Here is a 70,374-nt window from a genome sequence, read left to right on the forward strand (position 1 = left end):
TCAATTTTTAAAAAAATCCTTCCGATGAAAAAGGTACGTTCAATTTGCTAGCCTTAACCATAGTTCTAGTTTTCTATTTCTTCAATTTTCAAGATTGATTTTAAAAGAATCATTTCGCGAAAAAAGGATGTTTGATATGCTAACCTGAGTATAGTGTTGAAGTATCCATTACGAAGTACAAATTGTTGTGTTAAGGATGTGAAAGATTGTATAGTTCTAACCAATATGTGACTTTAGGGACTGAGAACATCCAAATTTTTAGATTTAGTCAATTTATTTTTGGTCATTTAACCAATAATTTTTTCATCGAAGGAGTATTTGTGATTTGGATTAATTGATATTATTAAAATCTTGATAAAAATTTTAAAGTTAGGAATAAGGTGCTTAGAAAACCTATTCACCTTCCTTTACATAGTTACCTTCATAAACTACTGAAATAACACTTTAAATAACAATATTTAATTTCATAAGAAAATATTCATTAACAAAAGAGGCGAGCCAATCTTATATTTACAAGTATTGGAGTGCAATAATATTACTTTTAGGTTATGAGATTGGTTACCTAAACGATGACTATCAAAATAAGTCTGCAAGATATAATATCAAATGTCATAAAAGATTTAACTTATTCTAATTAGACATTAATTTTTCAAATTAAACTATCAAAGCCCGATCCAACAACAAACAGTCATACCAAATCAAAAAATGTTTAAAACTTTTGTCGCCCATGACCCGGGTAGAGCTCGGGAAATAGGGGAAATTGAAGGATAGGATGAGCTCCCTCTGCTCGCCAACGTCTAGTTGGGCTCACAGCATGTGCATGAACGACTAACGCCTAGAGCCAAGCCTAAGCCCAAAGCAACTGAAATTAGGGCCGAGCCCTTCCGAGCAAGGCAGGTCCCAAAATACGACGATAAAGCTTAACAAGTTGGCATTAATCCAAGAAAATTACAGGAATTTATGTGTATAATCTTATGGGTTCAAAAAAAAAAAAAGGGAAAAAGAAAAAAAAGAAAAAGTTGAAGAATGAAGCAAAATCTTATGCTTTGCGGACCATTAAAAAACTTCAATCGGTTTTAACTTTCACAAAGGACAAAAGGAATACTAAAATAAAGGCACCCTACAAGGTCCCGTGGGACATTGGCATGGGACCTGGGGACCTGGGTAATGACGACACTCAATAATGCAAATTTGCAGTCCATGACCATCCCCAAAACCTCATTAATGACATCTCAACCTACTACTTTACTCCCACGGCCCCCTTTCCCTTACCCTTGACTTTACTAAAATAAATGTAACAGTCTGAGTCTGTGGATCAGTGGATGTGACTCTGAGCAATCCACCCCTTCCAAATAAAGAATAACTAAAGTTAGATTATAAAATTTGTTGAATTCACATATCATTTCAGTGGTGAATGTGGTACAATACAGGATAAGATCTATAATAATAGTATGGACTCATGTGTCGGTGGGTACTTCTTGTTGTTGGAGAATCAGTACTAGAGAGTGTGTGGTGACTGGTGAGTGAGACTGCTCAAACCCCATGGCAACAGCCTCCTCTGCTTCACTGCCACTGCCTCTGCTTTTGTTTGCCAGAGTTTCAGCCATTTTTGTTGCCCTTCTTGTTCTGTTTTGGGCTCTTGCTTTTAAGTCTAGCTTCATCTCTCATCACTCATCCCAGGAAGATCTAGTCTATGCTGTAACTCTCTCTCTTTCTCTCTTCCCCTTTTTCTATCTGCATTTTCATTTTTATTGTTTGTTTGGTTGCTGAGGAATTGTGGGGAAAGAAAAAGGAGAAAATTTATTTGGGGTTTTCTGGCCCTGAAGTAGATGAAACGTTCATTCAGCTAAGCCTAATGCAACTCTTTCTATCTGCATTTTCTTTTTGAAGTTCTGTTTTGTTGCTGAGAAAGTGTGGGGAAAGAAATTGGTTTTGGGTCCTTTTTTTTTTCTTCAATTTTTACATGAGATCTAAGAGTTTACTTCTGTTCTTCTCCTTTGTTTTTTCGGCAACCAAACAGGGTGTCTTAGAAAACCCACAAAAATATGATTCATTTTGGAGCTGAAAATGCTGGGCTTTTTTGGCTTTCTATTTTAACAGGTTCTTCATCCTCTATTTATGGTGATCGGTTTCATCCTCATCAGTGGAGAAGGTAGTCAGACAAACCATAACTTACAAAATTGAAACAAGCAAGAGAGCGATTTTTAAAATGTTTTGGTCGTGTTTACAGCTATTCTTGTTCATAGATGGTTGCCTGGTTCAAGAAATTTGAAGAAATCAGTGCATCTATCCATGCAAGGTCTCGCTTTGGCTTCTGGGGTTTTTGGGATTTGGACAAATTTCCATGGGCAAGATGGGATTGTGGCTAATTTCTGGAGCTTGCATTCATGGATGGGTCTGATCTGTATGCTCTTGTTTGGTGCTCAGGTTTGTTCTTTGCTTCCCAAAATTTGACTTAATTTTCTTGTTTGTTTCTTGAGAAAGTGAGCAATCTGTTTCTTATTCATTACGAATATCAATGTGCCATAGTTGACATCAATAGTGTGATGATGCCATTGTGGGTTGTGGCCCCTCCATGTTGATTTTTATTTTCCTTTTGGGGTGGCAGCAGAATTACACCATCCATTGCTGTCTCTTTTCTTATTTTAAATGTTTTGGATTGAGTTGGTGCATAAATTCAATTATTGTTTAATGCCAACAGTCTGCCGATTTCAAATTATATCATTGCAATGGTTTGTACTATTTTTTAAGTAAGCAAGAGCTTCATTTTCAGCTAACTAAACATAAGCCTATAGAATTGAACAGCAGTGCAGAGACCCAGCGGGCCTTAAACATTAGCCCATTGCATTTCAACTTTTGTCAGCCCACGGTTTGATGCTAAATCTTTACTTTAATTCTTAGGAAAAAAAATCATAAATATTTGTAACTTCTTGCTAGAGTGTTTTAAATGGGGGTAATTGGGTCATATTCTATGATTGAAAAATTAATCAGGAAATTAATGATTTATTTTGGTGCAGTGGTTGATAGGTTTCCTGAGCTTTTGGCACAGAGGGGAGATGCGCACAACCCGGGTAAGCGTCTTGCCTTGGCATGTCTTCCTTGGTCTATACACCTATGGCCTGGCGGTGGCCACAGCTGAAACAGGACTTTTGGAGAAGTTAACGTTCCTTCAAACAAACAGAAATGTGTCGAAACATTGTACAGAGTCGATGGTTGTAAATGGCGTGGGAGTGGGACTGGCCCTGCTCAGCGGAATTGTGATACTGGCTGCTGTTTCCCCCAAGTACCAAACTCTACCAAGTAAACTCATGTATTCAGACACCAAGTGCTTGTCTTCTTAATCCAATTGTCACTCCCTTCCCAAATTTATTGCATTGTTGGTTGATCTAGAGGATTTTCTTTTGCATAGAAAAATGGAGGTTGATGAACAAAATTTTTGGTGATTTTGAATGTTATCATAACCATGTGTTGGAAAGAGGGATTTTGAACGCTACCAAATAATGCAGGAAGAACACTTCCAAACCCAAATAAAATTGGGTATAACATTGATATCAACTTAGGTATAAATATGTTGGACCAAAATACAAAGTAATGAAATCGAGTTAAAAAAAAAAAGATTCATGTATAATGTAAAAGAATTATTTACGAGACACAAAACAATGAGGTTCAAGGTTTAAGACCTAAAGACTCTACTTGTCATGAATTTTACACAAATGTTTAGACATTGTATGACACCAATTTTAATCTTAAAAAAAAATATGATGAGACGTCTTTCAAAATCCAATTTTCAAAATTTAATATTTCATTCTTTTATTTTTATTGTTTGATTTGGGTAAAAATGTCTTTATTATTTTATTATAAAAATAATATATATTTTTTAAATTTACATTAAAATATTTAAAATAAAAAATGATATTTAAGTAAAAAAAATAAAAAATAAAAAATGAAAAGGGTTATTCACAATTTGATACGATTTCATCCTTTTAACCGAATAATTCGAAGGGAAAGAACCAGTAATTTCATTTCCGTGTTTCTTTTATTTGCAAAGCAGACCGACACACTGATTTGCAGTCTTGTCGCACGATACTCTTCTAACCCTAGGTCCCTAACCTAATTTTTCAGTACTACTATGCATTGAAAAATCCGAAGAAAATGTGTTCTTCCTCTGCATCTCCCTCGTCTCTTTTCCTCTCCACCGGCACTCCTATTCTACGAAGTCGTATCGTTCCAATCTTCAGTTCTTCTAGCCCATTTATCAATTCTCACGGATTCAGAAACCCTAGGTTATGTATCTCCTCATCAGTCTCCGAGACAAGCTTCGAGGTCACGTGGGTGTCTCCTGAACGCAATGCAAGCGACGACTATGGTGGCTGGGCGGTTGTCGAGTCTCCATGTCATAAGAAGAAAAAAGGTTCCCCTCAATTTCGGTTTTCTAAACCCTCATGCTCCTTTTGTTAATCAGAAAACAGTAGGAAAATCAAAATCTTGGATCTTAGCTATTTAATTAACTGGCTGTCCAGAAAATGGCATCTCTTATCAAAAGTAGAACCATTTGGGCTAGTTTTAATAGTATTACTCTATGAATTTTTCCCATTTCCTCGGCAACAAATAGGAGGGTGATCTAATTTGCATGTAATTTCTTTTCTTGATTAGTTTGACGAGGTCGAGATTTTTTGCGAATTAGGGATTTATGAACTTTTTCTTGTGCAGGGTCAAGTGCACTTTTTTTTGTGGTTACTGGGACTTCGATTGCCATTCTACTCTCCGCCATTGCTTACTTCTCATTATCAAGAAAAGGCTAGTATACTCTCTTATTTTGATGATAAGCTGGTTTGTGTGATGATTGGGTATTGTTTCTCAATAAAGTGCTTAATATTGGTTGGCAAACCCCAAAAGGTTCTTGGATCTGATTTTATTTCGGGTATCAATTCCTTTCGGATATTGTTGGAATTGGGATTTAATCATTGTGTATTGGTTTCACAGGTTTTAGGCTTCAGTTTAATAACCCGATGCATTCTATCCATGAAATCTTTGTGCGAACTAAAACTGAAGCTGGTCAAAGCAACAGTGTGTACTCCAATGCATCTGATGTGGACACCAACATTGTTGAGGCCGGCACAGAGAGTGCATCTAATGAAATTGATGAAGATGTGGCATCAGGTAGTTTGAAAGCAAATGATTGTTGGATGTTATTGTCTGGTTTATGCATTGGCCATTTTAAACAGTTAGGATTTGCAATTGAAGCTGTTAGCATTGCATGGAATTTAAAATCTGTTCATGCAGAATTATAATTAGGAGAATTTAGTAATTTGAGCACATTAGATGGTGCTTTAGCTAGGAAATATGAGCATAGTCACCGTGATAAGAGTAGAAATAAGGTCATCAGTTAAATCCCAAAATGCCTTATCTTAAAAGTTCATGAAGGACGATTTAAATTATACAAAATGCCATGAAGACATTGATGGGCTCATACAAATGAGTTGTGGGACTCAATCAGCTGATTTTTTTTGTGTGATGTTCAACTTTGTAAAGCAATCTACTCACTCTGTTCAGTTTTTATAAAAATACAATTCATTCCAAGGCTACAATGTATGTATTTTGGTAACTTATGAAGTTCTATAATCTGGCAACCGATTTGCTTGTAAGCTACGCCAATGCTTTGGAATTTAAATTATGAGTAAAGGGATGAAATTGATATACAACTTGAAGTACCGGGTAAATTTGCATGCCCAATCTGAATATATATATGTTGTGGCTAGAGTAATTTTGGTTGTCTGGCTATTGATAACCCTGGGAATTCTGACATTAATGAGATACATGAGAAATGAGAATAGATTAGGTATTCACATGCATCTTCTCCTTAAAAAAATTCTCAAAGGTATGCTCCTCTTTCTAGTGAGGCTTGTGAAATATCAAATTGATTAAATATTGGTAGCTCTTAAATCCATAAACTTGCATATCTTTCTATACCCCCTGTATACTTGTAACTTTCCGCCTCTCCATTAATATATCTTGCTTTACTTATCAAAAATATCTTTCTATTAAAAGTTGAAATAAACCTCCCAAGTTAAAGCACTATATGGATGGGATGGCTCTTAGTCATTCATCAACTTGATTATTGACAAGTATAGGGGTTACATCTTATATGACAGTAGGATTTGTGTAGGTGAAACCCTGCAAAGGGTAATAAAGGGTGTAAGAATAAGTTCATGCCAGGTATAATCTGATCGTGTTTGCATGTGTGTTTTTGTGTTTAACCAGCTTGATTACTGAAAAGTACCTAGGTACATTTTATATAGCAGTAGGCTCTGTTAAATGTGGACTTCCAAGGAGTTATAGAGAGGTGTAAGAATAAATTCATACCAGGAATAGTTTGATCACATGTGTGCATGTGTTGAACCAGCTTGATTACTGAAAAGTATCTAGGTACATTTTATATTGCAGTAGGCTCTGTTAAATGTGGACTTCCAAGGAGTTATCAAGAGGTGTAAGAATAAATTCATACCAGGAATAATTTGATCATGCGAGTAGTGTGTGTGAGAGCTTATGGTTCACATATTCACCATATTATAGCTAAATATCTTAGAAATGCCCTAATTTCTTTTGTACATCTTGTTTCCCTCATCTTGTTCAGCATCCAAAAAGGTTAAGCATGTTCTGATCCCAGTTGCTGCAGATTCCACTCAACAAGAAGCTCTATTGGTTCTGAAGAAACTGAAGGTTTGTTTCTAGAAGCATGTTTAATATGCAAGAGATTAGAAATTCTGACCAACATGTAGTCAATTATCCACTAAACTATGTTATGGCTGTGATTTAAGATGTTGCATGATGGTCTTTTGTTTTCATTCATCAATAATTGCTATACTGTCAAATTTCAAAGATCGATTTTAGAATTCTGAAGAGTGTGATTATTTTGAATGCCTTGGTTGTGCACTGTTGGTTTTGAATCACTCTCATGATTCTTATCATCTTAAAGAGTGTGATCTTCAATTGCAGCCGGTCCTAGTGCTGGTATGAAATGTGGCCTTATTATTTGTCATGATCTGACCATATTCTCCAACATCACACACACACCCAACATTAATGCCTTTTTAATTGGGCGTTAAGTGCATAATGGCATCAATAGATTGCATTATCATGATATCATCTTAGTGTTGAATTGGCCAATATTTGTTAAAATAGATATGCTTTGATTTTTTTTTTCTTTTTTTGGAAATGTAGTGCTGAAGGCCCCACATTTTCCAAGCTTTTGTGTAAATAGTTTAGCCTTAGAATTTTATACTGATATTTATGAAATTTTAGGTCCAGTTCTGAGCATGAATTTGTCAATTGTAATTAAGGTGTACAGATAATCGAGGATGATGTCAGGGCAGATGAATTGTGCACTAAGAGGGAGTATGCAAGATGGTTGGTCCAAGCAAATTTGTTACTAGAAAGGTAGTGTTGATCTATATCAGGACTTTGAAACATTTTCTAAATATGCATATGCTGTACTGTGAAATTGTAAATGCTTAAGCTTGATCACTCAGCAATTTATTATCTGGCTTGTAGGGACCCAAGACACAGGATATTTTCCTCCAGTTTACCTTCTGGGTCCATAATTTCTGCATTTGATGATGTGAATGCTGAAGACAGAGATTATGGGTCTATTCAAGGTTAGGCTTGATCTTAATGCTCACCTGATTTTCTTTGTGCATTTGAAAGGTAGACGGAAGTTTGAATCTTTGCTCTTGAATTTGCAATTTAGCCCTAGCAGAGGCTGGCATTATACCTAGCAAGCTATCAGGGAGCTCCAACTCTGATCTTGACGGTTCGAAAGTCCAGGGAGAGGTCTATTTTTCCCCTGATAGGTAGTTGTTGTATACTGCATTTTTTTTTTAATCCTTTCCCTCCTTCAAAATCCCTTCGCTCTTTTCTTTTTGTTCCTGAGTATGTCCTTTCCATCCTGTGGGTTATTTCTGGTATTGCAGATTTATATCCAGACAAGATCTGATAAACTGGAAGGCTCAATTAGAATATAAATTCATGCCAGGAATTAAAGAGAAGGTACTAGCATTTCTAATAAATTTTCTATTTTATAGGATTTTCTGGGATTGATTTTGCATATTGATAAAACTTGAAACTGATGCACTTTACTAGTCTTTTATAGATTTTAAAACCTGACTTGTTTACAGTCCAGATATCCAGAACAAAAGTGGACTTTATGGACATGAAGGAGATCAGTTCAGATGCATCACCAGAGTTTTTTATAGACATGCTGGCTGGTGACAGGAGTATAGTCAGAAAAGTTTTTGGTAGGCTTTTTTCACCTTCCTTTCAAGCATGCACTCACAGATTTCATGTACCTAAAAAGGAACCAAAAATTTCTTCATCAGATGGAAGATGTCTCTGTTGATTCTTTGCCTGCCATCTGCATTATATGAAACATTCAACTGAACTTAACTTTGGAAGAATAAGATTTTCCCTTCAAATGATGATAACCCCTTCCTGTTCAATATCTACATTTTACAGGACAGAGCAAGCGGTTTCAACCAAATAAACCTTCAACAAAAGCACAATCAGCAGTTGCACTGACAAGTGGTAGGATGACAGAAGTAATTCATACAGAATTGTTGAGACTAGAGGCTGAGAAACTCTCAAGGGAAGCTGAAGCTGAAGAAATTAGGTCTCAGTTGCTCAACCGAGGAGACATACAAAGCTTTTGGAATGAGAAGATTAAAGATGAGAAAATCCGTGGTTTTGAGGTGGAGAAGGACTATCTTGCTGCAGTTAGTGATTTGGAAGAGGAGAGGATTGTTCATGTGAATTGTCTCACTGAGCATTTGAAGGAGAAGGCAGCTATGGAATGTCAGAGTCAGCTTCTTCTCAGGCTCAAAGATGAAGTCGATGAGATGTCAGAGCGGCTTGCATGTGAGAGGACAGGTTATATGGCTGAGCAGCGCAATTTGCAGGACATGCTCAATGAATTACAGAACAAACAGGAAGGAGTGCTTGATGTGAAATCTATACTGGAAGCTGAGAAAGAAGCTCTTCGAATTCTCAGGTAAAATCAAAGTTGCATCTTTCTTCCCTTCCCTTCCCTTTTCTAATACTTGTTTGTGACCTAGGGAACTTGTCCAACATAACAAATATGATCATTAATGCTACAATAAAGCCTATTACTCGTAGCTAATATTGAAAATTAGGATTTCAGTCTTAGATGATGTTTGTAACCAGCATGTGTGTTCTTGCCTACTGGTGTATCTACACCAGGTGGTTTTTGTTCTGATTAAAATTGAACATGCTCTGATAGTGTTTACCCAAATTTATGGGTTTACTTTGAATGGTAAGAGCATTGTCAGTGCAGACCCCTTTTCCTGAATTGTTTTGATCTGATGATGTGTGTATATATATATATATATATATATTTCTTTCCAGAATGGATTAGAAAGTAATTTCTGCTGATGCCATATTTTTACTTCTAGAAATTGTTGTTAGCTAGGATGAGTCCATAATAATTTTTTTTTTTTTAATTTTGGGCTTGATATGTGTAAGTTCTCTAACGGAGGTTATGGATGCAGATCTTGGGTTGAGGATGAAGCACGAAAAAACCAAGCTCGTGCCAAGGTTCTTGAGGAGGTAGGACGGCGGTGGAAATGGGACAGTGATGCCCAAATGTCATAAACCCCTGAAGGCAGAGTTTTTTCAATGAATTGTTCAAAGAAAGGCATTACTCTGGAATCTTGATTGATTGTTTGAGGACCAAGAATTCATGTGAAACTCAGGCTAGCTAAATGGAAATGTGGCACCTTCATCTTGTAGTTAGCAGCTTTCCGTGCTGAGATCATATGTTGTCACATGTGGAATGAAATAATCATATAATCAAACCAAGATGAATGGATCTCAATGTTTTGAGGCGCTTCCTTTTTTCACCCTTGTTAAGGTCAATTGCATGGAAGGGAATTTTTTTTTTCCTGTAAAGAGGTTGTAGAAATGTTGTTCGCTCCTCATGATCATGTTGTTAGAAATAAGTTGTCTGGATGGAGAATCGTCCAACTCATTTTAATTTTGCTTCAGGAAAATGCTATAATTCAGATTTTCTCTAATCAATATTTATAGAGATTACCGAGAAATTGGTGCTGGGCAGCATAAGTTAGTTAATGATATTGGGTGAAACCGCCAAGAGTTGCTGATGTAAATCCGGCTAGATTCTCAGGACAGCGGGGAAATTAGAAATGGAATCCCTTTTGACAGCTTGAAATATGGAAGTGAGAACACCCATTGCAATCTTATTTGAGTTACCTACTGTGTTTAGATTAAGTGTGGGTCAATGTACTCAGCTATTGTGAAAAGAAGAAAAAGGAATCAGGGCCATGGCCGATACGCAACAGCTTGAAGATCTCCTAGTTGATGTGCCGTGGCCCATGGCTGGACTAGTATTGCCATGGACACAACCTTGGCGGTGATGGGATTGCCTGTTATACTGTTAGCCTAATTTAGGAAGTGGAGGTTGGTGGTTACGTACGATGGTCGCCTCTTTTTAGTGCATGTATATATTGATTTATGAGGCGATAATGGAATGGAAACGAAGGGCTTTATCCTTCTATTGATGGGACTAGCATGCGGGGGTAATAGAAGGCGTGCATTTAAATCTAATTATGCAGATACGAAGAAAATTTGCCCTGAGTTATGAAACACTCATTTTCATTTCTCATAAGAAGGGAATGGAGAGGGAACATCAATTCTACTCCCATTTATTAATATGTTTGGATATTTTTTAGAATTAGAATAGAAATAAAAATTTAATTATTGCAAAAATTAAATTTCATTCTCGTCAAAATTTTGATTTATACAATATTTTGATGATTGTTTAGGTCAAGGAACAACCCTATATTTCTAGATGGTACTAATCAAATCCCATGAACCACTAGTTTTTGGATAGCACTCTCGCTGCTCTTGACCCAGTGGAGGAGTGTACATCATTCTGACCTGGAAAATGATTTTCATTTTGTTTTTAGATTTTGATATGTTTATTTGTATTTTTGGAACTTTGACAAAGTTCACAGCAGAAGATTCCTTGGTGAGGTATTGATTTGTGCCACTCAACTCATTGATCAATTGATAGAAACAAAGGAGTCCATTTGTTGGCCTTACAAACATTTCAGCTACGAAGCCTCCTCATCTCATCCTGATTATTGTCCAAAAAGCTCCAAAAGGAGATTTCACCAAATAAATTCAAAAGAATAATTCTCAGAGAAGCCGAAAAAGGCTGAAAAAATATATGGTCTGGGAGACAAATCTATACATAAAAAGTGGGTTTTTTACTTATGCTTTTGCTTGGCTGCTGCTTCCATTTGCACCAGTGAGGAAAAAGGCTGGGAATTAAAGGACAGCCCCACCTTTTCTCATCTACTTTTCTTTTTCTTATTTGTGTGGCAAGCCAACTCAAAACAAGAACAACTCTCAAAGTGGTCCTGTGTGGGGTCTACTGCCAAAAAACACTGACTTGCTTCAGTCAATGGTTAGGATTTGTTCATAGTTGAGGCTTATGTTAAGTTTTGAAATCAATCAAATTCAATAGGATTGAAACATGCCGTTAGCTGGAAGATAGCCGCCAGAAACATTTATTGTATGGTGTAACTTGCCTCTTAGCAAAGTTGGTGGTGCCTTTTTCAGTCTCTTTATCTGCTTATTGAATGTATATTTCCATGAAGGAAAAAACACCCATCTGTGAATTCCTAATCCTTCTGGCAAAAAAACTGGCCACTAGTTATTGGTGGTTTCTGTAGCTCTTAGCATGAGAGAGTTGTGCTGGAATTCTCTTTGTCATATACTTTTGGTGTATAAAAGCAAGTCTCTTTGTGAGGGGTCTACAAGACCTGATAAGATGATAATGCTGATGTTGTGGGGGATGCTCGCAGTTGGATATGAGGCTACTGAATCTGCATAATTACAACTACTCTTTAACTTAGGCTTTGTTGGGATTGAGCTAGCATTGTTATATTGAGTTATGGAGGCCCAGCACGGCGTATTAGTGGCTGGATGGTTTGAGTTATCAGTTATGGGGGTTGGGAGAAATGGGTTGTGGGGTGTTTTGGAATTGGGTTGTCCTGGTAGATAAGTGGAAGCCTGAGAATTTCCTATTGACATTACCTACATGATAGTAAGGTTAGGCTTCTTGGTTGCAGCTTCAATTGCAGCCTATGGAGTTCAGCAGTTCAACATCAAAAACTCAAGGTCGCGTGCCTCTCGAGGCAAGCCTTCAGGTACTTAATTCTATGAGTTCTTTGTTCTTATAGATTGTTCAATCTTTTGATGCTGATACTAATTTTATTTAAAGAACCTCCTGTAAGAATTGTGTCAATGGTTAATTGGTTATTGGTACTCAGAAAATGGTGAAGCAAGCTTTGAAGAGGACCAGAATAAAGAGGAACGTAAAGAGCAGCTCACATGTTCTGATGATTACCTCAAAGAGGTGGATGTAAGTATTTCTTGACCTCATACATCTAGTTCATGAATATATAAAACTATTGTTTTTTAGATATTTATTTAGATAATTAACAAGGTGCTCTATATGTTTAGGGGGAGGAGGAAGAGGAGAAAGAAGAGGTTAAATTAATTAGTAGTGAAATAAACTGGGATCTGAGTATTCCACCTGATATCGAAGATGAAGAAATTTTACCTGAATTTGAAGACCTTTTGTCTGGGGAGATTGATATTCCATTACCTAGTGACAAGTTTGACACAGAAACCGCTGCCAAGGTGGAGAGAGAAAGAGTTTATGAAACTGAGATGGCAAACAATGCAAATGAACTGGAGCGGCTGCGCAACCTAGTGAAGGAATTGGAAGAGAGGGAAGTGAAGCTTGAAGGTGAATTGCTTGAGTACTATGGTCTGAAGGAGCAGGAGACGGACATTGCTGAGTTACAAAGGCAACTTAAGATCAAGACTGTTGAAATTGACATGCTGAATATCACCATTAGTTCTTTGCAGGCTGAGAGGAAGAAGCTTCAAGATGAGGTTGCACTGGGTGTTTCTGCAAGGAAGGAGCTTGAAGTGGCAAGGAATAAAATCAAGGAATTGCAGAGGCAGATTCAGGTTGAAGCTAACCAGACAAAAGGCCATTTGTTGTTGCTTAAACAACAAGTTTCTGGTCTTCAGACAAAGGAGCAGGAAGCTATCAAGAAAGATGCCGAGATTGAGAAGAAGCTTAAAGCTGCAAAGGAGTTAGAGGTAGAAGTTGTGGAGCTTAAGAGGAGGAACAAAGAACTTCAGCATGAAAAAAGAGAGCTACTAGTTAAGTTGGATGGTGCTGAAGCTAGAGTAGCAGCCCTCTCAAATATGACAGAGGTCAGACTCTTATAGCTCAATTGTGCTCATTTTTATCTTCCATTAATGTTTCTCTTCCTCTTCTATTTTTGTTGGGAAACTTTTTAAGTTGGCATCTCACTCTGTGTATCATTTGATGCACGAATGAGTTTTTAGGTGTTCAATGTTCTGCTAATGGGAAACTCACCTTTGATCGAGTTTTTTAAGCATATACTTAGAAGCCATGTTGAGAGCAGAAAATAATGGCCAGATGATTTGGTTTAAGAAACTCAGTGGATGGTTCCTCTGATACTGAAATTAAATAGAAAGAATCACTTGACCTTGTTTAGTTCTGTTAAGTGGAGTGGAGATTGACACCATTAAGCCAGTATATAACTGACAATACCTAAATTCTTGAGCATGTGATAATTTAATTCATTTTTGCCATACTTTGCTTCATGTATCTTCAGAGTGAAATGGTCGCCAAGGCAAGAGAAGATGTGAATAATTTAAGACATGCAAATGAAGACCTTTTAAAGCAAGTGGAAGGGCTCCAGATGAACAGATTCAGTGAGGTTGAAGAGCTAGTGTACCTTCGTTGGGTCAATGCTTGCTTAAGGTATGAACTTCGGAATTACCAGACACCTGGAGGAAAGATATCAGCGCGTGATCTTAGCAAGAGCTTGAGCCCCAGATCGCAAGAGAGGGCTAAACAGCTGATGTTAGAATACGCAGGATCAGAACGTGGGCAAGGGGACACAGATCTTGAAAGCAACTTTTCCCATCCATCCTCTCCTGGAAGTGAGGATTTCGACAATGCTTCCATAGATAGTTCAACTAGTAGATATAGTAGTCTAAGTAAGAAACCTAGCTTAATTCAAAAGCTGAAGAAATGGGGCAAAAGTAGAGATGATTCTAGTGTTCTTTCATCACCAGCTAGATCCTTTGGGGGAGGCTCCCCAGGCAGAACTAGCATAAGCCTACGTCCAAGGGGTCCATTAGAAGCCTTAATGCTAAGAAATGCAGGTGATGGAGTGGCCATCACTACATTTGGTAAGATTGATCAGGAAGCTCCTGAATCTCCTGAAACTCCAAATCTGTCACACATTAGAACAAGGGTTTCTTCTAGTGACTCACTGAATAATGTTGCAGCATCATTCCAATTGATGTCAAAATCAGTGGAAGGAGTTTTAGATGAAAAGTATCCTGCATATAAAGACCGTCATAAACTGGCCTTAGAGAGGGAGAAACAAATTAAGGAAAAAGCTGAGAAAGCAAGAGCAGAGAGGTTTGGTGACAGTTCAGATTTGAAGTATGAGTCTAGGGCCAAAGCAGAGAGAGACAAATCTGTCACTTTGCCTCCAAAACTAGCAAGGATAAAGGAAAAACCCCTTGTTTCCGCTGATTCAAGTGATCAATCCATTGACAGCAAGATGGAGGATTCTCAAGTGGCGAGCAAGATGAAACTTGCTCACATTGAAAAGAGGGCTCCTAGAGTGCCACGCCCACCTCCTAAACCTTCAGGAGGGGCTCCTGCAGGTCCAGGTGCTAATCCTTCGAGTGGAGTACCACCTCCTCCACCTCCTCCTCCAGGTGCCCCGCCACCCCCACCCCCACCTGGTGGACCGCCTCGTCCACCGCCCCCACCAGGAAGCCTCCCAAGAGGGGCAGGAAGTGGAGATAAAGTTCATCGGGCTCCTGAACTAGTTGAATTCTATCAGACACTGATGAAACGTGAGGCGAAGAAGGACACACCATCTTTGGTCTCTTCAACATCTAATGCAGCAGATGCCAGGAGCAACATGATTGGTGAAATTGCAAACAAATCATCATTCCTTTTAGCTGTACGTTAAATTTTCCCATATATCCATTTATCTTCTCAGGCAGGTTGTTTGGGTGTTCATTTCTCAAATTTAACAAATATTGAAACTGGATGGACTGGAACCAGGTGAAAGCTGATGTGGAAACTCAAGGTGATTTTGTCCAGTCATTGGCAACTGAAGTTCGAGCTGCTTCCTTTACCAAAATAGAAGATCTGGTGGCCTTTGTGAACTGGTTAGATGAAGAGCTCTCCTTCTTGGTATGCCTTTAAAACTTCATCTGTTAAACTGGCTATTCTTTTCTTTTATAGCTGCTAAACATGATTCTATGTCATGGTATTCCTAATTTGATCATTTATTCCAACCCTTTTCATCAATTTTTTTCCCATCAGGTTGATGAACGGGCCGTTCTCAAGCACTTTGATTGGCCTGAAGGGAAAGCAGATGCATTAAGAGAAGCAGCCTTTGAATATCAAGACTTGATGAAATTGGAGAAGCGAGTCTCTACTTTTGAAGATGATCCCAAACTGTCATGTGAAGCTGCTCTAAAGAAAATGTACTCATTGCTCGAAAAGTATGTGATTTCTTCTCTTGCATGTTCATCAGTTTAAAACATAGAACATTATGGCTACATGGTGGCGAAAAGGACTTCAGCAACTCAATACCAAAATGCTGCATGACTAAAGAAAAGAACCATTATCTTTTATATGCAACAATCTATTTAGCATTCCATAATCTTCTTTAAGGATTATACAGTTGCCTTGGAAACCTTCATAGTTATAAAGACTTTCAAAAATCATCCATCTTCTTCAGTACCTTGGCCTGTTGCTGATTTGTTAATTTTGAGTTTTGTTTTTCCAGAGTGGAACAGAGTGTTTATGCACTCCTACGTACGCGGGACATGGCCATTTCAAGATATAGGGAGTTTGGAATTCCTGTTGACTGGCTTCTAGATTCTGGAGTTGTTGGCAAGGTATGCAAAAATTCATGGTCTTGGAGATGTTTGGAGCTCTGAACGTTATATATCCCTTAAGTTTTGGAACTTTCATTTTCATATGATAAGCAAGTTATCACAGTTACTAGGGGCTAGTCTCTGAATTCATGCCTTGTCATGGCAAAGGATAAGCAAATTTATAAGCTCCCAACTGTATTATGAAATGAACCCACAACTGCAATCATCCATGTGATTAAACAAAACTCTTTCTTCTTTGTATGAATATGTGGAATCCTATCAACCAATGTTATCAAACGGTAAAATAATATTTTCCATCTTGCAGATTAAACTTTCGTCTGTACAACTGGCAAGAAAGTATATGAAGCGTGTATCATCAGAGCTTGATGCACTGAGTGGACCAGAGAAGGAACCAAACCGAGAGTTTTTGATTCTGCAAGGCGTGCGTTTTGCTTTCCGTGTTCATCAGGTATGTTTCGTTTCTGCATCTGTTTCTGTTAATTTATACTTCACATGTTCTACGGTTTACAGAACAAATGATAAAAGTATTTTATTTTCCCTCAAATTGGGAAGAACAAAACGTAAAATTTGTAGCAATGTGAATAACAAGAAGTTGAAAATTGTGACAAGTATGGAAACAACATTCTGAATTGGACTTGTTCCCAGTTTGCGGGAGGCTTTGATGCGGAGAGCATGAAGGTTTTTGAAGAACTGAGGAGCCGTGTGAAAACACAAACAGGCGAAGACAACAAGCTAGAAACATGAGGTTTTTCTCTCTTTCTATTTTTTTTTTCCCTTCACTTATGTATATCCAAGTTTATGTTTAACATTTCATCTTTCATATTGATCTCCATGTTGGGATATTGAAAGACATGGTTTATATGTTGTACGAACATCAGTTATGATTAAATGAAAAGAAAAAAGTATAAAGTCTTTATAGGGTAAAGTTCTTAAGGTTCATAGTTACACCAATGGTGAAAAGAAATCTTGAAATCATAATGAAAGCACAATGCTATGCTAAAGAATCAGATTATTCTAGCTTGAGTTATTGCCTGTGGAATATTCAAGACAATATATGCATCAAGAATATGTGGGATTTCTAGGGAAAGCAAGGAGTTTGTGGGTTTTGTTGTTTTCTGTAATTACTTTTGAAGGGTGGTGGAGTGGTTCATTCTCTTACAGCCTCCCTTGTTTCAACCATTTTCCTACTATGCTTTCAGATGAAAGATGCTAACAGCTTATCCTTGTTTGATTGCATAAACTGGCTGGGGACTCCTCAGTGTTCTGGGGCCTGGTGTGTGTGTTTTCCCACTCTGTCCCTTTATAGTCGTGTATATGGGTTGCCCCCCTTTTTTGTTAAGGCTCGTCTAATAAATTTTCTTTGCCAATAGAAGAAAATATGTTTGCATCAAGAACAAAGAAAGAGACTTCCGTCCAGCATTGGGAGAAAGAGAAATTGGAAGTTCCAGTTTGTTTGGGTGCAGAGGCACTGGTTCTTAGATTTGGGGAACAAAACCCTTCAGTGCTGAGCAAATAAAACGCTGCATGATTATATTTAAGGTTCCATCTGCCAAGTTAAATTGGGATGCCTTGTTTTTTTTTCAGTGCATCTAGCTGGAGGAACAGGGTTCGAAAGTAGAGGTCTAATGGTTTTCTCCCTTTAGGCTAGGTTTGGATTAATAATTTTGGATAAAAAATTATCAGTGTAGTGAAGAAAAAAGAACAGTGGATGAAAATTTATCAAATTCAAAATTATAAATTGCATTCCTCCCATTTAAAGCCAAAAGATTGTGTGCAACTTTGACCCCTCTCACATTGTGTGGTTAAAAGTATTCTACCAGTACCAATCTTCTTTTGGAATCGCTCCAGCTTTACCCTTCTTTGACCTCTCATTACCTTTCCTTCCTCCATATGAAATCAGGTGTTTTGACATATCAATATCTGATAATTTTCCCCTGCATTTTTCATCTCCAACCTAGTTAGATTAAAGGATGACTCAAATCTCAGTGTGAGCAGTTTGCAGGATACGTAGGTACTAGCCATGAATAATAGGGTCTTTCTGTATCTTCTTGAATTCCTATGGTAACCATACTATCAGTTAACAATAATTTGCAGTGCTTACTTGCTTTGACCTCTATAGCAAGAGAAAAAAATTGAAACTAAACTATCGCATTGTGATGACAAGTTTTCTGTCTGCAAATTTGGCACCTCCGACCTTTCCTTGAATTTCTGGTGGCAGACGAATGACACGTCTCTGGTCCCCTGCTTCCACCAGCAATTCAGATCCTCCCCTATACTGCAATTTCAATAATGTTGAAGAATAATTAATCAATCCTCAAAATGGCATCAACTTTCTATAGCTTGATAGGTGAAAACATGGAAAGATATAGACTTACTTGGTATAGCTTGATCTCTGACTTGTCAAAACCTGGCATGAGAAGGCTGACTGATTTCTTGGATGGATCAAACCTAACTGGCTCCATAACATTGCTGCTGCTGCTTGCTGGTGCAGAAAGAAGATCTCGTGTGTCTTCACTGGGATTGCTTGATATGATTGCATTCCAATCAGGCAGGGAACCCATTGGGACATGTGGGCACAAAGCAAAAGGCAAGGGTGAAAAGTTCTTGACTATTTCCTCTGATTCAACATCAGAATGTGGAGAAGCCGTGCCAAATGCACCAGAAACCTGTGCACCAGCTTGAATTGCACAACCCCAGTATCGTAATGCAGAGCTCACTGATGCTGGATTGTTTGGGTCCACCACAAGGTAGCAGCCAAACTCACGTGGTTCTCCAAAAGCAGAAGATCCTCTCTGCAAAGCATATAACCATTGCAAAATCTAATTTGAGCTACATTAACCCCAGTAAAATTATAAAAGAAATGGGAGTCACACCTCAAGAGCACGCTCCAGTATGTCCCATATTTCGGAACTCATTTTCCCATTGAGATTGGATCCCCTGGTGCTTAAACTCATGGCCTCATCGACAAGCCTCAAGAGTGAAGGACCAGCCAACCTTCCAATATCAGTTCTCTCAGCCATGTTGCGCAGATATTTCAAGTACAATCTGTGTAGAGTCATGCGATTGCATAAAAATCACCAAGTGAGAGAAAGAGAAAAAGAGACAGTTCCCCAACCTTGCTCTACTGGTTACACCTATCATGCGTAGGGTTTCCTCAGTGTTAATACCATCATATATGATTATGTCATATTTATCTTTTCGGAGATTTCTTCGACCCAAATTCCCTAAGAATCCCACCAGCCTCTCAAGTGCAAGCAATGTAAACACAGAATCCATCCCAGGAAGCACTCCAAGCTCTTCTCCCACCACCTACTACATAATGAAGACAAATGCATAAGAAATTCCTTCACAGATGAAAGTGAAACACTCAGCCCACTATCCCTTACAGATGACATTCAACCAGATAATTAAGATCAAGAGACCTATGTATCTATTACATACCCACCCCTTCGAGAACCCCTTGGGTGATATTAAGTTCTGCATCTGCTTTCTTCAGCAGATGTAGTGGTTCAAGAAGCATCTGCATGATCAAGAATAGATCTTCTTGAGCTTACTACTTCAGTTCAAGTCAAGATAGAGCATAAGGCAAAATACAAAGAAGGAAAAAACACACTTTAGTGGTTTCCAACCTAACAGCCGAAAGGTTGTTGTTGCAGATTATGGGAGAAGTTCCAATCTTACAGTTCAGAAGATATTCCGCAGTTGGGTCTTGGGAATGTATCACCAAGCATGTATTAAACCCTGTCATGGCATAATGCTAAACACACACACAGGAGAGAAGATACGTTAGAACACTGATTTAAAACATGAAGGCTGCGCTTGGATCTCACATATTTCAGGAGAGAAAATGAAAATGCTGAAAAATTACTTAACAACATATTCCTTTCTCAAACAGTATCCAGCATTTTCCTTTCTCTTTTTCTCTGGTCTTTTTCAGGATCCAAATGGAGCCCAAACAATTTCAGCGTCACCAAATAAAAATGACAAAGATAATCCTTCAAATGGTTGCATTTTCCTCACAATTAAGTAAAGAATTTCCATCAAATAATTACATATCCCCACACCCAGCGCAGAATTTCTCCCAGAAATGCGGCTGGATTAAGTTTTGGATCCGAATCTGCTGGTAGACAGCACCAGCTCAACTAAAGTGTTTTCAACTCCAAATCACACAAAAAAAAAAAAAGAAGAAAAAATCCCATTCAGATATATACAACCGTTACTTCTCTTGTAAAAACCCCAAAGACTCAAATGCTAGAAAAGGGAAGAAATTGAGAGGAGAATCACCTGAGCCGCGAAGATGGCGGAAGTGGTCTTGCCGGAACCACCTTTGCCCAAAAAAGTGACCAATTTGGTGGAATGATCTTCCTCCGACGATGCTGTCGTGGCCAGAGCTCCATGCCGTCTTCTTCGGATAGATAATCCGGAATTAGGGTTTCGTGACAATGCTGACGATAGCAACAAAGGTGAAGAGGCCATTTCCCCAGAAACCCAGCTTCACTGAGTTTTATCCACGCGCTCTCCCCCCTATGTTGTATTCGCCAGAGGGCCTCATCCTACGATTTTCCAAAACATATACCCATCTCGCGTATTCATCATGGAACTCGTTAGAACTTTCATTTTTTATCTTTTTGTTTCTCTTCTTAGGATGGATGAGATTGGAAAACTTATAAATTTTGGTTGAATATCGAATACACACAAAATTTGAATTGGGAAAGTGCAAATTGCCAAAAAGGATTGACTCAGGACCTCATATCAAATTCTAATATCATATCGAGGACTTCCTATTAAATCAAGTTCTGATACCATATCGAGGACTTCCGAGAATATGCTCATGTCAACATACCATATCGAGGACTTCCCATTAAATCAAGTTCTAATACTATATCGAGGACCTCCGGGAATATGCTCATATGTCAATAAGAACGCATATACTAACAAGATACTTAACCCATTTCATGCCAAGTCTTTTAAACACAACCGAATAAGCAACATTTGCATCTACCTCGTTGTATTTTTGCATCTTGGAAGGACTCTGGCTGATTACGACATATAAAAGGAGTCCACCCTTCACCTGGTTCTTCGCCTTCGTGTGGTATTATGCAGTTAAGAGTGAGTGACATTAGTACCTAAACTACTTGGTTATCTGATGGTATGATTGATTACAAATTTATGCTTTCAAGTGATGCATCTCAACTATATATTTGATGGTAAATAATTGCGATATCAAATTATGATGTGATGACGATGGATTCCTCAAAGCACGCAATTACAGCTAGGCCATTCAATTACGGCTCTACATCTAGGATTTGGTTGTCAACACATCACTTAACCCGCAAGTCAAGGGGCCAACCAATCCCCCTTCCTCTTTTCCCTCTGTTTCATTTTCATTAATCTCACCTCACATCGCCGACACCCATTCCTATCTCTCCTCACTTCTCTTCTCCAATCTCCACCACCATGGCCGAACAGACCCAAAATCACAAACCCACAAGAAGCTATTGGAGATGGAGTAAACAAGACTTCTTTCCAGAAGAGTCTTTCCAGAACTTGGCTTCATACAAAACTGCTCTTTCCCATACATGTTTCAGGCTCAAGGACCGCCTTCTGAACCGATCCTCCGTTGAAAATGAGATGCTTCTTTTCCAGGAGAGTGAAAACGCCATGAAAAAGTGCCTCACCTGGTGGGACTTGGTCTGGATGAGCTTCGGCTCAGTTGTTGGATCTGGCATATTTGTGATCACTGGGCAGGAAACTCGTAACGATGCCGGACCCGCCATTATATTATCATATGCTGTTTCGGGTTTCTCTGCATTGCTTTCCGTGCTTTGTTACACCGAGTTCGCAGTTGAAATACCCGTTGCAGGGGGGTCTTTCTCTTATCTTAGAGTAGAATTAGGCGACTTTGTTGCATTTATCGCGGCCGGGAACATTCTCTTGGAGGCAATTGTTGGTGCTGCTGGTCTGGCTCGGTCTTGGTCCTCCTACTTTGCCAGTATGATCAGTACAGACACCGATTTTTTGCTAATTCGGGTGAGTTATTTTGCAGATGGTTTCAATCTATTGGACCCAATAGCAGCAGTTGTTTTGTTAATTGCAGACGGTATAGCCATGAGCGGGACTAGGAGGACATCTATTTTGAACTGGATCAGTTCTGTGTTGAGTTTTATGGTAATTTTGTTTATTATTGTAATTGGGTTCATTCGTGGCAAGACTTCAAATTTGGTCCCCTTCTTTCCGTATGGTGCAAGAGGGGTTTTCAGGGCTGCGGCAGTTGTGTACTGGTCCTATACCGGTTTCGACATGGTTGCGACCATGGCTGAAGAAACCAAGAATCCCACCAGAGACATACCACTGGGTTTGGTTGGTTCGATGTCAATGATCACTGTTGTTTATTGCTTGATGGCCTTGGTCCTTTCCATGATGCAAAAATACAACGAGGTAGATGCAAATGCTGCTTATTCGGTTGTGTTTGAAAAAATTGGCATGACATGGGCTAAGTATCTTGTTAGTATATGCGCCCTCAAGGGCATGACCACGAGCATGCTAATTGGAGGCCTAGGGCAAGCTCGATACATGACTCAGATCGCAAGAGCTCATATGATTCCCCCCTGGTTTGCCCTCGTTCACCCACGGACCGGAACCCCCATAAATGCAACTCTACTCATGGCCATACCCGGTGCTACGATCGCTCTTTTCTCTAGTTTGGATGTCTTGTCTAGTATTTTTTCATTCAGTACACTCTTAATCTTTATGTTGGTCGCTGTTGCACTGCTCGTGAGGCGATATTATGTGAAGGATACCACTGCGAAGCGTGATTTGGTCAAATTTCTGGCTTGTTTATTTGTTATCATTGGATCATCGATTGGAATAGCAGTGGTTTGGAATTCAAACACGACAGAATGGGTTGGATATGCAGTGGGAGCATTTTTGTGGTTTCTCGGAACTTTGGGGATGGGGTTGCTTCCAAAGCAGCGAGTTACAAATGTCTGGGGTGTTCCACTTGTCCCCTGGTTGCCATCACTGTCAATTGGGATGAACCTGTTTCTCATAGGATCACTGGGTTATCAGGCATTCTTGAGGTTCTTCATTTGCAGTGCAGTAATGCTAATTTACTACTTTCTTGTTGGTCTCCATGCAACTTATGATATGGCTCGTCAGAATCAACAAGCATAAATTCGAGATGAGCTCCTGAAGCTCTGAAGGAGCTAATGGAGAAAGGCTGTTGAACTGTTGTTGCAGATGCGGTTCTGGATTCTAGGCAGTTCATTACAGGCATTATTAATCCCTCAGGCACCATGGTGGAGTTAATTGGTAATGGATGAAAAAATAAGGATTTAGTTCAGGTCAGGTCTAATTCACTCCTGTCTCTTCTGTTCCAAACGTAGTAGCTGGCTTTCCCTCTTTCTTTTTGGCGGACTGGATCATTAAGTTGCTCATTTTGCCAAGTGACAAACAAGGATCACAAATGGCCAAGCCAATTTGCTGCTTGACTCTTGGATCCCATTTCATAAGACAAGAAATGGCCCTCTTGGTCTTGGCTCTGCCTTGCTACAATATAAAAAATTAATGAAATCGTAATATTTTATAAATTAAAATTAATTTAATAAGATAAATTATTAATAATTTTAATTTTTTAAATAAATTAATGTTAATAAATAAAAATTGTTTGTAATAAAATTTTAGAAATTAAATCTCAAATAAAATATTTTATATAAATCAAATTAATTAAAATGATCCCACATCATTTTTAGAGTTTATGAAATACCAATTGGAATGAGAATGATCCCACATCATCCAAACGGTTGATTCTACCGGATCAGGAGTTCTGGTTATGTAAAATGGACAAAATTGTCATATTCATGTGCTGTAGATTTTGGAGACAAATCATCTCTACCCGGTACATAGCTTCATCCAAACCATCCTTCTAGCCACCTTATTCCGTCTCCTGAGACCCAAGTCAACACTAACAAAGATCTCTTGATTCCCTGCGGCCAATAGTCAAAGTTGACTATTCGTCTTCACTTTCTCAAGAGTGCTAAAAGGAACCCCTGAGTGCAAACCAATCCCACGGTTTTCATAGGTTGAGACATGTAATTTGCATCTCCACAGATATGTCTATTTCACCGAGAGCTTCTCTCGAAGACGATGCCCAGATAACGCCTTGATGTTTATGAATTCTTTCTCATGTTGAACTTAAAGATTTAATGCAAATATAAATGAGTGAAATATCATCATTTATTGATGAGAAAATACTTCAAGGATGGCAGCAAATTTAGTTTGAAATAAAAATTTGAGAAGATTTTATTATTAAAAAATATTAAAGATTAAAAAATTGATTTGATGATGATGAATGCAACAAAAGGAGAAGAAAGTGAACAGTAGGAAAAAAAAAAAAAAAAAACAAAACAAACCAAACACAGTGTTAATGCCAGAAAGTATCGTTGAATAGGCAAAAGCATGATGCATGGCTTGTTTATGTGTTGATTAAATTTTGTGTGGGTTTTGTTACCATAGAAAACAGGGCGGGGTTTAATGAAAACAAAGGATAAGGGCGTGTTTGCCTAGTTTTCTGGCTCTTGGATATACCCAAAAACCAGAAACTCCGACTGTCATCAAGAAAGGGGGGTGGGGGGTGTGGGGGTGCACCCAGCTTTTTCATCCATTGAGTAGTGGCACAGCTGGAGCTGTTTTTGTTGTTTCCAATGCAGTGAAGTTGATCATTCACATTCTTTTGACATCATGGTAAATTGGGGAATAGCAGATGTTCTCATCATTCCATTAGAAAAGCATATGGGTACTTTGAATCATTTCTTTGTACAGAAATTGGTGAAAGGAAGTGACCCACCTTTCTGTGCTGCAGTCACTGCACTGAAGTTGAGTCCAATCCTTCCTGAAACTCAAGAATGGAGGTCTAATTGGTTGGGAAACAGAGTAGGATTTGCCAAGAAACATAGAGGAATTTAAACAAATGAAAAATTGAAATTTTAAGAACAACACCCATCTTTAAAAGTTCTTATTTCTGTTCTTGTTGCTTATCTGCAATCAAATGGAGCATAATCATGGTGTAGGGACAAAAAATTGAAAACTATGGAGTACTTTCCTATTGATTGTTGAGATCATATAGTACACAAAGAAGTGCCCCCTAGCTTGCACCTTTAGCCATTGGATAAGAAAAACTTGGCAAGGGGCTGGCCCTAGGTGTCCTTGGAGGCTCAGAGACTTGATTTCCATAACCATCATAAAAGATTACACCTGAAAATTCTGGGTGCTGGCACCTCTCACCCATCAAGATTGACTTCTGCCACAAGCCACCTTCCCCGGTTCCTTCCTCCACTCTGCAGGCCCCAGTTTCAGATCCAGCTTCATCACCTCCCTTTTTCTTGTAGATGAATGGGACAGCCTTGTTGCTGATACTTGTGAGGAGCTCCTTGGGGGAAGCTAATGGTGATTTAGGGACCAGTTTTGGATTACTGGTTTTGTTGCACTTTCTTGAAACAAAGCCTGCATGTTTGGCACACAAAGCTACTATAGCAGTTGCTGAGAGGAACAAGCCAAATCCTATCAGCACATATCCCAAATGATTACCAGAGTTTAATATTGGGACCATTTCTATACAATGGTTGTCTGAAAACGCAAGGTTAGGGATAGAAGCCCTCAAGAACAAAGATACTTATATATCTAGTGGTCTCATGTGTTTATAGGTTGGCAGCTGGTGGAGGTTGAGAGGAGGAAGGCTCACTTTTTCTCTGCAATGAACTAATATGACCCTGAGCTCAATCTAATGAAGCTTTGGTTGGTTAGGAGAGGGTTGTAATTTCAACTTGTAGAAAAACCGCCTTTATTAATGAGAGCTGAATCTAAGTAATTTCCCTCAGATGTTGATACATATTCTTCTTAGCTGATATATATATTTCATCCATGGATGGTCCAGATCATGAATGCCAATTATCTTTGTGTTTGCAGTATTATAAGGAGTAGTTGAGTCAACGTTAAGCCTGTGAGGAAGACATGCCAAGATGAATGCCATGTATGGGTCACCAATTCTTGTTTCTTTATTTCTTATTCGAGGTTGACTGATTTGCAGGCTGCAACTTGGGTGTTTTTCTCTTCTCTCTCGGGCCTACCTCCTTTCTTTGAATTTTCCCATATAGTGTTGATCACCACGTTGGCTGATTGCGAGTCATGTATTAAGATCAGAGCAGTAGTCATCTTGCTCATTGATTGAACTCCATGGCTGTGAAGTGAATTGTGATGGTGTCTGTCCTCCTATGCAATTAGTAAAATTCCAAAATAAGGCACAGAAACAAACCCTGATGCAATGATCACAAACCCCACAAATTAGTAAGAAAGGACCCTCTTGATTACTCTGTTGATAATCCAAAGGATGTGATCCAAGTTCTCATAATGATGAAATCATCATGATTTCCAGTACTATTTCCTTTTAATCCCCTTTTCCATTAGGTAATTTTAATGTATTCAGCTGGAGGCTGAATTGATGTCATGGATAATGTTCATAATTCATTTGTAGATGACTCGTTTCATTTTTTTTAATGTGCGAAAGCTCGACTCTCGTACGTGTTGAAGCTGTATCTGTCGAAGCACGATTCAGCTTCTTTGATTTCAACAAGCAAATTCATTTTGTGTTAATGCCCCACTAGAACTTGTTTTGAATTCAACAAAGCCAAAAAAGGGGCTAATTTCTGTGAGTTCATCATGCAAATGGTTTAAATTTTCCAAGATTTTGCCTTTTCAACATGCACTTCCTGTAAGGTGCCATGTCCTTTCACCAAATCATCATGGGGGAAAACACCTTTCAAGCAAATATTGAACTCAATTTTCACATTCAATTTTCTGATTGGAATTTGTTAGGTATCTTTCATCCTTTCCACTGATCCCATTATTAGAAGGTTGATAACACTGACTCTTCCTCAATTGTTTAACACACTAAAAGATGAGCATCTCTCTAAAGCGTTTACCTTTATAAAGTATGACAACAACTTAGCTGATATTTCCCAGGGATACACTCAACATGTTGCTTTCCTAGCTTGGAAACGCGTAGTTGACTAAGCAAAAATAATCGAGAAACCGGTAAATTAAAGCATCAAATAGAGAAGTCGGCAAATCCCCGCTCTTAGTACGGCAGAAAAGGGACATTTCCTGTCTTGGTTCACACTCAGGATGATATGAAACACATTATGCAGCAACCATAATTGTGGTGCATCAGACTATGATAACCCATCTCATGGACAGGGACAGGGTGGGTCATGGTCACTATAATTGCGGGTTGGATTAGCGATCGATTTCCCTTAATTAATCCTTGCCCCTCAAACTAATCCAAAGTGATTATATGATTTAGTGGCGTAAATATTAGATTATCCTAGATCATCCAACCATTATGGATGTAACTGATGTTTAAATTCAGGTTGGTTGAAATGAGCCCCCAGCTACTCCTCCTCCTCTACTCAACTGCAGTGTCACAATTTTATCTGCATTCTGATTTGGGGTTTGAGTGAATGGATTTCCATGATTGATGCTGTGAAATCATGACAAATAATTGTACTAAAAAAATCAAGGGTATGTAGTTGGGATCCATTCTCCTCAACTCCTGAAGAAATGATGAACCATGGCCCACCTGCAAGCGTGATGTAATTCACAAGAGGGCAACCTCTTGGCTATCTGTGATCCAAGGCTGGTATTAACCAGAAAAACCATGAACCGACTCCGCTGATATACTCTTTCTCTAATCTAATTCATAATGTTTGGCTGGTTGTCAGGTCACTCTGATTATTTTATGCGTTTCGGTTGAGACCCCAGTGATGTGAAATTTTCTTTAAAGATGGGCAATATTTCTGGTAGATCGAATTTTGGGAAATCTGATCACCATTGTCAGTCACTATTCACAACTTCACATTTGAAAAACCCAATTCAGAGAGGGCTGAAAAAGGGGTCAATGCACCCTCAAGCCAGTCACAAAACCCAATTAAGAGGGCTGAAAAAGAGGCTGTGCTTTTTACGTTACTCAATCCATCTACATTCGAACCCCAAAACTTTATTATATATCCAAGTCAATGGCCATATTATAATGTAATCCATAACGTAAGTGACACACAAGCTCAGAAAAACAGCTCATTTGGTAAACACCCTGCATTTAATGTCTAAAACAAATCAAAGTTCAAATAAAGAAAAAGAGATGGATTAATTTCCGGTGGGGGGGGTGAAGAGGAAGTGGAAGAGGAAGAGGAAGAGGAAAAGGAAGATGACTGATTCCATGGGTGAGTCATGAGTGGGACCATAGAGGTGGCAGATGACACCAAACCCATGAACACACTGAATTTCATTCTTCAAAGAAACCAAAGACTTCCATATTAACCAAACTCTCTCTCATTGATAAATATATTTATTATGGTGTGCATCTTAATATACATATGCCGTGCCGTCACAACTACTCATGTTCCTTTCAAAGTAAAAAGTCCCACAAAAGATTACCACCTAATAATTCTCAATTATCATTCTGATTAATTAATCACAAGTAAGTGTATTATTAAGGATTAAGGAATTAGAAAGTGAATTACCATTCACTTAATTAATTAAAGCCTGAAATCCGATATATTCCCCTCCTTAATTTTTCTTTGTTATGGAAACAATATTCATTTACAAGCTCACACTCACAAGATCATACCACATATATGATCCATATGATATGAATAAAGGTTTCTTGGACAGAAGAAGAAAAAGAAATGTAATCATACAAGTAAATATGAAACCTCTCTCACTAACCATTTTCAGATTTTCCTCCACCTCCCATCATGTATATCCTTCTTCTTCAATGGTGCAATGGGTTGGGGCCAGTCGGGACGAGCCGCTTCTCGACGCCGTAACGCGGGTCGATCTCGGTTCCAGGTGGCTCCGGTTGCACCTGCATGTTCGGTGAGCGGCCGTGGCGGTGGCTGTGGTGGTGGCGGTGGCGGTGGCGCTGTTTCTGGAATGGGGTGAAGTCAAATTTGCTGGAGAGAACCTTTCTGCTGATGGGAGGTTGGCGAGAGACTGATGATGATGATGATGATGAGTAGTAGCTTATGCTTCTGGGCTTGACATTGTAGTATTCATGAAGAAATAACAAGAGGATAGAAAGCCAGAGAAGAACAAAGAGTAGATGGGAAATCCTCTTCAAGGCCATGGTAGAGGAGGAGAAGGAGAATGGTGAGAAGAGGAAGCATGGAGCATGAAATGAGGAGGAGCTGAGGAAGGGGAGAGGGTTTAGTATAAGATGGACAATCTTAGAAGGCTTGACAGCTTGAATCTAATGGGCAATATAAGATATGTAGTAGAATAGAAAGAGGGATGAATCGGTGTTCGTGTTGCGTCTATGTGAGTCTTGTGAGCATATTTTTTATGCTAATTTAATGTGTCAATGCGAGAAAAGGAGAGAAAGAGAGAGAAAGAGAGAGGGGCATTCGACCCTTTCCCCAATGAGACATCCTTAGAAATCAAGGAAGAGAATGGGTCATTGTATGAGATTTGTCAAACCTTGAATTATATATGTTTGATTTTCTGTGATGAATTGATATAATGGAAAAGTATTGTTAAATAGTAAAAGAATGGCACACTCTTTTCCATAAAGGAAGCTCCCATCCATGGTGGTTTTGAGTGAATTGCAACTAAATTTAAAAGGGGTGGGGAATATCCACTCTACCTTTTCTATGGACAAAGCAATGTATGGACTGTTTGGATAAATGTTGCACAAAGCAATGTATGGACTGCTTGTTCCTTAATTTTCTTTCATCTTGGTGTAATAATGTTTTTTAATACTTCATTCATACTACTAATTCTTAATCATATACATTCCTCAATTGCTCAATTGCTCAATGCCAACATTAACAACTTGAAATATTATGAAAATTTAAAATTTGTTTGATTCTTTATTTATTGGTTGCAATGGATCGCCCATCCAAAAGTAGGTTTAAAAGAAATGACTATTTGGATGGGCCAGTGTAGTATAGGCCTTTTTTTTTTCTTTTTTTTTTGTTTCCTTCCTTATTTATTAATTTATTTATGCTTCACAAAATAATTTTTCTATGCCCCAACCAATCATAGTCCCACAAGAGATAGCGTCCTAAGGTTGTGAACCTCCTTATGTTTAAAAGGTCATGTAGAGTGTATTTGTTTTAATCTATAATATTTATAAAATAATTGGATGGGCCAGTGTAGGCCTTTTTTTTTTGTTTCCTTCCTTATTTATTAATTTATTTATGCTTCACAAAACAATTTTTCTATGCCCCAACCAATCATAATCCCACACGAAGCGTCCTAAGGTTGGGAACCTCCTTATGTTTAAAAGGTCATGTAGAGTGTATTTGTTTTAATCTATAGTATTTATGAAATAATTGGTTAATATTAGAATATAATTTTTTTTTTTAAATTTTCAACTTTTTAAACATAAATAAAATTTTACTTTTCATTAAAATGTATTATAAATACTTATAATATTTTTTATTTATAAATTATATTTATTTTAATAAAATTTTAAATTTTAAAAATAAAAATATTGAAAAAAATTAAACGGAGGAAGGTGGATGGGTATGAGAATTTCCTATAATCACCCCTACCCAGCACTCATCTCATTTATTATTGTTATTTTTGGGGTGAGGATGAAAATAAATATAAATAAATGGAATGGATTGGGACGGGGTGACCCGTCTTGAACCTGCCTCATTTCATCCTTGATTATGTGGCGTGTCTTTCTAAAATAGTTAGAGGTAAGTTTTTTGAGCTCGTGTGGGCTGGTGTGGGTTTTAGATTTTGGGCTTTGATAGGCTATTACAATAAATAGTATTTGGGCTTCCTCTCGACTGTCTTATTGGGCTTTTGATGGTTTTTGGGCTTTATGGGGTGTGGGCTAGGGCTATTTCTACTGGGTTGTTCAATTGATTAAGGGCATTTTTGAGAAATTCTGTTTAACACCTCTAGGTGGTATAGATCATAGGTGATATACAGGGTTTCTGCCTCATTCTCATTCAGCGCGAACCGAATCGAGAGCAGCAAATCTTGGAAAGAACGAAGAAGACAACATGGTAATTGAAATTTGAATATCTATGTTTCTTTTCCCCCCCTAAATTAGGGTTTTTCCTGCTCCTTTTTTTTTTCTCTGAAATTAGGGTTTCCTGTTCGTTTAGAAGATTTTCCTGGTAATAATTGTTACGATTTAGGGTTTCATCATCAGTTTGCAGTGAACACGAGCCTTTTAAAAATTTTTATTTTTATTTTTATTTATTTTTCTGAAATCTTTTTCCTGAAGACATGGTTTTGATCATAAGATTCATAACGAATAAACAGGCGAAGGATCGGAGCATAATCTTGTCGATTTTATAGTTTTCTTTATAATAAAAAAATAATAAATTAACTAGGTTTTTATTTTGAATCAATTTCATCTTCTCTGTCGGCGCTTTTAGAAATGATGTATTGTTTTCTATGCGCAAAATAATTGAACATTCTTCTCCTGTCATTATACATAAATTGCTGTAATATGTCGTAGGTCTTGTTCTTTATACCACTTCAACAAAATTAGTCAGACAAATAAATGCTGTGAATTAAGAAACCTGGTTAGAAGATCGTAGGTCTTGTTTTCTGCAATTAGGGTTTCTTGTTAGTTTAGAAGATTTTCCTGGTAATAATTGTTACTAATTAGGTTTCATCATTAGTTTACATTGAACTTGAGCCTTTTTTTCTTCAAATTTATTTTTCTGAATATTTTTCCTGATTATATGATTTTGATCGTAATGAAGGTAGCGGATAAACTGATGATGGTTTGGAACATACAGTTTTATGACCCCTTCAACAAAAAATAAGTCAGAAAAATGAAAACCATGGATTAAGAAACCTGTTAGACAATTGATTAAAATGTTGGAACTGGTTTATTAATTCAATGTTACTTTGCCAAGAGAACAAGTGGTATCTCCTTTGAGATGGTTTCTATATGTATCTGGTTATCATCACCCATAAAAAAAAACTAATAATAAGAATAATAAGAATAATGCATCTGGTTATCGTCACAACTTTTGTTTTTTTTTGCTCTAAAAATCTACCTAAAGGATCTTTGGTTTTTCACCCTCATGTTGAATAGGAAAAATAAATATGGCTTACCTTGTCCAGTTTGTTTTTCCAATCTATTCTCCATCCATTGTTTCATGACATCCTTTTTATCACCATCTGAAATAGCATGCATAATGAGGGTTCATTATCCTTTTAAGAAGGATTACTATGCCCAAAGATTTCTCATTCACAGAAGTACCTGTTTGGCCTTGCCATCTGAGGCTCACAAAGAGTTGTTGCTGCCTCCTCTACTCCATTTCTTTCTTCATTGCAACAAGCCATATGACATAAGATAGACTAATCTTCCAAAAAACTAATGAAACTCTTACATATCTAAAAGTAACTAAATCTTAATACAAATATAAGTCAATTTACCTTTTTAAATAGAATTTTTTTTTGATGAGTAAAGCAAGAGTGTATTATAGACAAAAAGCATTAAAACAATGCTCCGAAGTACACATGAAGTATACAACAAACGCTTAAAAGTGCAAACAAAAACAGAGGGGCCAACAAAAAATTACGCCCCCCTTTAGAAGGAACCCAACTAGTCCACAAAATCTATTGCAGAAGGACAAAAATCTAAAAACAACCTAGACCAAGCCCATGGATTACAAATGAAAGAGTGTTTTAGTCCTTGAATGGATTGTTCTTCATTCTCAAAAGATCTTCTATTTCTTTATTTCCAAATTGTCCAAAATAAGCACAGCGGAGCTACCTGCCTAGCCTTTTTTTGCTTTTTTTTCCCACAAAAGACCTATGCCATCCTAAAAGAGTGATTGAACACAAAAGCACCTAAAGCTCACTAAACAGGAAGAACAAAAGATTCCATAAAACTCCTGTCATGACGTAGTGGATAAAAATGTGATCAATGGACTTTTTCTCCATAAGACAGATGAAACATCTATTTGCCAAATACCACCCCCGCCTTTCTAAATGATCCAAAGTTAACACCTTTGCCTAAGTTGCATCCCAAGCGTAAAAGTCACCTTTGAAACCCAAGAGTTCCAAATCACACTAGTAGAAAATGACATTATACTTTCTAACTCTAAAGCTGAGTGCAGGACTTTAACAGAGAACTTCCCACTATTCGACCTTATCCAAATCACTTTATTTTCCTTTTCCCTGTACACACTCCTTGAAAACTCAAAAGAAAATGTTCTATCAAGTCCAAATCCCAATCATTTAGGAGCCTAGAAAAACGATGGGCCCAATAATCCCCTTCAACTGTCGAGTGCCAAACATTTTTCACCCAATCCTCCTTAAAATCAACAATAACATAAAGAGAAGGTAAAGTGGTACATAGTACTTCATCACCACACAACTTGTCCTTTCAAAATTACACCCTTCACCCACTACCAATTGAGAAAGCAACTCTACTAGTTAAAAGATCCCAATCCTTTCTGATGACTTTCCATAACCCTACCCCATAACTTTCTCTCACCTCCTTGGAGCGCCTTCCTCCATCTTCTACCACGTACTTACCACTTATATCTTGCTTTCATGAAGCCCTCCTATCCTTAGCAAACCACCAACTCCATTTTCCTAGAAGGGCTTTGTTAAGCTTTGCAAGATTCCTTAACCCCAATCCACCCTTACTCTTATCTGCACAAACTATCGCTCAAAGGAAATCCCTTTGAATCTATTCCAACTTCATTTGACTATCCTTGGAATGTAGAACAAAGACATGAAATAGATGTGCATGCTAGATAATGTGCTTCAGATTAGGGTAATCCTCCCACCCTTAGATAAATACTGCATTTTCCACATGACTAGCTTTTTTCGAAACCTCTCCTCTACCCCATCCCAAACCGCAACGTACTTGAAAGTAGCACCTAAAGGAAGACCCAAGTAAGACGATGAAAGTGTTCCTACCTTGCATCCAAACTCAAAGGCTAGCTTTTCTAAATTTTCCACCCTTCCCATTGGAATTAACTCTCTTTTTTCCAAGTTAATGTTATGCCCGAAATGGTCTCAAATCACATAAGCTACCAACTAAGATAAGTCAACTGATCTCGAGTCAATTTGCACAAAACTAACGTATCATTGACAAACAAAAGATAGGAAATTTCCACTCCTCCACCTTTGCCAGTCACCCTCCAACCTGGCAAAAAACTTCTAATCTTAGGTCCCTAAGCAAACAACTAAGAGCCTCCATAAGAATCACAGACAAATAGGGCAAAAGATGATCTCCCTGTCTTAGTCCCCTAGAGCTTTGAATGGAGTCCACTGGAGCACCATTAACAAGAACCGAAAACCTAAAGAGATACACCATTTTATCCAAATTATCCACTTCTCCCCAAAACCTATCTTTTTTAGGATTGAAAGTAGAAAATCCTAATTAACATGATCATGAGCCTTCTCAATATTAATTTACATAGCAAGCCACATTCAATGCTCTTCAACGAGGAGTCAATGGCCTCATTGGCAATGAGCATTATCCAAAATTTGTCTTCCCTCTACGAAAGCATTGTGAGAATTGGATACCACCTTATCCACCACCTTCTTAATTCTATTGGCTAAGACTTTAGCCAACAACTTGTGGAGACCACCCACCAAACTGATGGGCCTGAAGCCCTTAAGGTCTTTAGGTCTCCCTTTCATAGGAATTAAGAGAAAGAAAGTTGCATTCAAATTCTCAACGAATCGACCCGCCCTTTTCATGAAAGTCCTTAAAGAGATCTAACACCTCTTCACAAAATCCCAATTGAACTGCCAAAAAGCCATAGGAAAAATAGGAAAGCCGCCAAGACCTCTTTAAATGGAATTATGAGAAATAGAAAAATAAATAGTATTTTATGTAGTGATTTTATATACGATAAATGGAAAAGCATACAGTATCTCATGTATTGGTTTTATATTTTTTACTCACAAAAATTATGATAACCAGGGTTGAATCAGTTGTTTGGTTGGCCAGAATATATTTGATTAATCTTCTGGAATGGAAAGCCCATTTTAGCAAAATCATCCCAATCCTCCAAAAGCATTTTTATTGGTTAGGTTCAGTGAGGGATGCTGGTCTAGTGGCATGCAGCAGGGCACCTTAAGCAATGGAGAATTTATTTATTTATTATTTGGGATTTTTAGCTGGGCCACACACTAACTTTAAGATCAGTTTCTGTAGGGGCAAACTCTGTTTAGATCCAATAGTTAATGTGCTATACAATATGCAGCTATGATAATATGTCCATAATTAATTATGCTATTTTGCTATTTCCAGTAGTAAGTTCTTTGTAAGACTTTTTTTTTTTACATTTATTTAAGATGCTAAATTTTTAATTTGTATTGTTTTTGCAGTCGTCACTTGCAGCTGCTAGAGCAGACAATTTTTACTACCCGCCAGAATGGACACCGAATCAGGTATGTTTACATGATCCTATAAAGGCTCTTGTTGAATCGGTTTATGAGACATTTGTATTTTGGATTCTCACATCACATTCTTTTCAGGGTTCTTTGAACAAGTTTCATGGTCAACATGCTTTGAGGGAGCGAGCAAGAAAAATAGACCAGGGCATCTTAATTATAAGGTACTGACTCACATGCATTTTGTTGAGTATTTGATCATACCTCCAAATAGTTTTTTCATCATCGTATGAAATATAATTCATACGTTTACTTACTTCTCTAAAAGTATTTGTGCTATAATGGGAAGTAAGAGAGTGCTTAAGTGCTTAGGTGCTGGAACTTGGTGTTCACATCCAGCAATTGGACATGGGAAAGAAAAGGTGCCTGTTCCACTTGTTAAAAAGCCATTCCTTGGGTTAAACCTTTTTAAAGAGAATAATGGACACTTGAAATATAGAAAAATTATTTGGGGTTTGGTTTTAGGGAGCTGATGATCAATGTTGGTGAAAGTAAATCATTAGTTTCTGTTGCTTTTAAAGTGATATTCGAATAATTCATTAGTCACATAAGTGCCTTAATTTAATTCTTGTTCCGACAAGCATGGTTTTTGTTTATTAGATCTTATTTGTTACACAAATTAAGCCATTTGACAGAATCTTCTCGTAAGGGGAGTATATCAATTAGGTAGCGAGTATTGATTCACATTATGTGGTTGCATTCTAACATGCACATCAATGGTAGTATCAATGATTAATCAACTCAACTTCAAGCAATGAAAAAGTTGGTCTCCTGTTTCTTTTTGAGGGGGCTCTGTTTTTGTTGGTACCCTGTTTCTTTTTGAGGTGCTCTTTGGCCTACTTTGTTTTCTTGGAGTGCCTTTCCTTATTTTAACATATTGCTATTTACTCATATAAAAAAAAAGCAATGGAATTTACAAAAAATAAAAAAGAAAGTGTTAATGGAAATATAGAATTCTTTTTTAGTTAGAAAACATTCTGTACATAAGACTCTGCATACAGCATATAAGAACCACGAAAGGACATTATCAATTTTGACAAAGAAATTTGTGATTCTATAACTACATTAAGTGTTTAAGATGTTCACAAGCTTAAAGAAAAGCTGCAAAAGGAAATTTGCTGTATTAGAAAGATGTTTTAATGTAGGGTGTTATAGTGCTTCCCATTGTAGCGATTTATAATACAAGTCCAATAAGATTCTGATCTTAATTTTAGGAGTTGATCTATCTATCAAAAAAAAAAAAAATTTAGGAGTTGATCTTAATTAGTAGATATAAAATGTTCTATTATTTGCTTTATAGATTCAACATAGAAGTGTATTTGTGTAAAATGGTGAAGGTTCTTCAGCCAACCATTAATTACTATAATTGGTTGACATTATTACCTTTCTTTCAGGTTTGAGATGCCTTTCAATATATGGTGTGGTGGATGCAATTCTATGATTGCAAAGGGTGTGCGGTTCAATGCAGAGAAAAAGCAAGTTGGAAATTATTATTCTACTAAGGTATCTATGCAAACTGATTCCAGATTCATAACTGCCTCTTTCATGTAGAATTATTGGGAAGGGTGAGAGTGACCTAATTGAATGTTTAGGAAATAGGTTGTTGCATGGTTTTGAAGTGTGGGCTAGGGAGGGCGAAATATTTTATCAGGCTATGTCAAATGTTTCCCATCTAAGCCGTGTATTTGTAATAATATTGCATAAAAATGGTATTGCATGATTTTGACAATGGGTATCAAAATGCATTTATCATATAGTTAATTTGCATGCAGAGGAGGGCCTTTATATTGTTTCCAAGGTGAATATTAAGGTTATGACTTGTTAAATCTTTTTCTTCTTTGGTTGTATGGTAATAATCTAGTTTATAGGTTGTCATGTCTCTGCCATTTCTACATATGATGAACATTTTGTAAGTTGTACACTTATTTATGTGCTGCTGTGTTATCACTGATACTGGTTTTATATCTTGATATCCTCGAACAATAAGGATTAATTTGATTGTCATGCTGGGGTTATGCTATCCTACATTTGTGTCCTATATTTGTATACTACTGAAATATGTCTCTGAGCTCAAACTAATTAGTTATGTATTTTTATGCTAGTCAATGGGTGCTTACTCCGTTTGTGTTTGGCTATTTCTCCTCCAGATATGGAGCTTTACCATGAAGTCTGCATGCTGCAAACATGAGATTGTTATTCAGACTGATCCAAAAAACTGCGAGTATGTGATTATCAGTGGGGCTCAACGGAAGACGGAGGAGTTTGACATTGAGGATGCTGAAACCTTTGCACTCCCCGCAGATGAAGGTTGGTATTAACGTGGTCCATTTTGTTGTATGGTTTGTGAGGCACACACGTAGCAAATCTGGAGTATATAATAAAGGGAGTATTAGGATAATAAGGACTCTGGGGCAAATAATAAAATATTTTCTTTATGCATTATTTTGTTGATTATTATTATTATTTTTTGATAGGCAAGCATTATTTTCTTGATTATGGCATCTCATTGTTAGATCACCTACTAGTATTTCACAAACTAATGTGAAACGTGATGGACTTATTCATTCACTCCATTCATTCTCTACGGGATGTCTGAAAAGCTTCTTATTTCTTACTGTTTGGATCAAAATGCCAACAGCTTAATTTAATTCTTTGTTTTCCAGAAAGAGGCAAGCTTGCAGATCCATTTTACCGTCTTGAACATGAGGGAGAGGATTTGCAGAAGAAGAAAGAAGCTGAGCCAGTTCTAGTTCGCCTCCAGCGGGTATCTGATGCTAGGCATTCAGATGACTATTCCCTTAACAAGGCTCTCCGGGCTCAACTTAGAGTATGCTATCGAGCTAATTTTTGGTTCTATCTTCTTTTCTCTTCTGCAAGATTTTTTTAAAAATTTCTGTTATTTCAGAACCAAAAGAAGAGAGTTGCTGAAGAGGAGTTTGTCTCGAAGAAACTTGGGCTTGGCATTCGATTGCTACCAGCAACCGAAGAAGATGCAGCTACTGCAGCACGCATGAAGTTCTCTTCCAAGTTTGAGAGGAACAGGAAGGAGAAGCGAGCATTAATTAATGCTGCTTCAATCTTCCCTGGGTCATCTGGGTCTTCACTGTCTGATAAGAAACGTTTGGAACTAGGATCAAAGAGAAGGAAAATCAAGGCAGGCACAGCATCTGAGTTACTGAAAGAGGATTTAAACCGTCGTCATGGTTAAAGAGCTCCGTATCTTCGAGCCAGAGTAGGGGGATGTCAGTGGCTTCAAGACACCTCTAGGTAGCAATTGTTAAGAAAGTCTTCAAACAGCTGTACTTCTTCAGATGAGATTTTAAAGGCTGCCCGTATTTTCCTTGTTCAAATTGGCTGTGGAGCTTGTATACATATAGGGATAGCCATAATTGAGGATTATTTTACTCCTGGGTTCTCTTTTTTTTTTTTTTCCCCTCACCTGCCCTTCTGTAAACTATTGCTCAGTAAATGTGGGTGAATCCAATACTGAACTTGGGTGTGGTATATAAATATAATAGTGTATTGGCGTCTGTCCGTAACTACTTTTAAACAGTGAGAACTGCAGTAAAAGATGGCTGTAGGCAGTTCCTTATTTAATGTTTCCGTTTTCAATATATGATCCATAAGGTAAAGAATTACACTCTCCAAATAATAGTAACCAAATTTAGAAAAAAATTTAAATGTATATTTGAAGTAATAGTTTTTGACAAAACCAGCCTAAAGGAACATTTGACAAAACCCGAGTAGCCGATGGATTATCAAGAGTACAAGAATAAATGGGAGAGATCATACACATACTAAAAAGGGCATAAAATGAGAGTATTTATGATCGGGCATTAATTATGATCAAAGCACTTGCTACTAGGCAAAATGGAGGAGGGTTTGCAAATATTTATTTTTTAATTAAATTATGATAATTTTTTTAGGTTGTTTTATAAGTTTGCATTTTTAGAAAGAAAAAAAAAGAACATCTATTTTTTTATTTAGAAATTTCTATAATAATATTTAACTCCTTTAGTTAAAATTATTTTAATTAAATTATAATAACTTATTAGAGAAATATTATTTAAATTAATTTATAGGTTGTTTTTGAGAAAAGATAAATATTATAATTAAATAAAATAATGATGGGATGCAAGCATGGTAAGTAAGATGATAGTGCATTTTAGGGCCAAAAAAGGAGTTCACAAACACAAAACAACAGTATATTATTATTATGGGAATTGAATACAAATTTAAGAAAAATTATTGTTTAAAATTTGGATTTGGAAAAAACAATTATTATTTTTTATTTATTTTATTTTAATCTAAAAAATTTTATTGAATAAATTAAGGATAAAATATTAAATTATGACAATTTTTTATTTTTAAATAATCATTCTCTAAATCAATTTTCTTTTATCAAAAAATTTCTTTTAATAATAATTAAAAGAGAAGAATTATCCAAACTAATTTTTTATTGAATAAATGAAAATTATTATTATTATTATTATTATTATAGACTGTTTGATAGGTTTGCTTTTTTAAAAATAAAAAAAGAATCATTTTTTTCATCAAGAAATTTCCATAATAATATATAACTCAGAACTATTTTAATTAAACTATAATAATTAAAAAAACATTATTCAAAATCAATTTTTAGATGTACTTGAAAAAAAGATAAACATTATCTAAATTAATTAAATAAAATAATGATAAGATGGAATTTTATTTCAAAGTCGATTTTACAACTTCCATTAAAAAATTTCTTTGACTATTTTTTGTTATTAGTTTTAGTTTATTTAAAATATTAAAATGAATGAAATTTGTATTTATAATTTATCTTCTCAGATTAATTTTCACTTAAAGCTTACCTTTTATCAGATATTAAAATATTTATTATTATTATTAATATTTTTTTAGTTTTCTTATATTTTGACATTTTCGACGATACTACACGCTGGCCGTTCGATCTTGTCATCTCGACGATTTTCTGGATAAAATAAACGTTTTTTTTAACCCATTTTTTGCTGTCCGAGTTTCTTCCTGCTTTTCGTTTTTGCAGCGATATAACTTTGATCCCTGGAAGTAGGATGTTTGGGACTCTTAATCGAAATAGATACACAATGGAGCTGCATGCATCAAACGCATGGAATAGGAGCTGCTTCCCCACCTGGAAAGAAAGAAAACGGGGGGTTATTGTGACTGAGAATACAAGGGTTTATTCTAAATCCCAAAATATGCCCGCTGAGATCCTCTTTTCTCTGCAACTCACAAGGACAGTTCAGAAAGGGCTAGCTCCCCATGTATTAGTCATTTATATAAACAATTTCCACAGTCGACCCTGTCACACAATTAACTGATCATATGATAAAAGAATGGGGCTGGTTTCTTATATTTTAATCTAATCAACATGTATGCTCCTGAGTTAAAACGTAATTATGTATATAGAAGAAATGACGGTGAGTGTGAAAAGCGTAAACCATGCAGAGAGGGGGACGGTCTGCAGTGGAGACTGGAGACTGTAGAGTACGTACGGTACAAAAGAGACTGAAATTCGGGTCTTTCATCTTCAGAGATTGAAAAAAGAGAGAAAGCAAAGCCAAGCAAAGCAAAGCAAAGCAGAGCAGAGGAGAGAGATGATAAGAAGTGGGGATAACAATAACCCTACATTACGCTAGAGATTGTTGTGTCCCCTGTTTGGGATTTCTTTAGATATCCATGTCCTCACTCTCCCTCACTTTTGCTTCTGCACTGGATTTCTCATTTTAATATACTGCATCGCTAGATTCATCCACCGATTCCACCCTCTGTGTATTTAACACCAGATCTTCGTACTCTCTATAGACTATACCACCTAACACTGCAACCCTATCACGCAAGTGAGTCAAAACAAGCAAATCCAAGTAACTAACCTTGTAGAAAGAGAGACAGATTAGCCAGTTCTCTCTCATTTATTATTATTATTATTTTCACTGGTACCAGAGCCATCATTATTATTCACTCCCTTAGGATCTGGGTTTCTTGTGCCTCCCTCTCTTGTTTCGCTGCACTCCCTTCCTCTCTTTTCCGCGTTTGTCGCTTTAACAGTCCACCTCCGTGATTTCCTTCTCCTGAACAGTCTCTTTCTTTGTCGTTTTCCTTTTATTTTTTCTCCCCCACTCTTATTGGTACCGCGTCAACATCAATATCACAGTTACTGTTTCCATTGTTTTATGGGGCTCATGGACTTTGCTTGTGGACTTCATTTTCCAAATATGGCAACGAAGCAACCGGCGTAATTCAGTGGTACACTTCTGCAAGTTGGATGCCCTTCCCGGTGAGTTGAATCAGAACCCTGAAACCATGTTTATTCTCTCTGTTACAATCATCTTATTGATGGTAGTTTGATTGTGTGTCTCATGATTGGTTGAACAAGTGAAAATGACCCACATCTCCACATTCAAGTGGGTCCACTGTTGTCTGTAGATTTCCCCTTGTTTTGATCTAAATCATACATTGGCAATGAGTGACTGATTTGTGGCGATGATTGTTTGTTTTGGAAACTGACTGTTCTGAAGAAGACAATGATATAACAGTGATTGGTTGAAAATAGGACTTCATTCATGACTGACCTTCTATAGAAGTAAGAAAAATCATTCCCAGTTTCGCCTTTCATAAATGGTGGAGGGCGATCACTTAGATTTCTCTTTGTCATGGCTAAACCTACACCTAAACCTAAACCTAGGGTAAATGATAAGACTGCTTCCATCCCCATTTGTCCCAGAATGAAGTACTGTGATTTTTGAACTTGGCTTCCTTTCTTCTCCTCCCCAAATATTCTTAACAGAGAGTATCATGTTTTCATGCATGCATTCACAGTGCAATTTTTTTTTTTTTCATTTTATTTTATTGAAAGCTTAAGTAATGACCCCAACTGTTTAATCAACCACAAGATTTAATAATTTATGATTTATCCGTCATGTTGCTTTCTCCTTTTTTCTATTTCTCTTACGTATAAAGGATATATCTTCATATATAAAATTTAAAGGTTGATAAAGACATTGGATTTCCCGATTACCAGTGGTATCAGTCAGTAAGGGGACAATAAAGTTGTTGCCCTTTTGTTAACTTTAGGCAATACGGACCCTGAAACCACATACACCGATGTAGGAGGATTGTCCTTTGTTTTCTTCTGGTAGTGATATATTTGAAAAAGAAAATGATAACAGTCTTCAGAGTGAATCAGATGATAACCCTTTTAAAAAAGTCATAAATAAAATAGTATAATTCATCTTGAAATGATTCTAAAAACTAATGGCACTCATAATTTTTGTTTGGAAGTCATGTGAAAAACAGCATTTCTTTTTTCTGGGAAAGCAGTTCTCTGCATGCATAGAGTATAGCAGTTATTCTTTGCAGATTCTAATGACACCCACAGCAGTTATTCAGCAGCATGCATGTCATAGAGGTTAGAAAAAGGAGAAAAAGTCATGGATCTCTAGTAAACTGACCCACTAGTAACTAGCTTTTTTTTTTCCTTTCCTTTTTTTCCCCTGCAATATGCTAGAACACAACAATGAGATAAGGAGCTCCTGAATACAGACTGTTGGGCTATAGAATAATTGGAATCCATTGATGAACGGGTGGTATCTGGCTTTGGGCTTAGTGCTTATTGCTTTCTTGTTCTGCATTTCTGGTATATGTCCATGGGGCATAGGAGTTGTAAGAATTTCTCCCTTTCCAGTGGGCATTTGTCATTTCCAAGGTGTGTCTGGGCGTCAGGATATCAGAAAAGTGGGCTTGAGTTCTACATGATGTGAGGGAAAACTTTCTATACTGAGATGCCAATGTAAATCAGTAGGCTCAGTGATTGATATGATGGAAAAGCTTCCAGGAGATATGGAGTATGGTATGGGTACGTACTGCATTTTTCTAATTCATGCTTTTGTCCTTGTTTTGCCCGTGTTGGGCATATTTTGATTGCGATGCTTCTCAATCATGAGCTTCCATAGGAAAATTAAAACACAAAACTAGTGATTAACATGTAAGTGTTCAAGCAGTAGAATTTAGTCGGGTCCCAATCCACCAGGACCATGTTTGTATTCCACTCCCTTTACTCTTCAAGCTCACCTCTGGATCATGTTGAAGAGGAGTTGGGAAAGGGTTTAATGTGGATTCTATTATGGGTTTAATATGATCATACTACACTCCTATAATGAAAGATTTCTGTGAAACTAGCTATATATGAACCAGACTTTTGTCTTCCTTGGCTGCTTTCTCTTTTCTTTTTTTTATTTTTCATCCAGTGTCATGTGTCAAAGAATGATTTTTTTCTAGCTTTGTTCAGGGTCAAAACTGAATTATATATATCAAGCGCTCAGACTAGGTGTACCAAATGGATGGTGTGGAGTTTTTGATGAGTGAAAGGAAGAAGAGGAAGAAAGATGAGATTGGGGGACAGCGAAGTTGGAACTTCAAAACATGTACTTTCTTCTACCATAAAATGATGGGCCATGTCAATCCACAAGGCCACTACAGAGGATCAAGTCCAAGTAGAAATGGGCCTTTCATAGGACCCATTTGATGGTCAGTTAGTAGGGCTCAAATTTGCTTTGTGGCCCAATTTTGTATGGGCTGGACTTGTCATAGCTTGGGTCATCACTTTGTGTGAAGTTTTAGGAGTCTAGTTCTAACACCCCTTCATGGCCTCTTTTTTTTTTTTTTCTCATCTCCCACAAGCTTGAGTAGGTCATCTCCTATAAATCAAGGTTTTGATATCATGTTACGTACGTTTTCCTGTAATGAAAGCTTTACACGACCTTCTGTGATAAAGAGAAAAAATATTATGCAGGTAATATTTATTATCGTAACATCTTGAAACATAACAAAATCCATGAAACAAAGGTTTGGGTGGTGTTAGCAGAATAAGAAGAGCAAAGTGTAGCAGCTAGCAGCTAGCAGCAGTTTCTATTCAAATTTTCTGTGGAATTCCTTTCTCCACTGATATTGAAATTGGATGTGTGGGTTCGTGCTTTTCTCACCATATTTGCAGTAAGGGTTTCTCCATTTTGTTCTACAACCCTAATACATCAATCTGTGCATGCATATATACATGTGTATATTTTTGAGACTTGGCTTTATTTATTTGGAAAAATATGTAACAATATTTATCTGGAAAGGGAATACTAGTATACATATATAGGTGGAAGTAAATGTTCTACCCTTCCATCATGGTGTCTTCTTTGTGTCATAAATCTTGAATCTGTTTACAGTTACTAAATCATCTGCCAATTCTCAACAATTTAGAGTATCCCACTGTTAAATCTCTAGATAGAATTGTTGACTGAAGGCCAGGTATGTCCAGCATGAAAAATTAATGAAAAAATAACCCATGGATGCCAGAATTGGCATCTTTTTAGAAGCATGACTGAAGATTTTTCAGTTCCATTCCTGCCATGCTCTATTAATAAGGATGCTATATTAATCATTTGAGTTTATTTAACTCTCACTGAAAAAAGATTTAAACTTCATTTCTTAGTTCATCTCTTTTCTTCACTAGGTCTGGGATGTATATTGGTTATGCAATCAAACCCTACTTTATTTAGTTTAGGCAATATTTGAAGCTATGTTTGGTTAACGGGGTATAGTGTGAGATAGACTAAGAGATGTGATAACATGTCATATCCTATCCGTTAAATTTAGGATAAAAATATAATATTGGTTAAGTATGGGATACAAAAAATAAGGAGATAACTTAACCCACCTCTTTTTTATATCCCCATATAATAATACTTTGTCCTATTGATAATAAATTTATTCCTTTGATTCATTTTCTTCTATATTTTTTTAAAATTTTTTACTACTATTTTGTAACAAAAAAAAAGTTAAAAATATTCATTTTTGGCTAAAAAGAATTAAAGCAATGTGAATTGTAAAATCTAAAATAATAACAACATATAATATTATTTAACATATAGAAAAAAATTCTTATATTTAACAACATTATGTAATATTTTTATTTGTAAATTTTAAATATTTTAATCATAAAAGATTATTAACAAAGAAATATAAAATTACTTATTAAATTATAAATTTTTGATTAATTTTCAAATGATATTAAATATGAGAGAGATTTCATGTTTTTTTAATAACAAACGTGAGAATACAATTTATTTTTATTTTAAAAATGATCAAATAGTGAAATACAATATGTTTTCCATTCCAATTTTTATTTTTCAATAGATTGAACATAGACATCAAATAATATTTCCATATATTCTACAAATCAAACATGAATATAATATTGCATATCTCATTAGACATATTATCATAAGATATTATTTTCAGGATGTGATGTCGAAGAATATCATGAGACGTGCATATCATATTCTATCATGTTAATCAAACTTAGCCTTAGGCAAATCACAGTATTTAGGCAATCAAGTGTCTAAATCCGATTATATTCTTTTCTTCCATAAACAAACCTTTTCCAAAAAAACTATTGGCAAACATATTACTAGCAAGACAGATTAATTCTATCTAGTGAACACCCAATTGATATATGGTAATCAAACTTAAACTTAATATCTTCAAGGAGTTCACTCCTGAAAAATGTTGGTATATATATATATATATATAACCTGAGCTCAAATCTTATGTACATTTGATATTTTAGTTCCATGTTGAAATGTGAGTATTAGAGAAAAATTAAGATGGAGACAATGACAATGAAGCTAGGGGCAGAGCAGGAGAATGACATTATTTTATCACATCTATGTTTCAGATATATTCAAGTATCTCCAAAGAGTCTTACAGCAAAAGGCTAAAAGTCTTCCCACTAATCAAACTGGAAATCCAAGAATCCATTAGTTTTGTTAAGTCTGCATTGAATTCCTTAGTCCATTCGTTATCAATGTGCTTGATATTATTATGCATGATGTAAGATATATCGATAACTAGTAACCTATCAAAAAAAGAAAGATATATGGTTAACTAGTAGAGTGCAGCCCTTGAGTTTCTGTCTGCTCCCTTGTATAGAAGCCCACACTCGACCACTTTTTAATTTGTTCAATGAGATTTGTGATCTCTAGGTCAAGCACTAGGTTTAATTAATTTTATCATCATCTTCACAAGCATAGTATTTATGGTTTGATTGTACTAAGTGACCTGAACCCTTCTGAAATTAATATAATCAAGCAGTTATACGCTAACTTTGCATTTTCCATTTACTATAAGTAGGTGAGATACAGTATGATTGGCCTCCAATTTACTGAAGAGAATACCATAAAGGTTTGAAGGTTTGTATATCAATATTAGAAATTAGGTACATGTTCATAGACATGGCCTAGGCAAGACAAATTTTAGGGTATTGTGGAGAAAGTATGATTGACAAGATGGGAAGAACAAGGAGTGGTCTAGGAGTTTCATATCATCATCATTCTCCTGGGCATGAGGGACACTATTTAGTATTGGAACTTTTGATATTTTTGTCTGCTGCACTTTAGCGAAAGGAATTTTGACTGACTCTGACACGAGTGGAGCTGGTTTTGTTAGGTTACCATGAACATGACATGACAGAGAGAGAAGATATTAGGTCATAAAAGAAAATTGGTGCTTCGCATGTATAGTGGTTTTAAGTTTTCCGAGGAAGGCTTTCCACCGAAGTCGTTTAAATGGAAAAGAAGAAGAAGAAGAAGAAGAAGCATCACAACACTTGGCACTGAACTAGTCGACCGATATATAAAGGAAATAGCCATATCAAAGGAAAAAAATTGCAGAAACTTGAGGAAAAATTTAATCTTGTCTTCCTTTTGATAAACCTAGTGGTTTTATCTTCAGGTTTCAACTTGGAAAAAGAACTTCTCTTTAAATAACTAGCTTCTCTAATGATCTTTTAGATACTTCTTTGAAGTTCTTTGCTGCTTCTACTTTACAATAGACACAATGATTATCTGTCATTAACATACGCTAGGTTAATGGGGATGTACACGCTTCAAGTTATCTGTCACTGGGGTCAAAATATCAGCTTCAGCATATATGCTTTTACCCTATATGATTGAGCAAGTTCATGCTTCAACTATTTAGTGCTAGTTTGTGGATACAACAGCCAAATTAGTGATAAAGAAACCAGATTAGTCATTACAAATAATAACAAAAACAATGCATAATAGGATTTGAACTTTTAGAGAAAGGGTTCATAACAATCTACTTCATAGTAGAGCTCACATTGACTGATGCCAAATCATCTTTATCCTCTTTTTCTTGGTGAACAATCATATGGTTGGTCTTAGGTACTCTTCACTTGAGACATACTTACTTTATTGATAATTTCTTAGATGGAATGGGGGCAAAGGTTTTTATGAAAAGTGTGAAATGGGGGAGAGAGAGAGAGACTAATCAAAACGATTCTCACAACAATCCTTATCAAATTTGTATGACTAATCAATCAATTAATCCTGGATCATTATGTTAGAACAGCAAGAGGGTAGATATTATAACTTGCATAACATTGAACGTTTTTGCAGATTTAAAATCCATGCAGAGCCCTCCAATCACACTGATTGCACATAAAGGGCTTTTTACAGAACCCATGGGAGTTTCTTAATCAGTAATATTCATAGCAATTTCTTCCGAAACTTAATTTCCTAGAAGAGGTTATACTTTTGCTAGAACATTTGGATAGTGTCCTCAAATACTTTTGAAATTTTTTGAAGTATGCTTTAGCAGGTAAATTGTTTATCTAAAGAACATCATCACAATGCTTAGTGCCAGCGACTACAAACTGCTAAAGAATAAATCAATTATAACCTTAAGATAATCAACATAGTCAGAACCTCTTACCTGAAATCTGCTAATTTCTCTCTTTGTTTTTCATGCTTGATTAGCGTGGTTTCCTTTTGTGTACATGTTTTTGCCTCAGGAATCTTCTCTCCTTTGGGTTCCTCTGTGAAAAGGATATGATAGGTAAGGAATATTGCTTTATAACCCACAATCACCATGGTCGACTGGTCGTCAGTTGTATAACAGTTTATTAAATAAAGGAACCAGGGAAGTTTCATGGGAGTTTGTGTGCTTGGAGCTTTTATTATTTGACACAAAAGAAAGTAAATGTTCATAAGATAACCATTGGTTGATCCCCTCTTTGCCTATGTATAAGAAACTCAGTTTCTACAACTATCTTAACTTTATTTACGAAAATATTTCAACTAGAATTAGTACAAAAAAAAAAAAAAAAAACAAAAACAATAAAGAACAAATAAAGAACTTACTACCTGGAAGCACATCTCGCCACTGACATCCTTGTTGCGCACCTACATCACAGATGATGGGATCGAGTGCTTCTGATGCTCATCTAGCCTGCGAGGCTGTGAAACCTCCAGGAATCTTTGAGTGGGTACTTCTTGTTGCGCTTATCTGGAGTTAGACAACAAAAAGAAGGGAAAAGGTAAGAAAGAAAAAAAAATAAAAAAATGACGTTTGATGAATGTAATGGCCTGCCATAGTGTCTTTGTTGTCTCTATGAACTGCTTAAGACGTATATTCCAGTCCCAAAGAAGGGCATCAATCGCCAGTTAAACCAACTACAACCATCGTATGGGTGTTGGTGTATGTCTGGATGGTCTTCTTGCTTGGTTTTCCCAATTCTTGAGCTTCATGCCTTTCCTAGGATGCAAGAGAAAACTAATGGCACATGAAAGAAATCTACCTACTTTGTGTGCATAGACACTCAGACGTCTGATATACCGGATTTTCTCCTTTCCTAGGATGCAAGAGAAAACTAATGGCACATGAAAGAAATCTACCTACTTTGTGTGCATAGACACTCAGACGTCTGATATACCGGATTTTCTCCTTTCCTGGGATGCAAGAGAAAACTTGCACATGAAAGAAATCTACCTACTTTGTGTGCATAGACACTCAGACGTCTGATATGCCGGATTTTCTCTGACACTCTTATCGTTCATGTGAATCCCTACAACATCCTTTTGCAGCGATTTCAAACTTCTACTGTGAACAGATATAATCGAGAGGAAATACTAAAAGAAAAATGGTGTAGAAAACAGATTAGTATTTTCAAGTAGCTAGCTTATGCAATTTTCATTGTGGAGCACACATTTGGTATTCCTGCTCAAATTTGATGTTTGCTCATCGCTAGCTACTTGTGTTACTATATCTGTTGTGAGAGTGAGTGAAAGATATGGAACTGAAAGAAAGCACAGATGATAATTAATATAATAGTAAAAATGAGATCGTAATTGGTACGACCAAAAACAAAAGGATAATATTTAAGACATGGAACAAGCAAGGATGACATTAACACAAAATAACATCTAATTGTTTAAAATTTCAGACAAGAAACGCAACAGAAATCCATCAGAACACAAGTCTGGGATAGCTAAACAGTTTTCTGTTGTTCACAAACTTCAAAAAGCTCAATGTAATCCATATTAACATAGCCTGTGATTTTTGTTGCCATCCAGAGGATTACGGGAGTTTTGGTCTTGAAACTGAGACTCCAGTCGACGATTTGAAGTGGTCATGAATAGAGTAGGGTTTTGTTGTCGGACATTTGTGGTGGTCATGAAAACTGAAGTAGGGTTTTGATCCTGAAAGTTACCTGTGGATGGACCCATGTTTGTCATTGCAGAGTAACCGGAATGAATTCTACTATCGTCTATGTCCCAATTTCCAGGAAAACATGGAAAATTGTTGGAGTTTACCCCACTTGATACTGCAATGTTGGGGGAATAATTGAAAATGGAAGATGATGTTGAAGAGCTTGGAATGCCCAAAAATTTCTCAATGATGCCCACAGTAGCCATTTGATGTTCCAGCGAGTGGGTGCTGGGTTCTTCTACTTCAGCCACCACTTCGAGGGAAGCACTCATTTCTTGGCTGCGAGAACCCGATGCTTCACCAGTTTCGAGTGGACTGGAAGGGACTAACTGTTCCAAATTATTAGGGTTTGCTTCAGAACATTGTTTCGACTTTTCGAGACTTCTCATAATCATTTTTTCTCTTGTTCTTTCCCTTGCCCTTGCCCTTGCTTTCTCGCGAGATTCCTTTGCAAGAGGATTAAGTGCTGATTTACTACGAGGTTTTCTGTTCTTTTTCTCTTGAGTAGTCAGTACTGAAGATTCACCATTTGTCACAATGCCCTTGGGCTCTCCATTGTGGGCGATCTCCTTCAATCTCGATGTTCCTTTGCTTTCGGAAATAGAGGATGCACTCGTTCCACCACTAGTGCCACCACCACCAATGTGCTTTATTTGTGGAAGATTTCCGGTGAGTTCCTTGATTGCTGCTTTGGACTTGGTGAAGAGCCATTCTATGGTTTTGCTTGCCTTATCAAAGCCCAATATGTCCTGGAGATCAAAGAACTTACGGGCAATTTGGAGGGACAATCTCATTCTCCGGTCTCTTGGACCTTGTGCTGTATAGATCTTGCTGTGCCGGTCCTTCTTCCCAGTTCTCTTTCTGGGGACAGACTTCTTCGCACTATCGCTCTTCTTCATCGGCGGGACTTCCAAAGGCTCCTGCTGCTGATCAGCTACAACATCGCTACTTGTCTCCTTGTCCACACTTGTTGTCTTGTTTGAAGCTGCCGCGTTAATCTCACTCTGATCACCTTGGGCACCTGATCTGTCTACTAACATGAGTTGTCGTTGTGGTAATAAGTTAGTTGGAAGCAGTTCATAGTCATCAAGAAATGCGGCAGGGAAGTGTAGGAAGGATGAGGGTGGTTGGTCCTCTCCTGAGTTAGGGTTTTCATCATCGATGTAGCGGAAAGGGTTAGAACGGTTGCTGGAAGGAAACATCCGCAGCGGGTGATGAAGACAAGTGGGAGTCCTTTTAACTCTGCAAGTGATCAGAAGAAGTGGCTCAGGAGGAAATGGAAATATGAAGGGAAAAAGAGAGGGGTATTCGCTTTTATGCTGTGAAATAATACAAGTTGAGTAGTACTTACTGATAGATAGCCTGGGCGGCGCCTGAGAAGGAGGTGGTCGTTGTGGTGGTGGTGATGGTGTGGGGCGTGTTAAAGCTGGTGGAGGAATAGGAGGAATATAACACAGAAACTGGTATTTATTACGGACAAGAGCTTTTCTTTTATCTTCATCTTTTGGAGGAAAAGTGAACCGTGGTGCAATTTGGCCCATGACAGAGAGACTAGAGAGAGAGAGGGATGCAGTGGAACAGTGAGAGTGAGTTGATACGAAACGCAAATAGTATAATAGTGACACTTCACGTGGGAGCAGGTGAGAGCTTGATAGTAACCCGTCCTTGAGAGAGAGAGAGAGAGAGTCCATTTGAAAATGCCTGCAGTAAGTATAAGGGAGCTATGAGGTGTTGAGGAGGATAGATATGGGCACATCTATGCAAACCTAGACAAGGACAATTATTTCAATGGAAGGAGGCATGTGCATATCAAACCCCCCTTTTCCGCCATGGAAGGCAATGGCTCTTTGACTGGACGACCACTGTCACTTTCTACTCAAAAGAGAAAAACCCCCATGTCTCCTATGTGTATTTTTGCATCCTTAGTTCCTCCAGTTACACCCACCCACCCGCCTGCTTATGCTTATGTGTGATTCCCATATAGCCACAAGTAATACTCTCTCTCTCCATCCGCTTTGTCAAAAAAGAGTCAGCACTCATTCGTACCTTTTCCACTGCCATCATGTTCACGAGACCATCTTCAAACACCACAAAATTCTTCATATACCTCACATCCGCATTTCATGTGAAAATGCAATGGTCCTAGACCCAATTCCCCTCTTTCCGGATCCCACCCTACAATTTCCTTTTCCATTTATACATACCTTTTTATTTTCTTTCCATTTATACATGCCGTCGTTCTTTCCTCAATCTCTCCATCTGTACCTTACCTCCGGGAAGGGCATAACTCCGAGGAACCAACTATACTTTCTAGGACATGATTCCAGTTGAAGGGAACAGTTATAAAAGGTCATGGTTGAGCCCATTAATATATTGCTCAGCGCCTTTTCATTTCCTTGTATAGCGAAATCCCAGACCAAATACTGCAGCTGCATATATTGTTAAACTTTAATTAGGTACTGGCCGGCGGACAATTTAACTACATTGAATTTTCTGGGGAAGTTCTTCCTTCCATGCTTTTCTACATTGGTAATTACCACTTAATGTCAGTTTTCAATACTTGATAGCATGTATGAAATCACATCGTTGGTGATCAGTTAGATTTGTCTAGAGATGTATGAATGTTTTATAATAATCTAGAATACCCATTAAGTGATGCTGGAGATGAGTGGAGAACCTTAAAAAAGAATCAGGTGTCTTCTCTTATCATTGAGTAGCTCATGAGATTATTAAGCTCTCATAACCGGCTTTTGAAAGTCAATTCGCTATCAGCTTTACTGTCAAGCAATAATTGTTTCGCAAAAGCTGAACAGAATAGATGGAACATTGTGCACAACAGTCTGTTTCACTCGCACAAATGCTATCTGAATAGATAAAAAGTATATAAAAGACCAATATTTTCATTTCTTTTATCCTTTTCTGGTTGTGGTGGAGTTTGATGCTAATTGAACAGTACTAGATCTAAGACGCATACAGCCAGAAGTATCATTTTCAGGAGACAACTGATTAATTGGTAGGTTTGTTCTATGTTTTTTTCCGCACCTTTGTGATGTCTTGGCACAACCACACATGTATCATGGATGTTCGTTTTTATAATATTTTACAAATGAAGCACCCATTTGGTGTTTATATATGACCTTTTCCATTTCCCGAATACCTGGAAACTTGCTTACCCTACTCAACTTTATGAATTAAGAGTCTCACCGATGGTGATTAGTTAAAGTCGGGCTAGTTTCAATTTGGACAAGATCCACCCACACCCATGAATCTTCTACATTGTTTCCCAAACTATGGATTTTTTAGCATAGCTCATTCACCCGTCAAGGATATAGTACTGCATGCTAAGAAGGTTGAAGGCTACGCCGTTCAGTAGATTGAAGTTGGTTTTTCATTGACAGCAAGATTTTTTATCGGAATTAAGAGCTTGTTTGTTTTATAGTGATTTTAGTAAACGTTTTTAGCCCTTTTTCAACCCTTGAAAACTATTATTTTAATAAAAAATTTGAAGAGTTAGTCTACTTAAATCAATGGGTTGGGTTTGTGCATGTTCCCGAATTTTGATTTGTATACATAGAAAGAGGGGTCAGAAGGTTGCTTGATACCAAACAGTGGGTCAAGTGCCAAGTATGCGCTAAATGGAGACCATTCAATATAAATAGACGCGTGCAGTACCTTCATAATCAATAAACAGCTGTTTAATGTCTTAATTGGTTAATCAATGTGCATAAGCGTTCTGGCAACTTTTTATTAACTCTGTTCCATCGACTTCATTCTTTCTACTTTTCATCCATATCTTAGTTATTGCAAGAAGGTTTTCAAACAGAGTGCTCATTAATGTCAACACATCATCCGTTCAATGTCAGAGATCTTGGAGCCTCGAGCTTTAAAAACATGCTTTTCTGCAATTTCGATGTCCCCATGCATGCACCAGAGCCAAAATTCTTGAAGACTGCAACCAGCATATCAGGCTCGGGTTCAACGTAATCATCTAGAATTAATCCTCTCCACGCTTTCTTGGGGTTTTGCAGTGCCCAAAAATGATTTCATCTTGCCTAATTATTAAAACCAGACTTCTCCTTGCTAAAAGCCAAAAATGCACAAGTACTTTCAGCAGGAAGCAATCATAGCCAGCTTAATACGTGTCTCAAAATAATATTTAAGCAGATCGAGTCCCTATATATCAATCTTGTAGAATTGTAGTTACAAATTAATTAAAATTTGGAGTTTGACCTTAAGTGAATATGGAAGTGTCAGGGTGTGTAAAAGACTAGAGGCGCCCCTCCCTCTCATGCATTCACCATCACAATCGGCATATACTGTATACAATTTGATGCATGAAATGAACAAATTTCCATTATCATTCATGACAAGGGAGTAGAGAGGTTCAAATGATCAACTGAAACTAGCTTCCTTGGCTTGCTCCCATGCTATTTCAAAGTAATAGACTGAACAAATTTGTAGAAAAATATTAGAACAATTAAGAGTAAGAGAAAAGACAAAGAGGATTATTTGATTTGTTCCGGTCATGATAATATATACAAGTGCATAAAAAAATAGATATTGGAGGTATTCAACTTCAATTGGCTGTTTGAGGAAGGCTATATGGGAAGGAATGTTTCGGTTTGCCAGGATTGAGCAATTATGAAAGATTGGTCAATCAAAAAGCAAAGCCATAAAGGTTTGTAGGACTTTGAGCTAAAAGTTTAATACCAAAGTCTAATATTCCCTTTAAATAACAAGAGATTCATTTTACAAGTCTTGAATTGGACTTGGCAGGCTTTGAAAGTGTTGACAAAAGTGGTGTACAACCTATGTAATATAAGATCTAGTGAAAGTAAGATATTGTAAACTTCCAACTAGACCTGTTATTCAATGGCATCCTTAAGATCATTATCATTTGGCAATTGAATCTTTGAGTGACATTGGAGCGGCAATGGGTGACCATTCGTGCATATAAGCTTTGATAAGCAAATAATTGATGTACTTCATTTGTGAAAGGAAGATACTTCTTAGAATGAACAAACTTCACCAAGAAAGTATTATAGTTCCCAAGGTCTTTTAGGGCAAATGTGGAGTTGAGTTGTTGAATGACATTTTGAAGAAGATTATCATTATTTCCTGTTATTATGAGATCATCAACATAGACTAAAATTAGAAGAATGTTAGTAGCATTATTATAAATAAATAGAAAAATATCATCCTTATTACAATAAAAACGAAGTTGGAGTAGAGCTTGAGTTAAGACATTCAAACTATGCCCGTAGAACTTGTTTGAGACCATAAAAAGATGGTTTCAATAGACAAACATGTGTGGGAAATTTAGAATCCTCAAATCCAAGTTGTTGTTCCATATATATTGTTTCTTTAAGATTTTTATATAGAAATACATTCTTGACATGAAGTTACTTCATTATCCACTTGGAACCGATTGCTATAGAGATAAGTAATCTAATGGTGGTAAGTTTTATAATAATGCTAAATGTTTCTTCAAACACCCGGAACTTGTGTGAAGCCTTTAGCATTAAGCAAACCTTGAATCTGTCAATGCTCCCATCCTCTTTGTACTTGATTTTGTACACCATTTTTTTGTCTAACTATATTCTTATTTGTGGCCTAAGGACAAGCACCTATGTATCATTTTGTTGTAGGGCCTTCAACTCTTCTTTTAGGGTAGTGACCTGTTATGGAATTTTCAAGGCGTTTGAAGGGTTTTTTATTTAGTAGATGAGGGAGCATAGGTACTTTAGAGAGCAAGACTAAGATTTTTACGTGCCTAAGTTTGTGCTGACTAAGATTTGTCCATGCCAAAGGTTGTGCTTGGTGAGCATAGGGTGTGTGCTTGTGTCAGTAGGCTAATGTTCAAGCATCATGCCCTCCATGTTGCAAAGCTCAAGTTCCAGCAGTGTTACTCTTTAGGAATCATTCAATGTGTTATCTTCATGAGGAGAGACTCACAGATCAATAAATAAATTATTACAAATCTATATCATTGGTATTAGTAACCTAGTTTATTTCTATTTATTTATTTTCTAGACATGAGTCCATTGGATCAATTTGAACTTGATCAGTTTGATCAATTTAAGCTTCATCATTTCTAGTACAACAAGTTGTATCTAATGGATGGAGAATTTGGGAGTCGGCATTTATAATGTTGATTATGTCACTCTCCTTACACTTCTTCATACTGAACCACTCATCATAACTAAGGAATGTTGTTAATAGCTAGCTGCCCTTCTTGTATAACAAAATCCAAACAAGATTTATTAACAAATGGGAATTCTTTTTCTCAAAAATAACATGTCTAGATATGCACACCCTACTAGTTTGAGGATGTAAGCATCTAAATCCTTTGTGAACTAGACTTTAGCCAAGAAACCCACATGGATAGCTCTTTCTTAGAAATTTACTAGTACTATGGTTTCTTATATATGGAAAACACTTATAGCCAATGGTATTTAAGCCACTGCAATTTGTAGTTTGACTATGGAATATGGCAGCCTGTTCATGAGATAATTAAATCATTATACCCATAGTTTAGCAAGTAAGTTAGCATGAACATCATAATTAGGCTTGTCTCCACACCATGCTTATACTTTCTTGCTGCAACCCCATTTTGCTAAGGGTTTCCACAACAAGATATTTGTTTAATTATACCACATGAATCCAAGTGATACAAAAATTCAATAGATTGAAAATGACCACTTCCATCACATTGGAAGACCACCTTTGGAATTTGCCTTATGGTTGCTATTGGAGTTGCTGCCATCTTGAATAAGAAAACAACATTACTTACCTAAAGATGCGCTCCTTGGTTAAGGATATTCCCCTAAGAGGCATTCACTCTCGGATTCAAAAACCCTTAGCTGCACATGGAGAAAAGATGTTTCTTTACAACCATGAATGAATGAGAAGAATAGAAAATAAATGAAAAAATAAAAATTTTATTAAATTTGGAACTATGGAGGTGTTCCCTCTTATATCGTATATCTCTGAATATCAATTCTCAAAAGCATAAAACAAAAGGATTTTTTCTTGTATCTAATTTTTAAGGTGGCATTAGATTGGTATCTTCTTGTATTGGATTGGAAATAGATAAAGGTCTATTGTTTCTGCCAAAAATCAGATATTGAACCCTTTGTCATTTTGGGTATCAAAATGACCACCTTGTCTCGGATTTCTATTGAAACCCTTTCTCATGGATTTCCAGCTTCTTCACGTTTCTTCCATCATCTTTATATCTTCATATTTGCATTGATACTCACATTTATGCACATTCTATCCTCTTTTTGTTACATTCCTCACCAGATTCAAGGATTGGTCCATACACAGGGCTAAACATATATTTAAATTAAAAGTCGATGATTTGCACATAAAAGCTTTATAAAAACCTATTTTTATCCATGGCAAGACACTAGTTGTGAGTGCCAATCAACAAGATGCTTTTGACCCAAGGTTGAGGGGGGAATAAATGGTACTGAATCAATGCATTTGGCTTTAGGTTCGGACCAGGAATCCACATTCAAAGGATAATGCTTAGCTCAAGCGAATCCATGTTAACATGGTTCAGATCTACTCCTAAGGCAATTGGAGAACTGAGATGAGGTATGAATTACCTCAACTTCACTCCCCTCTCGGTACCTTGGAAAATCAACTACTGATCATTCTTGAAATGGAACGGTAACAATAAAATAGTGAAGATCAGGCATTTTACGACGGGGAATTTAAAATGTTTGACAACAAAATCTAGCCTTAGATAGCCACAATCTAAAGCTACCTACTTCTATGCTGAGATAGCCTCCCTAAATTACTCCTAAAAGTACTATAAAACTTACCGCTTCTCATCTTTCTCTCCCGTGGTCTCGAGGAGATAACCTTTTTTTCTTTCTTGCTTCCAAAATCAGATCTAACCAACTTCTCGGAGAATGGACACTTAGTGGCCTCTCTCTGGAGCCGGGGCAACTGATTAGGGACTATAGAAGAAGTGTCGCTTGCCAAGTGTTAGCTTGCGGGACTGACCGTCGTGCCTAAAATTCCACGCCCTAGAAGTCTATACATTGAAAAAGTCGGGGTCTGTGTAGGCAGACTTGCGACTGGCAATGGAGCTCTTCCAGGTTGTAGAGGTTTGGGCTTGAGCTTGTGCGCAGACAATGTGCCTGGAGAACTGTTGCCAGAGCTTGGGCTCTAGCCTTGTGCGCAGAGTCCCAGTGTGCGTACGCACGACTCTGTACACAGCACTGAATCCTCACTTTTCAAGTTCTTCGTCTTTTTCAACCCTGCCTCCTACTTATCGTTCCTAAATCCTTTACACTAAAAATTGCTCCAAAACACTTTAAAAGCTAAGAAAATAAATCAAATACAAAATATGGGTGCTTCTAAAAGAGTTTGAAAATTGTTTTACTGATGTTTTTGTAAAATGAAAATCTATTTTAAAACTTAAAATGCTCTCAACTTTTTTTCAATACTTCAAAAATAACTTTTATTTGTAATATTTTATTTTTAATTATGATTTATATTTATTTAATTATTTTTTAAAACAAGTAAAAAAAAATTTCAAAATATATATATATTTTGAAAACACCATATTTTTTATTTGAAAAAAAAGAGAAACCATCTTCTATTTTGTGATTATTAAACATTTTTTAAAAAAAATAAAAAATTATTTTAAAAAATAATTGTCAAACATATTTTAAAGAACTAGCATCGACTATATAGGTAATGGATGAGTTACAAACACCCTATCTACTTAGATAAGCTTAATTAACCCTAGTAAAATACAAAGTTTGAGTACATATCATTACAATAGGTGTAAGTTACCAAAAAACTACTTAAAGTTACAAAAGTTGACAAAATGTCATTAATATTATTATTAATTGACCACTTTTAATGTATACCCTTAAATGATGAAAGTGCATTATAATTTCAAAATCATTTTTTTTTTGAAAGGCATATATAGTTTTTATATCTCTCTCAAAGTTCTAAGAAATTTCTAGTACAAAATTAGAAGGGCATGCATATGAAGTAATGGGTTTATTGATTGTGAAACCAAAGTAAGGTAAAATAAATATTTTTCATGTTGATATGAGTGGGTGAATATTTTGTTGTTAAGAATTTCTTTCAATTTTTAGTGCACTATGTTGAGCAAGGACAGCCTCTAAAGCAAAATGCAACCCATGACTTTATCAACTATCAATTACTATATATAAAAGAGCAAAGTATTTATCTTTTTTTTTTTTTCTAAATTAGTCTCATTATCTTCACTATATTCATTAGAAGATGTCATTTTAGTTAGTAACTCCTAAACATGATGATCTTTGTGTTGACTTTTCATTTTTCACCACAAGTAGTCATTATTATACACTGATTTGAAGTTGATTTTTCAAAAACATTCTTACAATAGTTTATAAAAGTAAAATGTCTTTTATATTTTTTTTCTCCCTAAAATACGCCTAACCTTAAATACTATAAAACAATATGTTTTATATGTGATTTGCTGGAATTTATATTATATTTTGAATTAAAAGAATTTATTTGAAGTAATAATCGGTAAAAAAAATTAAAAGTCTTGTGACAATAAAAAATAAATTCATGTGAGTTTTAACTTTTATCCAATATAATAAACTCGAGAAATAAACTTTTTGAAATATTAAATTATTAATATTCTATAAATTTCATCTCGAGAGTTATGGTAATTAAGAAAAATTAAAAGTTTATGTCACTATTAAAAATTAATAGGTAATATTTGAATAAGAGATTAAATTGTGAAAGCACCAAATATGATCTACATTTGCATGTGTTCTTCTACTAGTTATTTTAAAAACACTGTTATGTAATCAATTACAACCATCTTGAATGTCATTTTATATTAAATTTTGAATTAAAAGAATTTATTTGAAGTAATAATCGATAAAAAGTTAAAACTCTTGTGAGAATAAAAAATAAATTCATGTGAGTTTTAACTTTTATCCAATATAATAAACTTGGGAAATAAACTTTTTGAAATATTAAATTATTAATATTCTATAAATTTCATCTCTAGAAAAATTAAAAGTTTGTCACTATTAAAAAATAAATAGGTAATATTTGAATAAGAGATTAAGTTGTGAAAGCACCAAATATGATCCACATTTGCATGTGTTCTTCTACTAGTTATTTTAAAAACATCGTTATGTAATCAATTCTAACTATGTTAAATGACATTCACCATCTTGTTACCATAAACCTCTCTTTTGACATCATCAACACCACAACCATCACCATCTTCTCCATTTTCACCATCATCATGGTCACCATCCTCACCATTAGTATCCATCTCACCTCTAATCACACATATCAAAATTAGCATAATCTCATCCTCACCATTAGCATTCGTCTCACCTCCAATCGCATCATCATCATCAATATTAGCATCATCTCCAGCCTCATAACACCCTCACTATCATCGTTACCTATTGAGTTTCTTAATCCTGACAATATGTATAAAATATTTGTATTATACTCTTGCAAGTTGGTCTTTATAGAAAAGTTTCTTAATCTTGAAAATATGTATAAAATGTTTGTATTGTACTCTTGCAAGTTGGTCTTTATAGCAAATGCATTATAACAAGTAGAACAAACATAGTGCAATTGTCAATACTATTTAAGTATTATTGTATTACGCACGTGTAGTTTCATATGCATAATACATATAGTTTAACATGCATAGCATGTGTAAGTTAACCTTTATAGCAAATGTATTATTGTGAGTAAAACAAAAATAGTGCAATTTCTAATACACTCGACCATTGTGGTGCTTAACACCATTAGAATTTATAAATTCATGATCACATTTTAGACACTTATAAATATTCTTCAAATTAAAAAACTCAATAGGTTTTTTATTAAAGTTCCAATAAGAAACGTGAATCTCATAAAATTTATGTAGTTGAAAAAACGCTAATTTGCAATAATGCAAAAGTTGTTCATCATGCTAAAATTATGACATTCTTTCACATTAATCTAGTTTAGGTAAAGTAAAAATATTTATACTAGAATGATCATATTGGTTCTAGAATATTAATATCTCATGAAATAATTAATTAAGAAACTCACATGCATAGAATGTGCATTAACCTTTATAACAAATATATTATAACAAGTAGAACAAACATAGTACAATTTCTAATATAGTTGGACATTATGGTGCTCAATACTATTAGAATTTATAAATTTTTTATCATATTTTAAACACTCATACCTATTCTCCAGATTAAGAAATTCAATAGACTTCATATTAAAGTTCTAACAAGAAATATGAATTTTTCAAAATTTACATAGTTAAAAAAAAAAAAAAAACTAATTTGCAATAATGAAAAAGTTGTCATCATGCAACAATTATGACAATACACATACATAATACATACAGAGTTGTATACCTCATTTTGGGACTGTTATTGCACCCATTTGCTTTTTCCAAATGGTGGGGTTTTAGAAGGGCATGTGGCCTTTTTGGAGAGGCTGTTTTAAAATGTGGCAGCGCGTTTGTGAGTGAAGGTTGGTTTTCTGAAGTATTACCCTTTAGATCACTCTAAGATAAATTGATATCCAAAATCATGATATTCAATATAAAAGAGATCTACTCAATGATTTAATTATAACAATTACTTTCAAAAACTAATCGCATAAATCCACTCATTCATAAATCCATATAAACTGCATGACTTGATAATTCTTATAACATTGGCTCAATGCCACATGAATCCATTTATTCATATTTCTTACATTAATGAAGAAATTTTAAAATTCAAAACAAACCTCAAAGCAATAAAAAAAAATTCTTTTCTAGTCATAATTTTTTTTAATTATCACTCATACTTATTTTTATAATGTCACTCATTGTTTAGCTAGATAGTATTTTCAAAGTCTTTATTTCTTGAAAAAATATGTGCATAATAATAATCATGAAATAGGGAATCAATAAATTAATAGAAATGATGAATTTAATGACCTTAGAAAATCAATAAACAACTATTTACTAACATGCAGAATTTCAATACTAACGAGTTAATGGGATAGTTACAACCTTCATATCAAAACAACAAGGTCCTAAATTTAGTTACATAGAAGATTTGTTATCAATTCAAAATCTCTCACGGTCTCCTCAAATGCAAATGACATTAGAGTCATCCATTGTATCAAATGATTCATAACCTATCACATTTTCAGTATTCAAATTACTTTACTAAATAAAACCATGAAGACCCATATAAATCATTGTCAAAGGTCTCTCCAAACTAATCAGATCTCCCAACCTACCTTTACCGTTCACCACATCTACCAAATTATCTCAACCTAAGAGTGCAAAGTTATCTCCAACCACCATGGGAATGATAGGATATAGGTGTCCAAGCTTTGTGATCATCATAAAACACCAAAGAAAATTAGCAAGACTAGCTAGATAGATTATAAGCCCCCAAAGAATCAATTTTTAAAAATAAAATAAAATAATTTTGGTGATAATCATATAGAAAACCTTAAATATTGTCCTGGGCTACTTTGGGTGTAGTCAGAAAGATAGATCCCACAAAAGGTTCCCCACTTCTGTGCTTACTAAACATGGTTAGATTGAAATTGAACTTTACTTCTTTATAAATAAATTATATCCAGGTTGCTACAAACCATATTAGCATTGGTTGCCAAAATAGTTTCAATATCAGCAGCCTGCAGACATTAATTATCAGTGACCATTTTTTTCTTTTATTTGGGTAGCGAAGACAGAAAATTCTACAATGCAGCTCTTGATCGCTGCTTACAATGAATATTGTAAGTAGAAGCATGGAATTAAATAATTAATTCATGGGTTCCTTCGGACACTTCTTATTGAAGCCTAGAATTCGAGGGGAACAAACAAGACGTCCAAGAAGAACTTGTCATAATACTAGTTTCACGCTGGACATGAGCCTAGGTGTCTTGACCCATGGAAAACATGATTGAGGCCTACCCATGAGCCCAACATTAATTGGTTGCAGCAAACAGTACTAGCTAGTATTAGAACCATGGTATTAATTGGTCATAACCAATTACAACATCTCTAATAAGATTATGAATACAGACCATCTCTGAACTAGATGTGATATATATCCACATCAAATTGGCCAAAAAGTTTATAGGTTTGTATCTTCTTCTGACACACATTGAAATGACATTATTTTTAACACGACACTCCATTTTGACATTTGTAACTAGATATTTTAAACTATCTTGCACTCCACTTACACCCTGGGCTAGTAGGCTGTGCACTGGTTTGGTGGACCTCTATTTTTATTGCAGTTCTAGATTTGGAGCCTGCAGCTTAATTCCAATCAAGCCAAACCCATATCTTTTAGACCTAGGGCCTCCCCCAATCTTAAATGCCCAACAACTGAGATTCAAACCCAAGCCCACCAGAGAAACTTTTAAAACTCATCTCTTCCAAACATGTCATTCCTTTTCCAGTTGTTCTCCTCTCAATACCACTTAGAAAATTCTCTTTCCCCCCCCCCCCCTTCTGCAACTTTCTCAATTGTTGCAGTCTCACCTATCTTCTCCGTGGTGTATGGACACGACAGATCCATATCTACAGATGGTAGAGGCTACACCTCCTTTCCCACCCCTGTGTTGGTGTGTGAGCCACCCACCACATTAGCCCTAACGTCCATTTCACCATGCTCGCTACTACATCTTCTTGGCACAACTAGCCAAAAATAGGGTGGTACTTCCCACCATAACTGAAAGAAGAAGCTGGAACTACCTACTACAACTTGCAGCGCACCAGACATATTGCTTCTAGAACTAAACCAATCTTTGAGAAGAGAAGAAGAAAACAAAAATTCATGTTATGATGGAAAACTAGCATGCTACTAGCCCCACCCACCCAAATATGATCAAACTACAACACAAAGCAAGTCATTCATCTTCCAGTTGGTGCTGCAAACCACTACTCCATCTTTCCCTTCCACCCCCAAATGAAAAAATCTAATGGCAGTAAGATTAAATGGTCCAACAAGTAGTCCTTCAAAGTGGAGAAAAAAACAGAGTAGAATACAACAATTGGTTGTAACATCCTATCAAGTCAAGGAAAAACAATAATAAAAATGCACTGTATTTATTTGGGATACCATCTTTCTAATTTTGTCATCCCAAAATAATTTCCCCATCTATGAAACAATAATATCAGATATTTGGAACAATGAAAACCCTTCAATTTGTCTTCATCCGTACTAATCTATTCAAGTATGAGGAAAACAACATTAGTTGAGAAAGAGATTTACATGTAACTCTATGATGCTCCATAGTAGATTTGACAATGGTGACCTCCCATGGAAGTTAGAAATGGTCATTCCAATGGATTAGGGCATTTTAGTGATAGACTTTAGTGAAAGCTCTAGGGTTTTGGGGTTTGTTGAGTTTTGAAATGGTGGAGGAAATGTTTGGCGGGCACTCGTAGAAATGGAAAAACTTTTAATTAATATATATTCGGAACATATATATATATATATTATTTAATGTCACTTGATATAAGCGCCAATGTAAAATATCACAATTATGACACTGCTATAAAGTGTCATGACATAACTAGTTATTCTTATAAAGGCCACATCAGACAATGATACTTTAAATAAGTGTCATGAAATAAAATAAAAAACTACTATAAAAAATGACCATTTTGAAAAACGCAAGTGTATATCTCAATATAACGATACTTTATGAAAGCGCCAAAGATTAAAGCGTCATAATTTTCTATTTTTGTAGTAGTGATGACACATGTAGTTTCACGTGCATGACATATGTAAGTTAACATTTATAGCAAATGTATTATTGCAAGTAGAACTAAAATAATACAATTTCTAATATAGTCGGACATTGTGGTGCTCAATACCATTAAAAATTATTAATTCACGACCACATTTTGGACTTTGATACATATTATCTAGATTAAGAAAAACTCAATAGGCTTTATATTAAAGTTCTAACAATAAACATAAATCTCATAAGATTTATATAGTTAAAAAAAATGTTAACTTGTAATAATATAATAGTTGTTCATCTTGCAAAGATAACAACACTCTTCCACAATAATATGGTTTAGGTAAAGTAAAAAAAATTATATTAAAACGGTCATATTGGTTCTAGAATATTAAAATCCCATGAAATAATTAAGAAATTCACATGCATAGCACATGCACTTTCACGTACATAGTACGTTCACTTTCGTATATATTAACTGTTATAATAAATGTATTATAACAAGTAAAACAATTGTAATGTAATTTCTAATACAACCGGACATTGCGGTGCTTAATATTATTAGAATTTATAAATTCATTAATACATTTTAAACATTTATACCTATTATTTGGACTAAGAAACTCAATAAACTTCATATTAAAGTTGTAATATGAAATATAAATCTCACAAGATTTATATAGTTTAAAGAAAATGTTAACTTGTAATAATGCAAAAGTTCTTCATCATACAAAAATTATAACAATGCACGTGCATAGCATGTGCACTTTCACATGTGTAACACATGTAATTTCACATGCATAGCACATGTAATTTCACGTGCATAGTATATGCAAGTTAACCCTAATTATAACAAATGTATTATTTTGAATAAAACAAAAATAGTACAATTACTAATGTAAACGGGCATTGTGATGTTTAATACCATTAAAATTTATAAATTCATGACCACATTTTAAGCACTTATACATATTCTTTGGATTAAGAAACTCTATAAACTTTATATTAAAGTTCTAACAAAAAATATGAATCTCATAAGATTTATATGGTTAAAAAAATGTTTAACTTGCAATAATACAAAAATTGTTCATTATGCAAAAATTGTGACACTCTTCCACAATAATATAGTTTAGGTAAAGTAAAAAAATTTAGACTAGAATAGTCATATATATTGGTTCTAAAATATTAAAATCTCATGAAATAATTAAGAAACTTACTTGCACTTTCACACATGTATTAACCTTTATAATAAATGCATTATAATAGATAGAACAAACATAATATAATTTCTAATACAATCGGACATTATGGTGTTCAATACCATTAGAATTTATAAATTTATTATCACATTTTAAACACTTATATTTATTCATCGGAGTAAGAAACTCAATAGGTTTTATATTAAAGTTCTTAAAAGAAATGTAAATCTTACAAAATTTATATAGTTAAAAAAAATGTTAACTTATCACAATTCAAAAGTTGTTCATCATGCAAAAATTATGTCATTCTTCCACAATAATGTAGTTTAGTTAAAGTAAAAAATCTAGACAAAAAAAATAAAATCATATTGGTTCTAGAATATTAAAATCTCTTAAAATAATTAAGAATCAATATTATTTCTTACAATGAAAAAAATTATAACATTCTTCTAGAATAATGCAATTTAGGTAAAGAAAAACAATTAGACTAGAAGTATTGATCACATTGATTCTAGAATGATAAAATCTCATCACATTTGAAATTACATTAGACTAGAATGGTGAAAATTGATTAGATAATCAAAATTAAATGAGACTGGAGTGAAGTCTCCAATATTATAAAAAAAAATCAATAAAATTAATCGCTTACAAATGAAATTTTTTGTTGTAAGTATACAACTTATTGCTAACAACTACAACAACAGTAAATATCTATTGGTAAAATGGTATTGTTTCAATGAATTTAACCCTTTGTAAATGTCTACCAACATATTTTCATAAATATATTCTTTCAAGATTTTTAATTAGATGGTTTATTTTAATCGACTAAATTATAAAATATCAATAACATGCATTTTAAATATTTATAGAATTTTCATAATTTATTTTACATTGAAATTTTTATGATACCTTTTACTAATATTAATATATCTAAGATTTCAGTAGTTTTTTCATTTTGAAAAGAAAATATGAAAGATCATTATTATACTATGGAAATATTTTAAATATATGAAAGTAATTATTTTCTAATAGTTGCTTTTTGAGAGAAAATCAAGAAACATCATTTATATATTATTGAAATATTTTAAACATAATTATTTAACATTTTCTTAAGTTTTTTTATCACATTATAGAAATAAATGTTAATTAAATTTATATTTCACTCGTTTATGTGTACATTTTAGAAAATTGTTGTTTCTTTATTATTTTGAAAATTTTATAGTATTTTGAGATGTCATGCTAATCATATTATAGTAATCATGTGATTAATTTGAGAGAGTAAGCCACAAAATATTATTAATGAATTCTTAAATGAAACAATTTCAAAAAGTTTTCATAATTTCTTCAACAAGTAAGGATTAATTTAAATATTTCATGAATCTTTTAAATACTTCACAATTTTTTATTGTAAGATAAAAAGTTATAAGATAAATTATTTGTAAAACACCATAGTATTTTTTATCATGATAATTAATATTTTATAATATTATTATTATAAAAACACCACCACTAAGTGTGTTACTCAACCAATTCAAACCACCACCTTGAACGACATCCACCTTTTAAAATAATTTCTTGATTGAGATATATTAAAATATATGGATTAGTAGATATTTGATTAAAAAGTATAAAAATAATGCCTAAATCAAATCAATAATAATTATTTTTTTTGAGGATATGACATACTATTTTTTGAAGATAAAAATACCCTATCTAAATTTTTTTATACCTATTTTTAGTTAAAATATTTTTTATAATAAAACATTAGAAGATTTTTTTTTTGAAAATTGAAAATTATATTTATACACATATGTAACATATCAAGGGAAATTTTTTCAATTCCTTTAATAAATATGATGAAATGATAAACATTAATTTCCTAAATCTTCCTAGGTGATGTTCTTTTCTACTTTTATTTTTTAAAAATATAAAAGAGAAATACTAATTACTAACAAATCATTAATTTTTGAGAAATTTATGAGGAATAACATACAATGATCCAATTCTTTCGGGCCAAAGTTCATCTTCCTATTGTATTACTTTGGATATGCTACATTGAATATTCCTCTATTTGTATGATATATGACTCATTAACTACGATCATAATAGAAAAAGGACTAGCTTTTGGATTTCCAAAGAGTGTTTTATCTTAACCTAAAGAGTATCAACTTTGACTATGTGAGGTGTATGATTTGCCTAAAGAGTATATTGTCTTTTATTAACAACTTATCATATGTATACTTATTTTGTGTTATTTCCCCACACACCAACATTAAGCACTAACTTTTATTAACAACTTAGTATATTTACACTTATTTTGTATTATTTCCCTGAGTACAAACATTGATGTGAGTTTTGAGAATATGTTTGATCTCTCTAAAGAGTAATAGCTTATTAGGGGTAATTTTCCATTTTAAAGAAAAAGTGTCAACATTGATTAATAAAAAAGGGTCACTAACACTAGAGCAACAAAAAAATTTATTTATGGGTAAAAAAAATTAATGATGGACTTGTTGTGAGTCTATGACAACCACAAAGAAATTTTTGTCATGAAAAATATGTTTTTGCTATAAAAATTTGACTTTTTAGCACAAAAACATTTGTGACGAAACATTATATTTATTATAATGAGTCGACATTGATCAATAAGAAAAATTCACTAATACTAGAGCATAGAGCATAAACATAGAGGAAATGGGAGGTTCTCAACAAACATAACTCGTCATAATTCTCAAAAGACAACTTTAAGAAGAGAAAAAGTTTTTTTTAGCTCTTACGAGTTTCATGCATTCTACATATATTTCTTATTGATATTTCTTCAAAAAAAAAAATAATGTAAACATTTTTAAAAGAGTTATTTGATTAAAAGTGATGAAATAATCCTTAATTTATAAATCTAACCCTTCATGTTTTATCAACTTAAAAAATATCAATTTTTAACAAAAATACCTACACTTTTTTCTTGTAATATACATAAGTTAATTTTCAAATTCAGACATGAAAGGTTAAGTTTACAAATTTTTAATCATTTAATCCCTTTTTATCCATTAATGTTTTTAAAAAATTAATACAATATAACTAATTAAATTAAGATATAATTAAAAATACGTTGAAGTACTTTATATATTCATATCTATCTTTCTTTTTCTATTTATACTTTTGTTTTCAATATTCTTTTGAAAAAAACTTATTCTAAACTACTTTAGATAATAATCTTTAAGTGTTAAAAAAAATTAATCTACCAAAATGATTTTGCAATATAAAGGGCTAAAAGATATATAAAATCTACTAAAACTAGTTGGTTAAAAAAAGGCAACCATCATGCATGAATATCTAGACCTTTCCCACTACTATCACTAATGGGCAACTAAATTAACTACATGAGTAGAGTTAGTTTCCAATGGGTACTAGATTGGTTATATTAGAGCTTGTGTGTGTGGGGTTATTACTTGTTCATTTCATTAATGACCAATGCTTTTTTACATTCTAATGGGATTATCATGTTAACCAAAATCACAAACATGAATAGAAAGTAAAGAAAAATAAAAGATTTTAATATATATAGTTCAACTATGGATATGATTACTATGTCCACATAGTGCACCAACACTCAAGAAAGCACTAATCAAATGACAAAAAAAAAAATACAATGGTGGAACTCTTACTCTCCCCTCAATTGTTGTCCAACTCTCTAAAAAGATCCTAAATAATAACATGTTTAAATATACAATGGGAGCAAACTCCTTTTTCGTCACAACCCCACCTGACAATTCCATATGAAACGCAACAAAATTTATTTAAGTTTTACTATCTAATAGATCACTGATCCTCGAAAAATTAATTACATAATCAACCAAAAAGTTTGATAATTTCTCATAATTATATATATGTTGAAATAATTAACATACAATTTCAAACTCCATTTTAGATATTTTCCATCCTTTTGTCTTTTCTATAAGATTTTTCAATTGAGTTTCTTTATTCTGAAGCATCTTGGGAATGCTTCTTTCATTTTTTAAAATTTCATATACTTCTTCAATTTTCTAGGAAACTTAATCAACTTTCCATCCAATATTTTCTCATGTTCCTTGTCTTTGGATCCCACGGAGTCTTCTTTGATAGCACTTAAAAGTAATTACCTTCTTTTTCATTTTCCCATGTGATTTAATGGTCATCTCAAACTTTTAGAAATAATTTAAAACTCATCTATTTTTAGGAAATTTACATTATTGAAATTCTTAATGATGATCGCTTTAACTTTATATCTCTCCAAAAAAGATTTCAAGATTTCCCTATACTACTTTAGAGT

General features: G+C 35.3%; 9 protein-coding genes and 1 long non-coding RNA gene across 11 annotated transcripts; 5 read left to right on the plus strand and 5 right to left on the minus strand.

Annotated features, from left to right (window-relative positions):
• The first annotated feature begins 1,397 nt into the window (after positions 1-1,397).
• Positions 1,398-3,475, plus strand: LOC117910850 (probable transmembrane ascorbate ferrireductase 4). Its single transcript, XM_034825031.1, has 4 exons — positions 1,398-1,698; positions 2,101-2,152; positions 2,231-2,427; positions 3,018-3,475. Exons 1-4 carry the CDS (start codon positions 1,543-1,545, stop codon positions 3,339-3,341), a joined length of 729 nt encoding a protein of 242 aa, XP_034680922.1. The 5' UTR covers positions 1,398-1,542; the 3' UTR covers positions 3,342-3,475.
• Positions 3,476-4,036: 561 nt separating this feature from the next.
• LOC117917781 lies at positions 4,037-10,085 on the plus strand. Its single transcript, XM_034834173.1, has 11 exons — positions 4,037-4,411; positions 4,711-4,797; positions 4,984-5,160; positions 6,635-6,720; positions 7,349-7,437; positions 7,552-7,655; positions 7,748-7,850; positions 7,971-8,046; positions 8,180-8,294; positions 8,512-9,043; positions 9,561-10,085. The coding sequence occupies exons 1-11, from the start codon at positions 4,153-4,155 to the stop codon at positions 9,661-9,663; spliced, it is 1,731 nt and encodes a 576-aa protein (XP_034690064.1). The 5' UTR covers positions 4,037-4,152; the 3' UTR covers positions 9,664-10,085.
• Positions 10,086-11,621: 1,536 nt separating this feature from the next.
• LOC117917773 (protein CHUP1, chloroplastic) lies at positions 11,622-17,005 on the plus strand. Its single transcript, XM_034834163.1, has 9 exons — positions 11,622-12,245; positions 12,369-12,460; positions 12,562-13,329; positions 13,758-15,131; positions 15,236-15,367; positions 15,500-15,681; positions 15,969-16,080; positions 16,385-16,528; positions 16,726-17,005. Exons 1-9 carry the CDS (start codon positions 12,137-12,139, stop codon positions 16,822-16,824), a joined length of 3,012 nt encoding a protein of 1,003 aa, XP_034690054.1. The 5' UTR covers positions 11,622-12,136; the 3' UTR covers positions 16,825-17,005.
• A 966-nt stretch (positions 17,006-17,971) lies between these two features.
• Positions 17,972-20,863, minus strand: LOC117917799 (uncharacterized protein At1g26090, chloroplastic). Of its 2 annotated transcripts, XM_034834192.1 has the most exons (7): positions 20,365-20,861; positions 19,694-19,837; positions 19,526-19,600; positions 19,196-19,389; positions 18,954-19,125; positions 18,456-18,872; positions 17,972-18,355 (listed from the first exon to the last, which is right to left on the minus strand). In XM_034834192.1, the coding sequence occupies exons 1-7, from the start codon at positions 20,554-20,556 to the stop codon at positions 18,224-18,226; spliced, it is 1,326 nt and encodes a 441-aa protein (XP_034690083.1). In that variant the 5' UTR covers positions 20,557-20,861; the 3' UTR covers positions 17,972-18,223. The 2 variants fall into 2 exon arrangements, with proteins under 2 accessions (XP_034690083.1, XP_034690092.1); XM_034834201.1 differs by lacking the exons at positions 19,526-19,600; positions 19,694-19,837 and having other exon boundaries at positions 20,365-20,863.
• A 445-nt stretch (positions 20,864-21,308) lies between these two features.
• Positions 21,309-23,652, plus strand: LOC117917790 (cationic amino acid transporter 8, vacuolar-like). Its single transcript, XM_034834179.1, has one exon. The coding sequence runs from the start codon at positions 21,538-21,540 to the stop codon at positions 23,251-23,253; it is 1,716 nt and encodes a 571-aa protein (XP_034690070.1). The 5' UTR covers positions 21,309-21,537; the 3' UTR covers positions 23,254-23,652.
• Positions 23,653-25,222: 1,570 nt separating this feature from the next.
• Positions 25,223-25,687, minus strand: LOC117914641. Its single transcript, XM_034830059.1, has one exon. The coding sequence runs from the start codon at positions 25,685-25,687 to the stop codon at positions 25,223-25,225; it is 465 nt and encodes a 154-aa protein (XP_034685950.1).
• A 2,976-nt stretch (positions 25,688-28,663) lies between these two features.
• On the minus strand, positions 28,664-29,545 carry LOC117922431 (CLAVATA3/ESR (CLE)-related protein 12). Its single transcript, XM_034840569.1, has one exon. It carries the CDS (start codon positions 29,255-29,257, stop codon positions 28,904-28,906), a length of 354 nt encoding a protein of 117 aa, XP_034696460.1. The 5' UTR covers positions 29,258-29,545; the 3' UTR covers positions 28,664-28,903.
• A 1,499-nt stretch (positions 29,546-31,044) lies between these two features.
• Positions 31,045-39,141, plus strand: LOC117924917 (coiled-coil domain-containing protein 130). Its single transcript, XM_034843658.1, is given in 8 exon segments — positions 31,045-31,151; positions 35,464-35,526; positions 35,614-35,693; positions 36,924-37,032; positions 37,677-37,836; positions 38,193-38,356; positions 38,435-38,708; positions 38,711-39,141. Coding segments are annotated over 8 exon segments (939 nt in total). The 5' UTR covers positions 31,045-31,148; the 3' UTR covers positions 38,797-39,141.
• Positions 39,142-47,679: 8,538 nt separating this feature from the next.
• Positions 47,680-51,566, minus strand: LOC117912686 (transcription factor TCP12). The gene is made up of 4 exons (XM_034827372.1): positions 51,458-51,566; positions 50,108-51,348; positions 48,762-48,903; positions 47,680-48,433 (listed from the first exon to the last, which is right to left on the minus strand). Exons 2-3 carry the CDS (start codon positions 51,306-51,308, stop codon positions 48,842-48,844), a joined length of 1,263 nt encoding a protein of 420 aa, XP_034683263.1. The 5' UTR covers positions 51,309-51,348; positions 51,458-51,566; the 3' UTR covers positions 47,680-48,433; positions 48,762-48,841.
• Positions 51,567-56,830: 5,264 nt separating this feature from the next.
• LOC117914866 lies at positions 56,831-58,321 on the minus strand. Its single transcript, XR_004651322.1, has 2 exons — positions 57,939-58,321; positions 56,831-56,969 (listed from the first exon to the last, which is right to left on the minus strand). It is a non-coding gene; the product is annotated as an uncharacterized LOC117914866 (long non-coding RNA).
• Between the last annotated feature and the right edge of the window lie 12,053 nt (positions 58,322-70,374).

This window comes from Vitis riparia, chromosome 1 (assembly GCF_004353265.1).
Source record: "Vitis riparia cultivar Riparia Gloire de Montpellier isolate 1030 chromosome 1, EGFV_Vit.rip_1.0, whole genome shotgun sequence".
In the NCBI taxonomy this organism is placed as follows: Eukaryota; Viridiplantae; Streptophyta; class Magnoliopsida; order Vitales; family Vitaceae; genus Vitis; species Vitis riparia.

Excerpts from the sequence above, each read along its gene's own strand:
- LOC117917799 (XM_034834192.1), bottom strand. The coding sequence starts at position 20,556 with ATGGCCTCTTCACCTTTGTTGCTATCGTCAGCATTGTCACGAAACCCT. Across the intron at positions 19,838-20,364 it reads CCGCCATCTTCGCGGCTCAG|CATTATGCCATGACAGGGTT; the intron begins GTGATTCTCCTC and ends GTGTGTGTTTAG. Across the intron at positions 19,601-19,693 it reads TTAGGTTGGAAACCACTAAA|ATGCTTCTTGAACCACTACA; the intron begins GTGTGTTTTTTC and ends TTGATCATGCAG.
- LOC117917773 (XM_034834163.1), top strand. The coding sequence starts at position 12,137 with ATGATAGTAAGGTTAGGCTTCTTGGTTGCAGCTTCAATTGCAGCCTAT. Across the intron at positions 12,246-12,368 it reads CTCTCGAGGCAAGCCTTCAG|AAAATGGTGAAGCAAGCTTT; the intron begins GTACTTAATTCT and ends ATTGGTACTCAG. Across the intron at positions 13,330-13,757 it reads CCCTCTCAAATATGACAGAG|AGTGAAATGGTCGCCAAGGC; the intron begins GTCAGACTCTTA and ends ATGTATCTTCAG.
- LOC117910850 (XM_034825031.1), top strand. The coding sequence starts at position 1,543 with ATGGCAACAGCCTCCTCTGCTTCACTGCCACTGCCTCTGCTTTTGTTT. Across the intron at positions 1,699-2,100 it reads AGGAAGATCTAGTCTATGCT|GTTCTTCATCCTCTATTTAT; the intron begins GTAACTCTCTCT and ends CTATTTTAACAG. Across the intron at positions 2,428-3,017 it reads TGCTCTTGTTTGGTGCTCAG|TGGTTGATAGGTTTCCTGAG; the intron begins GTTTGTTCTTTG and ends ATTTTGGTGCAG.
- LOC117922431 (XM_034840569.1), bottom strand. The coding sequence starts at position 29,257 with ATGGCCTTGAAGAGGATTTCCCATCTACTCTTTGTTCTTCTCTGGCTT.
- LOC117917781 (XM_034834173.1), top strand. The coding sequence starts at position 4,153 with ATGTGTTCTTCCTCTGCATCTCCCTCGTCTCTTTTCCTCTCCACCGGC. Across the intron at positions 7,438-7,551 it reads GCAAATTTGTTACTAGAAAG|GGACCCAAGACACAGGATAT; the intron begins GTAGTGTTGATC and ends TCTGGCTTGTAG. Across the intron at positions 7,656-7,747 it reads AGATTATGGGTCTATTCAAG|CCCTAGCAGAGGCTGGCATT; the intron begins GTTAGGCTTGAT and ends TTTGCAATTTAG.
- LOC117912686 (XM_034827372.1), bottom strand. The coding sequence starts at position 51,308 with ATGTTTCCTTCCAGCAACCGTTCTAACCCTTTCCGCTACATCGATGAT. Across the intron at positions 48,904-50,107 it reads AAACATGGGTCCATCCACAG|ATAAGCGCAACAAGAAGTAC; the intron begins GTAACTTTCAGG and ends GTCTAACTCCAG.
- LOC117914641 (XM_034830059.1), bottom strand. The coding sequence starts at position 25,687 with ATGGTCCCAATATTAAACTCTGGTAATCATTTGGGATATGTGCTGATA.
- LOC117917790 (XM_034834179.1), top strand. The coding sequence starts at position 21,538 with ATGGCCGAACAGACCCAAAATCACAAACCCACAAGAAGCTATTGGAGA.